We start from the raw sequence: 64,406 nt of genomic DNA on the forward strand, positions 1-64,406 counted from the left end.
ATGTGGCGAGTGTCACTTTTGCAAGGACATGAAGAAATTTGGGGGTCCAGGAAGAATGAAGCAGTCATGTATTATGCGTCAATGCATTGCAGTGAGTGTTTTCTCCCTGTCACATACGAGTGTTGTGATAAACAGCAGTAGCCTCTTTTTCTGTTATTTTTGTCAGATTTTCTTTATCAATTCTTATGTTTTTGACTAAATTCCTGTACATGTTTTATTTTCCTCTTCATTCATTTTATTTTCTTAGCCTGTCCTTCCTCATACTGCTGTTTGCCTGGTGTGTGGAGAAGCAGGGAAGGAAGACTGTGTAGATGGACAAGAAGCTAAGTTTAATGTCATGCTGATGGAATGCTCCATCTGTAATGAAATTATCCATCCGGGATGCCTTAAGGTAAGTCCAGAAAACCCCTCAGTTATGTTTGTGTTTTAGGCGCTGTTTTAATAAATAATGTATGGTAGGCATGTCATGGAAAAGGACATAAACTAAACAATGGGGCAGATTTATCAAATTTATATTCTAGTTTTTTGCTAAAATTTATACATTTGAATTAGAGTTTCCAAAATGTAAAAGTTCAAGATTTCATGTACAAGTTAGTGGAAGTGGTGCTAGGCAATGTAGGCAAAATATAAGCCATTTTATCGATTCCAGTTTTTTGAGTTTTTCAATTTCGCAGACACAATGAAAATGTCTCTTTTTTTAGTATGAAAACTTAATAAGGACATGTAAACCCCCCTCACAAAAATGTAATCAGTGAACAACCTCTTAAAATCTTTAAATACATTCCACTCTGGTTGATAAAAGGTTAAAAGTAAGGCTGCAGCATGCCCTCTAGTCTACCAGCCAATGACAAGTTGGCATTGCTGGTTCCCATAGAAACTCTGCTCTAGCTGTCTGCTCCTATTTTTTTCTCCTAACCTCTTCTGAGCTCATCTTAACCGTTACTGTGCTCAATTAATCCAAGCAGGACTTGGATTTTTATCAAAGTAAGTTCTGCCTGTGTAAGTCTGCATTCTTCATTGCATGAAATTTACAGTGTACTTATGCTGTTTCCAGATGTAAATGTCACTGATGTCAGAGGGAAAATGGCCACTGGATGAAAGCTGCTATTTGTTTTAGGAAAATGTGATGGTGCTGGCAAATGGAGGGGATATATGCAGTACAAATTATGCCACCTGGGTGGGGTGATGTGGCCAACTTATATACATGGTAGAAAAATGTAGGTTTTACATGTTCTTTAAATTTACCCTCCTGCTGTAAAATTTAGTATTACAGTAGCCTTAATGGTTTTCCTTTGAATAGGAACATTACATCATTTAGGGCTGCGCTGTACTCCATGCACCACAGAGGGTTGCTGACAATTTCTTAAACTTTGATTGCCTGGTTGTGTGGAAACCTATTCAGCCCTGTATTAACCATATTTAATAAATAGGAGTTGTCATTCTATTAAGTGTTAGCAGTAAAAAAAACTACAGCCTTATATTTTATTGGTATTACTAATTACACATGTTTATAAAGCACCATGGTTCTTAGGAATATCAAGGTTTCCCATTTACTTTTTGTTAAGAATGTCTTTATACATTACTAGCCAACTCTCCATTCCTCTCAGAGTCGAGCAGGAGAAAAAATAAATCTACCCTATCCCACTATAACACAACAGTTTGTTATTGTGATAAAAAAAAGTATATTTATTTTTGAAAGTTCAGTTTTAAAATTCTACAGTTGTAAAGGAATAGAGTTATTTACCCATTATCATTTATTTAGTAACTTATATTACAGTAAGGCCTATTGACTGTATTTTCCTGTCTTCAATGCATTTTGTAGGAGTATAGCAACTGGAACATATTTATAGGAAAGAAATCCCTGCAACTGTTGTGTTCTGTGAGACGTTCTGGTGTATCTGGCAGAATCGGCCCAACTTCTAATTGTTGCCCACAGCTTTGTCATGGGCAGGCACTGAGGGAAATGAGCCCTTTGCCCTGATCTTAAAGTGGCAGTATAACACCCTGTTCAACATGAGTTTAATGAATAGGGATTGAACTGAACATACTTTTTAATTGTTGTTTTAATAATGGAACACATTATGCAGGGAAATTATCTGTACACTTGTGTGTGCAAAAAATGTATTTTCTGCACACTTTTAAAATTTGTGTGCGCAGTACAAAATTACTCCAACCACAGAGTAACTTCAGTTTTCCTGTTTGCCCTGTTTAGCTCGAAGTAACAAAAACAGTAGATCCTGTCTAAATGTTGAACAGATAGATATGCTTCCCCTTTAGGTCAATGACAGATGTGGTTTTTTGCCACACTTGTTTAAATCGCAGTGACAAAATGCCCACAATATTTATCACCTCAGGAAAAATACTCAGATTGCATAAACATGTGTTTAAAATATATTTTTGTAACATGTTTGTGATTGGAACTCTAAGGAAAATTAGTGTGGTCCTGTTAGATGTGATGTATGATGTTTCTCTATATTTCTACAGACAAAAGAGTCGGACGGTGTAGTAAATGATGAACTTCCAAACTGCTGGGAGTGCCCAAAATGCAATCATGCTGGAAAAACTGGGAAAGTGAGTCTAATGTAACTGCAGCGATGAGTGATTTTCACTGGTGTTGTAGTATATTGTTAATTGGCTAGCAATGGTTTTCTAGCTTGTGACAAAGAAGCATTCCATATATTTAGAATAGAAAGGTATACATTTTTTAGTTGATGCTTAAAATGTTTTCTGTTACAAAAATAAATAAAACATTCAGCTGGTGTTAACTGCTATAGCATATGGCCCATTTAGTGTTATCCAAATGATTTATTTACACTACTGTATTATTCAGCATAGTACATCTCATAGCTCATCATAGCTGGTAAATAACTTTATTTGCACATCACACTTTATATCTATGATCGCAGTTTACTCACCGCTAATATTAGATATAAAGTTGCTTTTTCTTTGTCGCTTTTTGGTCTACAAGCAAAAAAGAGGCCCAGGATTCAAATATGCTTCCAATCTGCCTGGGTCACTTCTTAAGGAGCAGAAGGTGAATCGAGACAATAAGGAGCTAACTGAGATTGTGAAAAAGAAGGTGGAGCGAGAGGAGACCCCCAAGCAGATCCCAGATGAGCAGCCCAAAAAGAAGCCTGTTGAGGGAGTCATTAAAAAGAAGCCAGAGGATGGACATATTAGAAAGAAGCGAAAATTTGAGAAGCCTCCAGATCCCTCAGTGAGGAAACGGGTGAGGAAAGATGAGTGGATTAGAGAAAGAGAAGGATTGGAAACAGATAAGAATTGCAATTCTCTTCAACACATGGTTTTGTGGAAACATTTTCATATTTATATAATCAATAAGCTAGGGAATGATCACACTTGTGCCAAACAGGTTGTTCTCTTAATTTCTAAGTACGCTATGGCTTTTCTCCATGATTAATTGCAAATAGTATTTTATGGAGATGCTTCACAAGGACATAATGTGGATAAATTGCCACGTGTCACATTACACTTAAAAACCTTTGCAGCGTACCACCCATGGTGTTTTGGGTTGGTCCTATTGTCTTCTGTAAAAACTGTCGCGTTATAGTGGGGTAGTGGGGTAGGGTATATTTATTTTTTCTCCTGCTCGACTCTGAGAGGAATGGAGAGTTGGCTAGGAATGTATTAAGATTTTACTTTGCCACTTTAATGAAAAAGGCATTTAGTCTAGCTAGAAATAACTGTAATGACTATATTGTAAAAGTGAATTTCTTCTGTGTCTTAATAGTTAAAGCTTGTAAAAGAAGAGAAGCTTTTAAGAAAAAAGGTACGTTACAGGTTTTTCATCATTTATTAGCTTAGATGCAAATGTACTAGTAAGTAATAACTTGCATGAAGAAGCCTAGGTATGTTTTAGTTGATGTGTTTCAATGTATTAACATTATAAATGGGCCACAATAAGTTTGCATTTAAAAATGATTGAGGTGTTTGTGTATAATCTCTGATAAACCTAAAACTGACACATTTTCTGAAATAATCCAGTTGCTTTTAACTAACCCTCACTCAGCAGCCTGTTTTCCTCAATGCAGGTTTTGTGTTGAGTTGATTTTTTTTATATACATTTAGTTGTAATATTTACTTGGTCTGTGCTCCATATATATAAAAAACATCTCGCATATATGAATTAATAGTAAGCTCACCAGTATACAAGTTGGTTTTGGGTGCCAAGCCTTCAACTAAGGTAGCAAAACCCCATAGGGAGATAAAAAAAAATGTGCTGGCACTCAAAGAAACATGAAGGTATAGGCCTAGTGTAAAAAGTAAAACAAATTCTACCAATAATGTCTATAAAACTTACATTATTACATTTCCTGTGCTACAGGGCACTTAAAGGGGTAGTTCATTTAACTAAGTATGATGTAGACCGTGATATTCTGGGATGTTTTTCAGTTGGTCTTCAGTTTTTATTGTTCTTGTGGTTTATTTTTGTTATTATTAAAAATTTAATTATTTAGCCTTTTGTTCAGCAGCACGTTGGTTTTAAATTTGAACAGCTATCTGATTGCTAGGGTCCAGTTTACCTTAGCAACCAGGAAGTGGCTTAAATAGAAAGAAAAGTAATAAAAAGCTGCAATAACAATAACATATTTACCTCACAGAGGAATATGTTTTTGACCCCCCCCCCTTGCATCTGAAACCTAGGAAAAGGAAGGCAAATAATTCAGAACCTATAAAAATGATTGAAAAGTTGCTGAGAAAGGACATTTTGTAACATACTAAAAGTTAGTTTAAAGGTAAAGTACCCCTTTAATCATAGACTAGATATTCTAACACACAAAATTATTTAAAAATATATTGGCTTAAAAATATATTAACCCATACTTTTGTTTTGTTATCCTGACATATACTGATACGTTTTAATACATATATGCTCTTTATTCCAGAGGAGATCATGGAAAACACCAGATGAAAGAGCAATGATAGCTAAAACACTTCGGCGTATAAAACAAGAGCCAGATGATGATTTGACTGAAGCTCCGCCAAAATCCAAGGAAAGTGACCAGTCAAGGTCTAGCTCTCCTACTGCAGGTCCTAGCACAGAGGGGCCAGAGCTCAAGGAGAAGAAGAAGATTAGGAGAAAGCTAAGAGTTTCGAATAAGGAACTAAGCAAAGAATTAAGCAAAGAGTTAAACCAGGAGATACAAAAAACTGAAAGTAGCTTGGCCAATGAGAACCACCATCCTATTAAATCTGAGCCAGAAAGCGACAATGAAGAGCCAAAAAAATGCATATCTAGCAATGGGGAAAGGATGCATCATTTTAGCAAAGAATTAAATGGTACTCCAAAGGAACTGAGGCACCAGCTTTTTCCCAGTCTAAAAACGACCCCAAGGGTCTCCCGCCCACCACCTTCCTTGTCACCTCCTAAGTGCATGCAAATGGAGCGGCACGTAATAAGGCCACCCCCAATAAGCCCTCCCCCAGACTCCCTGCCTCTAGCAAATGGAGCAACCCATGTGATGCAGAGAGAGGTCTGGATGGCCATTTTTAGCTACCTCAGCCACAGGGACTTGTGCATTTGTATGAGAGTCTGCAGAACATGGAACAGATGGTAATCTTTTTTTTCAAGTTTATATTTGCATAAGTTAATACTGATAAGAGTCTGTGATCTGTTATTTTTTACATCTAAAGGTGGCCATACACGTTAAGATCCGCTTGCTTGGCGAGGTCGCCAAGTGAGCGGATCTTCTCCTGATATCCCCACCTATGGGTGGGCGACATTGGTCAAATGTAGGCTAATTCGGTCGTTTGGCCCTGGGGCAATTATAACCGCGGCAATGGGCGCAGTTGGTTCAGGGACCGCATACTTTTTCCCATGCTAAAAAACATTGTGTGTGGGTCACCCACTGGGTGTTCATGTCCTTAATCCTCTACCAAGTACAGGTAGCAGGATGTCTATGCTCACAGGTTCCAAAGCAACAAAGAACTTTAAAGAAACTCTCAGGCTTGTTTGAAGTACAGTTATCATTGCCTAAAAAAAGTTCCTTGTTCCTAGAGGGTAGGTATCCAGCCATACATGTTGTAATATATTAATAATCCCAAAGGAGGAGCATTCTCACTAAAAGATATATCATCTGCCTGGGTGCTGGGAATAAATAATGTAATAGTCCCATGAAGTGCAGCATTCAACAGGCCTTATAAAATTATTTTTAAATACCCGACATTTCGGTCTATAACTGTGACCTTTCTCAAGGGAATACAGCTAATAATAAAAATATATTAATGTATAGTATAAGTACACTTTCAGACTTTTCTTATCTGGACCTAACCCTAGAATATCTGGATATTCTGGATAGTGCAGTTCTTTTATTGTTATATAATAATAATAATGCTACAAACAATTGTTATTATTGCCACCTTTTTTAGACACATTTGTTAACAGTAAATTTTAATATAAATATCTGTCACATAAATTAGTTTTACAGGTGTACTTAATTATTTTAGGAGGGGGAAGGAAACTTTTTATGTTTTAGATACATACCATAGGGGCAGGTAAGGGATTGCAAAGGAAAGAAGCACTTTCTTTAATTCTTTTATTTATTATATACAGTGGAAACTGCATATGGATGTGATGAATTTGTGAAAATGCAAATGTCTCTAATGTTGGGGGCTAATTATGCTGCTATGCCATAAGCTTTGCAGATTCTTTTGTAAATAATGAGGAGTCGTACACTGATAATTCTGTTTCTTTTTAACAGGTTTTTTTTCTAAAGAAACAAAACACTATTACTAAACAAGCATGTCTTTTATCCTAAAGCTAAAAGCACACATTTTTGTAGCTGTGACTTTTGCCAACACAAGAAGTAGAACTACATGTGATAAATAGTCTCCAAGCAAAATCTAAAGGGAAAACAAGCACATTATACTAAAAGTTTGCATTTTGGCAAAAAAAATCTATTAATGTAAATTAAAGCCACTGCGATAAAATGCTATGTATGACCTAAGGTAGAGGGTAATATGTATCTTGTTTTTACACAGGTGTTGTGATAAGAGGTTATGGACACAAATTGACTTAAACCGCTGTAAATCAATCACCCCGCTTATGCTAAGTGGCATTATTAGGAGACAGCCAGCTTCACTTGACCTTAGCTGGACAAACATATCCAAAAAACAACTCAGTTGGCTTATAAACCGGCTTCCAGGTAGGATATGGAAAGTACATTGATCTGCAGGATGAGTAGAATGGTTGTAGCTGGTCACTTTTTACCCAAAATAAATTATTTTAGACAACACAATGTGTCTGCAGATCACATAAATGCCAGCAAATGCAAGCATAAAATATGACAGTAATTTTTTCTTAGAATTAATGTAAACCTGTTTCGCCAGCTATACTACTTTATACAATATCACACTGTTTTCAGGCAAAAACAATTCTGAAGGCAATATTCCTTTAATATATGCCTGACCCCACTTCCACAGAGATCCTGTCTTTGTGCCTTAGAATTGGGTCTATAAACAGACCTATAAACAGACTGCCTCATGTGCCAGTGCCCCACTAACCAGGTGCATTGGTTAATTACATTTTCAGATTAAACAGTAAAACTTGTCAAAACTGGCCCCCAAACTGATATGCATAACCTGTATGGTTGAAATTGGCCACATTGCAAACAAAATTTGGGGTGAGTTTCAGCTAAACTTGATGACATCTGTCTGTTGTAGATTCTGATCAGACCTATTGATAATTCCATTTATACATTGAGTATCTGCACATATATACAGTTGTTAGCCAAGCGATCAAATGATCTTCTGTCCGGTTTACTAATACATGGCATCCAAGTATATCAGCTATTTTACCTACTGCTATGTGTAGCCAAAATGAACAGACAATCTTCCTAGCTATTAATATTATTTTTAATGAGTAGGACAGGCACAACAATTTGATTTACCATTTATTATTTATCCCCCACAGCTTTAAGGGACCTTAACTTGTCTGGTTGCTCTTGGATTGCAGTTTCAGCTCTTTGTAGTTCCAGCTGCCCCTTACTTAGGACACTCAATGTTCAGTGGGTAGAAGGGCTAAAGGATGCGCAAATGAGAGATCTTCTGTCTCCTCCAACAGATAATAGACCAGGTATGGCTCCGGTTTCTTTTCCCAAACTGTATATGTAAGGTTTGTCTGGAAACTCTTGCTGAATACAAATAAAGATGCACAAATATCTTCCTTATTATACTATATCAGTGCCAAGTTCATCACTGTAAGTATCTCTACCAGCTGCTAATCGAGTGTCCTTGTGGGATTAGTCCAATAAATGCACACTTTAAAGGGGCTGTTCATCTTTACAAAATAAATGTAAGCATACCATAAATAACTTGTCTGCTCCATTATGCGGGTCAGGCAATATATGATGTCATTGTCAGACCCTTATTTCTAGGCCCAGCTCATTATAGAGCATTGGAAGCCAGGGTTGCTGCCCTCTTTCTCTATGAAAGCACACAGTAACATGTTATCCCATAGAAGTTAGGGCACCTCTGCTGCCTGTTTATCCCCCGCCCAGCACTAGAAGTTTTACTGCAGTTTTTTCAAATGGCTAGGGGATAGGATGTGGGACATCTCTCTGTCTGCCCCTTACAAAATTTATATATGATGCTCTAAGAATCTTGCAGTGAAAGTGTTGATTGAGGAACTAACTGTCTTTTTTTTTTCTGTGCAGGTCAGATTGATAACCGCAGTAAGCTGAGAAATATCACAGAGCTCCGCCTGGCAGGCTTGGATATCACAGATGCCTCGCTTCGCCTTATGATTCGGCATATGCCTCTCCTTGCCAAATTAGACCTGAGCTACTGTAACCATGTCACGGATCAATCAATCAACCTGCTCACAGCAGTGGGGACCTCCACCAGGGATACCTTATTAGAGATGAACTTGTCAGGTAAATAACAACTGACTCTGCATCAGGAAACTATATTGCAAATTCTAAGTCCCCCAGCCTATACGCATCCCATCCCGCAGCCTGATTAAATTCCCGCTCTCCTAACTGAGAGCAATTGCATAATGGTAGTGCACACCCAGATAGGTATAGTGAGGTGCAGGTACACTGGAGGCAAGCCATTAATTGCTCCATTATATTATCAAAAATTCCATAGGCACTGCACACTTCAAATAAAAACAGAAAAATATATTTATTTGATCAGAAAACAAAATACATAAAAACAATAAGCCCTGTTAAGGGTTAATTAGGGGCAAAAAATGTTCAAAAAGGGAGAAAGGCACAATACAGCAATGAAAAATATAAATCTGTATGTTAATGGTGTGTGTTGGCACCTTGGCGATTGTGTCTATTGTTACATCCACTACCTAGAAGGCACTGGAGGTGGAAATGTGTAATTGCGCATGTGCTGAACTGAGTATGGAAAGCAAAAGCATTCCACAGCCACCATTTTAGAGCACAAGTTGCAAAAAATTGTTTTATGTGTTCCAAATAGGAGCAAGGGTCACAAGGGTATTCAAAGCACATACTCATTTCACCTAAACAATGATATGATTAGAGACTAGAGAGACTCCAGTGGCAGGCATACATACTCACTCACCTTGGACTTTGCCTCATTTTGTTGTGTTACAGCCTGGAATTAAAATGGATTTCATTTACACAATATACCTAACAAAACATTTTTTTTATTGTGACACATGTTCTATTAAAGGACATGTCAACCCTAATAAAAGAAAGCAATTCTAAGCAACTTTCCAATATGAATTTATTAAACAATTATTAGTTTTTTAATTATTATTTTTGTAAATTTAATTGCTATAGAAAGCAGCATTTGCTGAACTCCTGGTTATGACTATTTAAACAATGTTGCAAGTGCCAGGCTCCTCCAGCAAGCCCGGGCTGTCTGTCTTCTGCCTTGTGTTACATTGTTAAAACGCCTGAGCCACCAGGGCAGGGAATAGAAAAGGACAAACACTGCTTTGAATAGCAGCCATGTATAAATAACCGAAAACAAATTGTAATGTTTTTTTTTTTATTAGGCAAAAAAATAGCAAAACAGACTTTTGTTGCTTGCATTAGGTATTCACCCCAAGTACAGTACTGCCGTTACGTTTTAGGGAGGTAAGGATTTAGGGTTGTGGTCCGTTCATCCCGGCAGGTTTGCTCTATATTAGATAGCTCAGTTGTGCTTCTCGGTTTTCATATGGTGCCACAGATTCTCAGTTAGAATGACACTGGGCTTTGGGCCATTGCAGGAAATCCACCTTTTTATTTCTTGAGCCACTCCCATAACCTTGTGTTTGGAATGATTATCCTGCTCAGATTCTTTTGCGGAATTTCCCATGTTGCCGCCTGTGCCATACTCCTCTGTAAGTGCAGTGTTTCTGGTGGTGTGGGCAGTGGTAACTATGTATATTTGTTGGGACACTTCCTTCCCAGTGTGCCTTGCTTCTTACTTAGCTCCATCAACTGAGGTTGCATTGACTTAAACGCCTGTGTGACCCTAATTCCAATGCCTCACATGTTCTGTATTCAGTTGCATGGTGCTGATCCCTTTCTAGGCCATTTTATCAAACTGCTCCCAAACTTGCTATTCTCATTGAACTCTGCCTGTTACATCTGTATTTTCCCTTTATTTCTAGACTGCAATAATGTTACAGATCAGTGCCTGACTTTTTTCAAACGCTGTGGGAATATCTGCTCGATTGACCTACGATTCTGTAAGCAGGTTACGAAGGAAAGCTGTGAGCAGTTCATAGCAGAAATGTCTGTGATTGTACAGTTTGGCCAAACCGAAGAAAAGCTTCTTCAGAAGGTCAGCTAATGTGTCTCCTCGCGCAGTAGAAGACAACAGTGGCCTTATTAGATATAAGGTTGCAGAGATGTATCAGTCCAAATGTATTCTACCCGTGAGCTAAGGACTTCTCCAGCACTCCGCACACCAGCTGCTGAAGGTTGAAATACCGAACAAACGTTTGACCTTCCCAGGACACTTACATTTACAAGGGCATGTGCTTGGTTGTGTTCATTTTATGGGCTCCAAACTGTTCCACTTTTCTAGTGTCTTCAGAAATGTAACCTCACTGAGCATTTTCTTAAGCCTTCCGAGATCTGGTGACCATCTTATGTTCTGCAGAAATTATTTTTGTATAAAAGTATTGAAAAGGTATATTTAAAATCCATGAACGGAAACCAGTATTTGTTCTTTTGGCTGGCGATCTGTGTACAGTAAGTTATCAGGAAGCGCCAGACGAGCAAGCTGAGCCCAGATCCATGTAGTAACCACTTATGAAGCATGACTTTAAGCTCTTTCTGCATATGCATGCATTGATGTCCATGTATTAATTTCAGGCATTTAGGCAATCAGCTTTTCAGCATCTGCATCTTAGCGCACAGCATGAACTCTTGTGGCCAGCCATTACAGAGCAATGCAGAGTCAGCCAAGATAGTCCATCTCGTCCCACGCAAAGCTTCCAGCACAGTAGGGCTCACATTGTAACATGCAGTACTGCCTTCAGAAGTGCCATTGTTGTAGTTCTCCTTGTTTTCCATAGGCTCCCCTGGGCCAGTTTCAATTTTGAATTTCTATTTATTGTTCAGAGGGACAGAGGAGGAATTTGAACCAGCTTCCTGGTTACAGGTTATTCTTATTCAGTAAAAAAAAAAAAAAAAAGAAAAAAAAAAAAAAGAGCAGGTACCAAGAAGAGTTTTTCTTCCGAGACCACTCGTGCATCTCTTTTTGTAAAATAGATGCTCCTTTGCACTGGAAATGTAAGAATAGTCATCCACAAGCGGAGACTCAGATGCAAGTCTATCCCACTCCTAGGCCATGGAGTCAGATGTATACTTTTTTTATTGTAAGTAACATTGTTGGATTTAAAGTGTATCATGTTTATTTATGGACACGTTTATTAAAATATTTTACAAGATGGTCTGTGTCGTGCCTTTTCCTTTTGTTTAAGGCCCTTATGTACATCTGGGAGTACATCTGGCAGCATGGCCTCCAGGTGAGCAACATCAGGACTCGCAGCCACTTATTTGCACTGGAAATTGAGAAAGCAGTTCTTGACAGTCTTTCCATACAGCTTCAGTGTGACGGCCTGAGTTGGATCACATTGTCAGTACTAACATCTGACTTTAATGCAAGGCTAATGGTAAAGGCTTCCCCCTAAAATCCTATCAAACACAGAAGCAGATTGGGATGCACATTCAGCACTTTGGTTGAGACCAAATCCAGCAAAATCTTAAATGTTCATCCGAACCCTTAAAGTTGTAGTTTTAAACTGGCCAACTGCATGCAACTAAGTTTTCAAAATCCCCCCCCCCCCCCAATCTGAATATTCAAATTTTTGGAGGATTCAGTATATCCCTACAAGTAAGCAAGGGTGGTCCTTGTTGTCCTGATCGGCAGTATCATGTTCTATACTAAATAATATGTAATAATGGCAATGGAAGTGATCATTTCCAAACACAAATCTTTATTTTCTGTAATAAACCAGTTAGAGTACCCATGTCATTACTGAATCCCCAGTTTGTACATACATATACACTATAATATGTAATATCACTTGCAGTGTAATAAGAAAATATTTGTTATATGTAACAAGATCCAATGATATTTTTCACATATAGTCAGCCATTTTGAGTATGAAATAAACTCAAGAATATTGAGCAAGACAAAAGCTAATGTACATGGATGATGTATACACATGTACCCCCACAAATAAGAATGCCCTCCCAGAACTTTCTACATTAAACTGTGTCACCAAGTTAATTCCATCACCTTCCTATACATCAGCCTGACTGAAATCTCAGACACCTAAGTCGATATACACACTTGGATGTGCTTATTGCCCCATATGGCCACCCAATTAGTGGTCTAAATTATGCTAGAATAATGATTGGGCATCCTGGCCAGCCACTTCATCACACAGAGGCTTTCATGAAAGGACCACATGCATGGCCTTACTGCATTTTGAGATCAACATTTGTCTGTGCCAGGATCAAGGTGCCATGGTTGAGCCCCACACATGAGCCACTATGGCAGCCAATATTGACCCTCACATAGGAGTTTGCCACCTCATAGCTCCTAATTAGTGCCAGTGGCCCTAGCTTATTAATACAGGTTTTTCTATTCGCTTTTACCAGTCTATTAGTTATAATAATAAAGGGAAATGTCTGGGTATTGTGGAATGCCACACAAAAATATGAGCAATAGTGGGTGAATATTATGACTGTAATGGAGTTCTTGTATTCTAACTGGTGCAAGTCAGTTAATCCTGCAGCTCTCCAACTGCTGTTAAACTATAACGTTCACATTCACAATAGCTAGTCATGGGATGAATTGCAACATCAGCACGAGGCTTGCAGGACTGGCACACCTGATTCAGTTCTCTAGGGAGCTATTATGTGAGCCATTAGTACATGATGCTAATGGCTCACATAATATTTTTCAAAATATACTATATACCCGTCTGTGGCCTGTTAGTCACTTGTGGTTTCAATCTATGGTAAGTTTTTCAGAATAAAAATTGCAAAAAAAAAAATGGATATTTTTTTTGAATGGGAGGTGTTAGGTGCTGAGAGCTGTAATTTAAAAACAGATGCTAGGAGGCACAGCTCTGTATTAACTGCAAAATAAAAAATGAAAGAAAATCTCTATTACTGTAGTAATATTGACAAACAGTGTCTGGGGTACTATATGGAATTCCCTCCATGTATATTATATGTATATCTACAGTAGTAACGCAGGAAAGGGGGCATGGGTACTTAGCTATTCTCTAGCAGTAGGGGCTGCAGGCACTAACACTGGCTAAGAGCACACAAGTAGAACTGTCGGGAGCAATCCTTTAGATTTCAAACCAGTATTTTGGCCCACACAATATCTTATACATGTATAGGACCTGTTATCCAGAATGCTTAGGACCTGTAGTTTCCTGGATAAGGAGTCTTCCCGTAACTTGGATAGCTATGATAATAAAAATCATTTAAACCCAACAGGATTGTTTTGCCCTTTTTAAAAATTTGAATTATTTGATTATAATGGAGTCTATGAGAGATGGCCTTCAAGTAATTTGGAGGTTTCCGGATACTGGATCCTATACCTGTTCTGGTAGGGCATCCCCTTTAACCTCTTTGCTGAGCAATGCCATGGTATTACATAGATAGAAATTCTGTTGTTAAAATCATTCGTACATTCAATTATATCCTGAGATAAAAAAAAAAGTTCCCTTGTATATGCTTATAAAATATTTCATATGACTGTATTTTCAGGATATGGATATTTCTGTTTACACAGAACACATACAACGCCATAACAGATCCAAAGAATTCCATTCGGTTATTTCTCGCCCTGGTAACTCATTTGTTCCATACTGAGGCTTCTTGCTTGCTTGTTGCATAATTGTTGTCGCTTTGCTCTCAGCCCCTTACTGTAGGAGACCAGAATGCTTCATTCCTATATTATATCCTGACAATACGTTACTGGTATTTGCATGCACCGTCAGGGACAGATGGGAATATTGCTTTTCACTCTATTCTAATACTTATATATAGAGATATTTGTGGTTCACTAGTTGGTCAGTCACTGCACACTGTGTATATGTGTGGCTTGGATACTAACTGTATGGATAAAAGCTGCAACATCTCAGAAGTCTGTGAGATAAGGAGCAGCTCATTAAGGCAAAGACAGACGGGGCTATTATTAGTCCCTTTTTTGAGCACATAGACTAATCGCCATGCAGTATACAAATCGTCACGTGTGAAATGTACCGCATGGGACTAGTTGCCACATCTGTGCTTTCCATCACTGGGACTGGGGCTTTAAAAAAAATCCCAGCGACTAATCACAAAAACCATAGATGCTTCCTAATTAAAACCATAGGCACAAAGTATGTTCCTCACAAGGCCTATTCATCATGTGGTACAAAGGGGTATATGTCCCTTTAAATGGTAGTTCATCTTTACATTGAAACTGTCGTATGATGTAGACAATGATCTGAGACTATTTTGCAGCTGACCCATATCTGTTGATTTTTATTCTGGGTTTTATATTTTGCTTCTTTCTAACCTAAAACTTAAAATGCTTTCTTGTTATCCGTGATGCCTAGCAACCACACAGTAGATTCATTCCATGCTAGATTTGCATTGCTGTTATTTCTAGCAGTCTATCCATGCCCGTTGCCATGCATCTCCCAGTCGCTAGCAATAGGGCAGACTGAAGAGCTGCTGAACAACAAGTGAATTATCTCATGGTGCCTACATATTACTGTGCCACACACACCCGGCAGCTGGTGCCAGATATATATAATGGTACTCAGCACCCAGGCACCCTCACACATACAGTGCAGATTGCAGGGGGATCAGCACCCCTCCCTAACTGGAACAGGACAGATCTGACTGGCGCACAGGACTCTGCACTGTGGGGACCTCCTCTGTGTTTATTCTGTCACATGTGGTCAGATTTGTCCAGTTCAAGTTGTTCAGAATCAAACCCAGGACCCCAGAATTGCAAAGCAACAATGGTAACTTACTGTGGTGCTACGCCTGAAAGATTAAAAAAAAAGACCAACTGCAATAGCATGGCACTGTCTACATCAGTGCTGTCCAACTGGCGGCCCGCAACCCCCCTCTGTGTGGGCCCCCCCACCAGTCTGGCTGCTTTGATGGTTTACCTTTGTGTAAACTTTAAATGGTATCAGTACTGAGATTAACTGGCCCCCTGCATGGTTCTCACTTCAGATTTATGTTTAAAAATGTAATCCCCTGTGTTGTTCACACCTTCTAATCCCTACATTGTTCACCCCCTGCAGTGTTCACACCTCAGGCTCAGGCTGTAATCACTCACATTGTTCAACTGTTCACACCTCAGACCCTGCACACTACAAAAAGAACATATACTGAGGTGGTACTGCAATTAAAAAGTTTTTTTAATATATAGTTATTGTGCAGACTGTAGGAGCAGTGCCAGCATTGTGTCACTGTAGGCTGCCTGTGTGTGCCATACTCTGCAGGGTAGGGCAGGCAGAGTATGGCACACACAGGCAGGGTAGGGCAGGCAGAGTATGGCACACACAGGCAGGGTAGGGCAGGCAGAGTATGGCACACACAGGCAGGGTACGGCAGGCAGAGTATCGCACACACAGGCAGGGTACGGCAGGCAGAGTATCGCACACACAGGCAGGGTACGGCAGGCAGAGTATCGCACACACAGGCAGGGTAGGGAAGGCAGAGTATGGCAGGCAGAGTATCGCACACACAGGCAGGGTAGGGAAGGCAGAGTATGGCACACACAGGCAGGGTAGGGAAGGCAGAGTATCGCACACACAGGCAGGGTGGGGCAGGCAGAGTGTGGTGCACACAGGCAGGGTAGGGAAGGCAGAGTATGGCAGGTTTTTGCTGTACTACAACCATTAATATGGCTATGGTCATGCGATAACATGGGTGTGGTTTCAAGTGGGTGTGGTTTTAAAAAGGGGAGTGGTCAAAACTGGCTTCCATTGTTCACACCTCAGACCCTGCCCTGAGGTGTGCCATGAAAAATTCCGGCCCTCGGTGCCACAGAAGTTGGACAGCACTGGTCAACATGATTCTGTATGTTAATTTAAAGAGTAAGCCATCCGCTTCAGAATTAAACACATTGAAATTAAAAGCCTATTTAGTTTATCTGAATGCACAAAGCGACAATACTGTTCAAAACAACTTTTTTTAGAAAGGCATTGAGGGTTTTAAACCCCCCGCCTCACCCCCTGCAAGCTGCCATCAAAGTGTTTCCTAGAACCTTACTAAAACTGGCACACACATACTAGGGCAAAAGCCTGTGCCCACAAACTCTCTTCTCTTTACAAAGTGTGATATAACATTGCCACAAACATTCAGTAGAGATTACGTATGGGGAGGGAAAGGAGTATTAAAAGAACAGTAACACCAAAATTAAAGTAATTCAAATTATATTATACACAAGAACCATTAATATCCTGTAAATAATATTCTTATAAGCAGTGCTTAGAGGTGTCATTTTTGTCATATGACTCACTGAAACTTGCATATTATATCACATAATATACCCCCTATTGTAAAATATAAGGATATCAGAAGTCACCTTTGAGTTCCATGACCTGTATAAAGGTATTTGGCTATAACCTTGTGCCTTAATATGGTCATGGAACAGAACTACACTGGTAAAAGTGTTTGCTTCAGAAATACTACTTAATTTATATAGCCATAGGGGTAACGGATATATAGCCATGGCTGCAGTGTAGCCATGGGGGTAACGGAATGGCACAGTTTACAAAGTGAATAAGCTCTGTAGAACACCATTGTATTCTACAGAGCTTATCCATTATCTGCTATGTAACCAGTGTCTTGTTCCAACTTGAATGGCTGCCCCCATGGCTACACAGTAGCATATCTACTGTAGACTTTTTGAAGCAAAACATTTTTTACAAGTGCAGGGCAAGAGTACAAATTTATTACTTGGAAACCAAGCAAATACTTGATTTTTTGTGTTACTGTTCCTTTAGAGATTTCAGTCAAAGAAGATTTGGTTTTACACTTTCACTTCTGCAGCTCACTCCTCTCCAGCACATCAGGCCAGATAGGGCTTTCTACTCTATACATAAACTTTAATGCCAGTGTCAGAAAACCAGTAGAGGGCACAGAAATATTTTGTATGAAGCTGAATGGTACATACCAATGAAATCTTTAGTTATTGCTTGGTACCATCTGGATCTGTAACTTGTAGATACTATTTATTACCAAAGATACCCAGAAGATGAAGATGCTCCACCATTTGCTGCTATAACAGCCTCTTCTCTAATCTCTACTCTTCTGGGTCTCCCCCAAACTGTTGCCAGAACTGTTGGGAATACCATTGTGCGTAGCAACAAGGCTTACTCTCCATTGAAACAGGGTCCCTAGCTTAACGCTTCCCCCATACAAGTTTTTTCACCTTTTCAGGAAAGTGGTGTTAGAAAGGGTGTCTGGACACTTTTGGTCATTCACTGTATCATTTGTACTGCTTTAAAAGGCAAGGAAACAGCATTAACATTTTTTAACATTTTATTGAAATACCAATATTTCATAACATTTGATGGCCCTTTTTTGACAAATTAAAATCTTTTATTTTTTTACTATTATTCTGCCAATTCCTTTACTTTCCCTTGGTAATATTATTAGTTCCGGGGGGTAAAAACACATTGAACTAAAATGACCTGCTGAAATTCTACTTGGCTGGAATAATGCAAAGTTTCTGTTTTTTCAGCAAATGATTATAACAAACGTAAAAAAAAAAAGCAAATTTATAGATAAGCTCCATGTGCAGCCATTGGTGCTCCATGTGAGGCCATTGGTACTCCCTGTTCTGTCTTCACAATAAGCATTAACTTTTCTCTGTAACAATCACTTGGGCGTTAATTGCAATGTGACAATAGGCAAGTATTTTGTCCCTGCGCGGAGCAGTAGTCACATGAGCAGGGAACTTGTTAACAATCAACTGCAACTGCCTGCAGTCTGTTTCCAAGCAACAGTCACCTGACTAGTTAGTGTAACCAAGTGATCCCCAACCAGTGGCTCGTGAGCAACATGTTGCTCACCAACCCCTTGGATGTTGCTCTCAGTGCCCCCAAACCAGGTAGTTAATTTTGAATTCCTGACTTGGTGGCAAGTTTTGGTTGAATAAAAACAAGATTTACTATGAAATAAACTTTCCTGTAAGCTGATAGTGTGCATAGAGGCTGCCTAATAGCCAATCTTAGCCCTTATTTGGCTCCTCCATGAATTATTATAATGCTTGTGTTGCTCTCCAAGTCATCTGACTGTGGCTCACGAGTAAGAAAGGTTGGGGCCCCCTGGTGTAACCTCACCGGAAGCAGCTGAATGTAGTTATTTCAAATGCTTTGTCCCCTTCCCACGTAGCTACTGAATCCTGTGGGGACATAACTCTCAAACCTACCCGGTGTACTGTTGCCCTAAGGGCTATGACACATTTGGAGTTTTCATTGCTGCTATGGAGTAATAGATAAAAAACAAACCCCAAACTGGTAACTGATGAAGAAAAATATGCATTGATTACATTTTGAAAAATGGAGAGCAGCTCTTGTCCTGCAAGTGTTGCCTAAGAAACATGCTGACGCAAGGCAGTTCCCAGAATGCCACTAGTGCCGTGTGTGGCATAGCTCTGAACAGAGGGGGTTTGGCATCACTATGTACACATCCCAATAGTCGGGAGAGTGTGCAAGCACAGATCCAGAATGGTGCACAACAATTTTAATTTTGTACAGATACTTTCTGCTATTTTAACTTCAGATTTACCTTTTTTTAATATTTTGTTATATATAAAATACCCCCAGAAGTGGATTACACACACTCCTCCATGCTGCTTGACTAAGTGCTCTGCTAGCAGATGTTCCTTGCATGTTCAGAGCAAATACAGTACAGAATAACTGAATTTTCCATTTCATCACACCTAGAGACTGGGGCATTATATTTTTGGTCTGGTTGCTTAAGACTTAAATACGTGGACAGCGCGCACCACATACTGGCGGCATATGGGGCACTCGCTCATTCTCTTCCCACATTTAGTGCACGTCACCATGTGGCCACACTCTAGGAGCACACAGTCGATAACTGCATCCATACAGATTCTGCAGAGGTTGTCGTCACTGCCTGTCAATGAGCGGCATTCTTTCTCTGAAAGACAAAATTTATCCCAAAACATAAATGTTGAACAACTGGTTAGTTATAAAGAGAATACTGCACAAGGAGGAAATGTCAATACAGCTGCAACCAGGCTCATACACTACCACTGCGGTAGTTACACAAACCTGATATATGCTAAATCACTGTCACTGTTGTACTTACTCACAGATTTATGCAGTTCTCCCCTCACCATTACCGTTCCCATCAGTCACTATAGCCGCCCTGAATTGCACTATTCCCTGAAGTGCGGAATGCAGTGCAAAAACTAGCAGAGAGTTAACCCCTCTTGCAGTTAAAAGTTCAATGGATTTTAGCACAAACCTTTATACCAATAAACAGTGTTTGTGCTGTAAATATGTTTTGTTTTTTAAACAATTAATTTATTTGTTATAAGGTGCATTAAGCAGAACTGCTGCTTCTAACTGGATCCCAGATGTTGCCCCGCATGCACAATAACTAAGCTATTAGGAGCAGAATACAAATGGCCTGTGGAACAGTTGCAGATGTTTTGTAACACTCTATGTGCCAACACTGCATATGTTCTGTATATCCTCACAGCGGCACAGGCATATCAGTGAGTTACTGGGAAATTCTGGCAGTTACTTCCTACCTCTTGTGATGCTGGGTGGCTATTCAGATGGCTCTACTACCCAAGCTCTACGTGACAGTATTTCTTTAAGAGTCGAAAAGATTAAAAAAAAACTGTGCTCCTCAAAATAAGGGAGCAGAAACAGAGAATCTCTGAGGGAACAGTATCTGGTCACATGTATTAAGGGCTACGCAACATGGAAAGAAAGGATTTTGGAAATAGGGCGTTCTAAAAATGTTTGTTTATACACGGACTAGGCAACCAGCTTCAAAATCCTCACTGACCCCTGCATGTACAGAGACAGATTGCTGAGAGAGGAACAGTGAAGAATAACTTGACTATATCAGAATAGTATAGAACTGACATTTGATTAGGTTTTTTTTTATAATGTGTGATGTTTGAATTATTTTACTTTTTGTTCAGCAGTTCTCCAGCTTGAGATTTTAGTAGCTATCTGGTTACTAGGCTTCAATTTAGCCTAGCAACCCAGCTGTGGTGTGATTGAGACATTGGAATATGAACAAGAGAGGCCTGAAGAGAAAGAAAAGTCATAAAATATAACTTAAACAATAAAGTTGTAGCCTCACAAAATAATAGTTTTTGGGTTCTGGGGTAAGTGACTCCCATTTGAAAGCTGGAAAGAGTTGGAAGAAAAAGGCAAATAATTTAGAACTATGACAAATAAAAAATGAAGATCAAAACTGCCTATTCTGTAAAATACTATAAGTTAATTTGAAGGTGCACTACCCCTTTAAAACACTAAATAACATACATGAATAGGCAGACTATTTGTATATGCCAAATCTAAGCTAAAATAGAAATACGAGCAATCACAAAGCTTGTGGGATCAGGATCGCAGTGCCATCAGCTAAAGTGAAAAAAAATAATGCAAGTAAAAAAAAAGGGACAAACCTGGGTCTGCTTTGCTTTCTGACTTCTGCACTGAAAGAAAGAAACACGAAAAACATGAAGGTAACAATATAGACAAGGACTGCAAACAGAAGAAATAAACAGCACATACTCTCCTGTTTGGGATTCTATCAGCACAATAAGACCTGTCTGCCTTACTACAAGCAGCAGATATGAACTTGTAACGCCAACTCCTCAACCTCAGGCAGCAGCCACACCTGGATGTCTCTATGCTTGTGCATAAGCCCAGGCCGCGTGCATACTCGCGGTACTTGTTTTTGTACTAGAATCGGCTCCGTGTGTCTGAATGCAGCCCAACGCTGTGCCTGTCAGTAAAGGTAAAGAGGCAAGCGGAAGAGCCGAAAGGCTGTTTCTCTGCCTGTATTTATACACAGGCAAAGAAGCAGCTAGGTGTGACTATCGCCTTAATCCAAAAGCTGTAATAAATAGGGATGCACCAAATCAAGGATTCAGGTCGGTATTCGGTCAAGATTCGGCCTTTTCCGTCAGGCCAAACCGAATCCTAAAAATCATGTGACTTTACGCAGAAGTTGAACTTTTTCGCTGCCCGCAACATTTAACCTTCCAAAACCTAACTGGCAAGTGCTAATTAGGATTTGGTTCAGTATTCGGTCGAATCCTTTACGAACGATTTGGAGGTTGAGCTGAATCCAAAAAATTGGATTCGGTGCATCCCTAGTAATAACACATGCTGATATGGGAGAGAAAATATGGAGGACATGATTAGGAAAAAAATAAGGCATTTCATTAGTCATTCCTTCTGAAAGAAGAAACCTTTCCATCCTGTACTTACAAGATTTTCTGTTCTCTTCATTTTCTCTGTATAAGCGACTGACTTTTTCTACCAGTTCCCATTTCTCACAGCATCCCGTGTAGTTGACAAAGTTCCGTGCCAGGATCTCCTTTAGCTGTCTGATTGTGAGCCCATCAATATCCTCCAGTGTTGAAAGATCTGACAGGGACACTCTTGCTCTCTTTCGTGACTGTTCTGCTGTCTGTAAAACCACAATAATACTAAAGACCCCCACAGGCTTAACACCTTTAAAGTGATACTGACACTAAAAACTACTTTTCAAAAAATGTATGTACATAAAAGTTACTTAAAGTTTATCCTAATTGTTTTTTTTTACTGATAGGGCAGCTTTTGTAAGTGTAATTGTTACCTCAAGTTTTTAAACCTGACTGTCCCTGTCAGTTATAGCTACTAATGCTAACAGTATACTGCTGCACAAATATGGCTGCCCCCTTATAAAGGAAATTGGGGGATCTGATAGGTAATGTAAAAGCACTGACAAAATTATAAGGCTCACGCAAATACAATGTTATGATAGATGTAAGAAAGTTTTAAATACTGTTGTCAAAAGTGGTATCAAACTTAGTTTGCCATTTCTTAGCAATGCAGAAAAAAACTGCACTTGAAGACCAATTGCAAATTGTCTGGGCCATACACTGAAAGAGCCACTTGTGAGGAACCACTTGGATGGATGGTGAAAGGTTTTCAACCATCTTTTTACGTCCAGTTAGTTTACACTTACCACTACTAGATATACATCATTAAAATTGCTTATATATGATTACCATCTTGTGGTTTACCTTTAAGGTAAATATTAGTATGTTAAAGAATGGCCTAAGCAACATTCAATTTGGTCTTTATTATTTTTTTTTAAATCTTATAAATTATCAGTCTTCTCTAAATCTTTTGAGCTTTGGGGTTGGGGGGCACTGAACCTGGCAGCCAAATACCAATTAAACTTTGAGGCTACAATTTTATTCATTTTATTACTTATCTGACTATTCAGGCCCTCTCCTGTTCATATTCCAGTCTCTCATTCAAACCACTCCCTGGTAGCTAAGGTAATTTGGACCTTAGCAACCAGATAGCTGCTGAAACTGCAGACTGGAGAACAAAATAGCTAAATAATTAAAAACCCTTAAATAACAAAAATTGAAAACCAATTGGAAAACCGATTGCAAATTGTCTCAGAATATCATTCTCTTCATCATACTAAAAGTTAACTCAAAGGTGAACAACCCCTTTAATTGTATCTGTATTTTCTGTGTTAAGTCATCCATAAAGGCTATGGCACGCAAGATTTCTTGATTGCAAGTGTCGGGGAGCAGTTTTGCACAAATGCAGAAATCCCTCTGGTTTTTGGATTGTCTCTCTTTTAAGCAGCAAACAAAGTGTCTTGTGTTGCAAATCCCTAAGAAGGTCCAGCACAGTGACTGCCTTCCGAGTCTGAGTTAAATAATCTTGAGGCTTCACAAGGCAAAAGAAACACTAATTTTAGCGGTTAGCATGTTTTATAGTACAGTTATAGGATCTTCAGCATGTTTGGGACCTGGGGTCTTCTGGATAGGGGTCTTTCTAGAATTTGGATCTCCATACCTTAAGTCTGCTAAAAAAGGTATATACCTGTATCAGAAAATAAAGTTCAAAATGCAAATAACTAGAAGTTAGTAATGAGCTCTACTTGCCTGTAGTTCTTGCGGTTCTGTATCAGATGCCGAGATTATTTCAGATGTACCCTAGACAAACACAGCAATAAATAGTGTAAAAGATATTTACTTATGTATCAGTTAAAGGGGATGCTGATCTCAGGACACATCTGAATTTGAACAGCCAGGGCCATTACAAATATTTTTGTAATTGAACTCTATTTTAAAAAGTTAAGAGTGTTCAAGATATCTATCTCTACAGTTTTCTCTGTTTCACTGTCATGCTGTGCTTTCTAAACCCTGACAAGCATCACTTAAATGACTTGTTCATAATCGTGTGGGCAGTGTGTGCTGTCACACGAGCCCCTTCTCACACGAGGCAATCAAATAAAATGCAGGACCAGCAGAGAGCAGATGCAGAGGTCGATATCAGGAAAAAGCTTTCAAACAACTTTTTTCCAGTTTTCCACCAAAAGCTTAAAATATTACTATCAACAGATAATACATTAAAGCAGATACTGTACAGCTTAATTCATATCTAAGTGTTTCACTTTCCAAGTGAAGTAATGCAGTATACACAGTGCAGTGTAGTGACTCATGTACAGAAGGTGTACAGTGGGCAGATTAAACAACCATTAAATAAGTGCATGGCCCAACAAAGGAGTGCTAATTCTGCAGGTCATGGTTTACAAATGTATTATTGGACACTGCTTTAAGGACAGCAAGGTACACATTTTGCTCTGAGAAGACAACTGATTTAAAAGCATGAAGAAACTATTTGCATCAAGCTGGAAACCGCCATTCATTAAAGGTGAGTATACCCCTTGTTCAACATGAGTTCAATGAATAGGACACATGCTGAGCAAACTTTAGTACATGAAGTATATAGTTACATAGTTACATAGTTACTTAGGGTTGAAAAAAAGACCATTGTCCATCAAGTTCAACCCATCCGAGTAAACCCAGCACACAACCTATACTAACCAATCTATACACTCACATACATAAACTATATATACAACCAGTAATACTAACTGTAGATATTAGTATCACAATAGCCTTGGATATTCTGCTTGTCCAAAAACTCATCAAGGCCCCTTTTATAGGCATTAACAGAATCTGCCATTACCACATCACTAGGAAGGGCATTCCCCAACCTCACTGCCCTCACCGTGAAAAACCACCTACGCTGCTTCAAATGGAAGCTCTGTTCCTCTAATCTATAGGGGTGACCTCTGGTGCGTTGATTGTTTTTATGGGAAAAAAGAACATCCCCATCTGCCTATAATCCCCTCTAATGTACTTGTACAGAGTAATCATGTCCCCTCGCAAGCGCCTCTTTTCCAGAGAAAACAACCCCAACCTCGACAGTCTAACCTCATAGCTTAAATCTTCCATCCCCTTAACCAGTTTAGTTGCACGTCTCTGCACTCTCTCCAGCTCATTAATATCCTTCTTAAGGACTGGAGCCCAAAACTGCACTTCATACTCAAGGTGAGGCCTTACCAGGGACCTATAAAGGGGCAAAATTATGTTCTCATCCCTTGAGTCAATGCCCTTTTTTATACAAGACAGCACTGTATTTGCTTTAGTAGCCACAGAATGACACTGCCTGGCATTAGACAACTTGTGATCTACAAAAACCCCTAGATCCTTCTCCATTAAGGAAACCCCCAACACACTACCATTCAGTAGATAGTTCGCGTTTATATTATTTCTACCAAAGTGCATAACTTTGCACTTGTCAACATTGAACCTCATTTTCCAGTTTGCTGCCCAGTTTTCCAATTTTGTCAAATCGCTCTGCAAAGCGGCAGCATCCTGCATGGAACTTATAGTTTTGCACAATTTAGTGTCATCAGCAAAAATAGAAACAGTACTGTCTATGCCCACCTCCAGGTCATTAATAAACAAGTTAAAAAGCAAAGGACCAAGGAATGACCCCTGCGGTACTCCACTAACCACACTGGCCCAATTAGAAAATGTTCCATTTACCACCACTCTTTGTACTCTATCCTTCAGCCAGTTCTCTATCCAATTACAAATATTATGTTCTAGGCCAATATTCCTCAATTTGATCATTAACCTTCTGTGAGGTACTGTATCAAACGCTTTAGCAAAATCTAAGTAGATGACATCAACTGCCATTCCAGCATCAAGGTTCCTGCTCACCTCCTCATAAAAGGCAACTAAATTAGTCTGGCAAGATCTGTTACGCATAAAACCATGCTGGCACAAACTAATAGTATTGTGAACTGCAATGTATTCAACTATCCTATCCCTTATTACCCCTTCCAGAAGCTTTCCTACTACTGATGTCAGACTTACAGGCCTATAGTTTTCAGGCTGAGAACGAGATCCCTTTTTAAATAATGGCACCACATTAGCAATTCGCCAGTCTCTCGGCACCATGCCAAACCTCAACGAATCCTGAAAAATTATGTGAAGAGGCTTGGCAATCACAGCACTCAGCTCATTTAATACCCTGGGATGAATCCCATCCGGCCCTGGACCTTTGTTTACCTTTACATGTTCAAGTCTCTTTTGAATTTCCTCCTGAGTGACCCACGCGTCAGTAGCTAAATTACTAGCACTGGGTATATTAAAAGGGAAGCCTTCATTAGGTGGCTCCTCAGATGTATAGACAGATGAAAAATAAGAGTTCAAAATTTCTGCTTTTTCCCCGTTCTCATCAACCAACGTACCCCCCCGTGATAATAAGGTTCCCACCCCTTCTTGCTTCATTTTTTTACTATTCACATAATTAAAAAATAATTTTGGATTCTTTTTACTCCTAGCTGCAATACCCCTTTCCATCTCTATTTTAGCTTGCCTGATAGCTTTTTTGCATGCTTTATTTGCTTCCTTGTACCTGATGAAAGTTTCCGCGGTCCCAGCTAACTTGAATGCTTTAAAAGCACGTTTTTTATTACCAACCTCGACCCTAACTCTTTTATTCAGCCATAAAGGTTTTGCTTTGCGATGCCTCTCCTTGCTTACAAGGGGAATATACTGTTGTGTATACTTGCAAAGCAATGTTTTAAAGATGTTCCATTTTCCTTCTGTGTCTAACCCCATGAAAAGCCTTTCCCAGTTGACACATTGCAGAGATGCCCTTATACTGGCAAAATCTGCACGTCTAAAATTGAGCGTTTTAGTAAGTCCCTTATAGAGCTGTCTCTGTAGCATTATCTCAAAGGAGACCATGTATACTGCCTTTCGGTCATGGACTTGTATGATTAACTCTTGCTGCAATAAGTTCCTTGCCACCGTGATAACTAAATTATGCTGATGTTACAACCATTCACCCCTCTATTAATTTTAACATCTGCTTTTATAAACTTCACAGCACCCTGCAGTTTAGGCTATGACAAATGTTCAGGTAAGGGTAACCTTACATTTGACTTTGGTCATGCCCATTCCCACACCTTGTGTCTCAACCCTTTCTCCTTGTAGATTGTAAGCTCTTTTGGGCAGGGCTCTCTTCACGTCTTGTATAGGTTATTGATTGCTTTATATGTTACTTTGTATGTCCAATGTATGAAACCCACTTATTGTACAGAGCTGTGGAATATGTTGGCGCTTTATAAATAAATGTTAATAATAATTTGATTTACCTGGGATGTGGCTGTGCTACCACTTCTTTCAGATAGTTCTCCCTGAGATGAGGACACTGATGGTGAAGGCGCAGAAGGTGAAGAGAAAAATGAATGTGTGAAGAAGCTGGAGGACCGAGATCTTGCAGAGCTGTCCATACTAATGTCCATTTCTTCTGTGGGACAAGGGCCATGATGGCACAATACCAGATCTACCAAATCTTCTTTTTCTCTGCAACTGTCAGTGGGGATGTTTCTAAGGGATAGATACTGCCGCAGATCCTTTACTTTTAACTTCATTAGCTGAGGCCTTTGAAAGTCTGTCTCCTGTAGCAGATGGCAGGTACTGCAGCGTCTAAAGTTCTCCTGAGGTGTAGAGCACACTGAGCAGAAATCCTTCTTGCAATCACAGCACACATGCTAAAAGAGAATGAAAGGGTCAGTCACTGGTAAGCAGAAAACATTCATGACTTTCTATTTTCAATACATTTTTTTTATTTTATAAAACAAATAGTAGAAACATTGTTATAAAGGTTAAATTCATCAAAAACAATTAATAGAAATTATATGACTTCAAGGGCAGAACTGAATTTATAAGCAAAATAAAACCAGACAATATGTTATAACCAGTAACTCAAGGGCAAAGAAAGTAAATCAAGAGTATAGAAAGTTAAGAACAATGACATGGGGTAGTCTCTTTAAGGTCCCTGAGTTCTACAATGAAAGTAAATTGGGAAGTTAGTGTGCCCCCAAATCTATATACTATTCAAGGTTGCAAAGTTTTTTCAAATTGAGCATATTTGTCCCGGGTAATGCTAGTTTTTTTTTCTAATATAGTTTTGCTTTAAGGTATGAGAAAATGATTGACCTTTATTTCCAAGCTTTTGTCAGAGTCTGACTTACTAATTGTATTTGAGCCTTAGTAAGAGTTTCTGGAACACCCCAAGTAATGGGACCCCTGGGTATTAATATAGCATGAACCCTGGTGAATTTATGCTGGGTCCACCACTGGAAGAGCATGGGTATTTCTGAATAGTGGTGCTACAGGTATATGTCGAGAAATACTTTTCAGGGAAAGTAGTAGCTACTCATATCAGGAAATAGAGCTGGGCGGTATGACCAAAAATTTATATTACGGGATTTTGCAAAATTATATCGGTGTCACGGTATTTGACGGTAATTTTTTTTCCATGCATGATTAGGTGTTAACCCCATTTCCTAATAAATTAGAGAATAATTACTGCAGTATTGAAAATCAGAGTCAGGCAAGCGAAGGATCGGCAACAGAGATCGGCAAGTCGTAAGGTAAATCAGGCAGGCTTAGTTTCCCAGGCAAGGCCGCAGACAACATAGCACAGGAGGAGGCATTTGATAGCTTTAAATACCCCCCACGCATGCGCAGAACCGGCGCCGTCAGCGCGTCACGGACGTGCACGCTTTGACATGTACGTGCGCTTTGACGCACGCGCACCTGGACGCGCGTGCGCAGCGTCCTGCGGACAACGGGACGCGTGCGCGCACGCAAGGAGGCGTGCGAGACCGGGCCGCACGGGTGAGTACCCTGATACCCCGGTATTGCGGTATCTGAAAAATGAATATAGTTTAAAAAAAAAATACCGGTATTCGGTATTAAACGGTATATCGCCCAGCCCTATCAGGATACTGGGATTTTGGAATCCAAACAAATTATTCCGCTGAATAAGGTGCTGTAAAAGGTGTTTTCTAGATGGCATGAAGCAAGGGGATGGTGAGCAGTTGAGCAGCTCTATAGTAAGTGTAGAGATGTGGAAACCCCAACCCACCAGAATCTCTAGATCTATATGATATTGCAAGGCTGGCCCTCAAGAGACTCCCCCATGAGATCAATTACTGATATTTTGCCTCTAATAAGGAGTCATTATATCTTAGTTGGGTTCAGGTATAAGGTACTGTTTTATTATTACAGAGATCTCCTACTAAACTGAAATGGGCTCAGGACCAAGACTGCACTGATAATCCAACACACTTTCTAATAGAAAGTGTTGAAAAGTGTTACAGTTGTTCTGGATAAAGGGGTTAACTTACAATTAGTAACTAACTATTAGTATGTATGTTTTAGAACTGCCTATTCTAAAACTGCTGAACAAAAAGTGAAATAACTAAAAAAAACTACAAATAAGAAATAAAGACCAGTTGCAAATTACTCTCTACATCATACTAAAAGTTAACTCAAAGGTGAGCAACCCCTTTAAGACTCTGTAGGGCAATGCAAAAGTTAACAGTCAGTCACCGTCAACAATAAATGTAATTTTAGCAGTGATGCCTGGATGTTAACTATGATAATTATATGAGACCCTGGTGAAGAAATTTCAGCAACCCTGAATTCAGATGATCTCTATCAGGGGAGCCACACAAGCACTAAATAAGTTCTTTGGGGATGCCAAATAAAGGCTGTGATTGGCTATTCGGTAGCCCCATGTAGACTGCTAGTCTGCAGCAGGCTCTGCTTGGAGTAAAACTGCGTCTCTGTGCTTCCAAAACTTGCCTCCAAGTCAGAAATGTAAAAATGGGCACCTACTTTGGGGCTGCTAGGAGCAACATCAAAGGGGGTGGTGAGAAACATGTTGCTCCTGCGCCACTGGTTGGAAATTACTGCACTAGGGCATCTTAAATTTGAACATCAGAACTAATCTGAAGAATAATAATTATAAATGTTATGATAAGGGCTACGTTTATGGGTTAGATACTTTTCAATTCATTATTTACCAGTTTAAAAAAAAAATATCATAAATCCCAAGGGAGTTAAACATAACAGACTACACTGCTATCACTTTCTTTTGCAACAATACATACTAGTTTTTGACTCTTACCTTCTTCCTAAAGACAGAGAATGCTAGTCCACATGCTTTACACACAATGCTGCTAGAGGAAGAGGAAGGATAAGGAGAAAAATCCGTATTTGATGTAAATCGAAATGGCCCAGCTCCTCCTCCGAAACCTGGTTGTTGACCTCGCACGGCTCCGGTACCCATGACTTCATTCAGCAAGCCACAGCAAGAAGCCCACATGGAGCTGGCCCCCGCCTATAGAGTTTAAAGAATTACATGTTGAACGCGATCAAGGAGAGTGTGTTAACCAATTAAAAGGTGCTAATGCCAAGAATTACTGGGAAGCCCCAGCTTTGGTAGGCTCACTATCTCATCTTCCTTTAGTTGTGGAGTGCACAGATTTGTAATGGCTGAATATGGGATAGGAGTTTTACTGGTGAACCTCTCACCTGCCTTATGACTATGGTGATAATGCAGTGGGAATGGGCAACTAAGCTTCAGGTAGGAATAAGTACATAAAGGCTGTGAGCTGCAGGGGGAGCACAGTGAATTCCGTTTCCTGGCTTTACTTTGTTACCAAATAAGAGAAAATAAAGCTAGCCATACACTTAGATCTGACTGGCTGACATGGATGGAAAATGACTTGTTCTGTGCTGCATATATGACATGCCTGGTTGCAGGTAAAGCAATTCTGGAGGGAAAAGGAGCTAATGCAGTGCGTTTTTTTTTTTTTTGACTGGCTGACTATACTAATACACGTGTAATATTGAAAAAATCTGACACATAACTGTACTGGGTTGGGTAAAAATTATCATTTTCAACCCACACATGGAAAGGTACAAAGCCAAATTGGCTTACTGGATCTGTCTGTGTGTGGCCAGCAGCCTTGAAATATAACATATAGAGTACATTTACCTTTATTTAAAACATCTTATGGTGCAATTTCGCTCTATACAGTACTACAGCAGCACTTTGAAATAATGAGATGATGAGGGATGCTCATAACCCTGTGGGAGAAGAGGAAATGGTTGGGGTGTGGGAGAGTAGGGTGGATAAGGAGAGAGAAGAGAACAATGCATGGTGGAAGCAATAGAGGGTAAGAAGGAGAAATACCACAGGGCAGTTCTATTGGCAGAGAGAAAGTAAGGATGGGGGAAAGGAAAGCAGAGAGGAAAAGAGAAAAGTTTAAACAAGCGATACATTGCTCTTTATCAATACAGATTTACATACTGTTACCTAATATACCTAACCACATTGATAAATTCATTTTTTTCTCAAAGAAATTAAAAGTACTTTCATTTTTCATCTTCCCCTCAAAGCAACTGTGGGAGAAGAACAAGGGACTCTCTACCCATAACTGTTTGATGCATATAAAAAGTTTCCAATAGATACACACTTTGGGGAGGGTAGAATATATTTTAACAACAAGGCCCATATATTTTGTTCAGCTGTATGTCTCCCCTTATAGAGTCCAGACAAAGAGTACAGTTTTAATAGAAAACTACAACAGAGAAAGGACCCATGTGGTCCAAAACATGTAGTGCTAGGCATCTCTAAATAAACACTTGCTTGCACAGTCAGAGCTCTCCAGTGGATTCTAATTGATGTTCATGATAAATCCTTAACCACTGTACAAAGAGACTCAAGACACCACTATTTACTGCAGTACGGAACTACTTCTTAGGTCCGTGCGTTTGTCATCCCACCGGCGATTTACATTCTAGCCGGTGGGATGGCAATGCGGGGAGATTAGTCACCCGCGACAATGGAGATTTGTTGCGGCACGACTAATCTTCCCGTGTGTCACAGACCTTAGCAGCTACTTGTCACAGCCCCTAAACGCCAGAAAATCCCCCGCCATAGACAATACTGAGAATTGCCCCTGCTAAAACACATGTATAGACAATTATCAGTAAAAGAACAGCATTGTCTATTTTAGTAGCCATGACAAGTAGCTGCTACTAGCAGCCCCGTGTGTCTTCACCCTTAGGAGATTTTGGACTGAGCTTATACATAGCACTCAATCTATCATTGTTGCTTAAAGAAAATGGGTCTCCACCTGAGCATTACATTCATCTTAATTCACTAGTTTGAATTAAGATGAATAAAATGCCTCCTTTATTACCAAGGTTATACATGAAAGCAAGATGCCATACTGCATGCAAACTTTAAAAAATGTTCCCCTAAGTTAAATCAATTACAGAAAAGATTTGAAGGTAAATAGGTTGTAATTGTGGTATCCCCAGCCCCTCCTACCTAGATTTCCAGCACTCTGTCACAGGAGTTAAGAGTTAAGTCTGCTGGGTGACATCATATAAGGAAGTAAAAAGCGACTGTGGTGTTTATAGGGGTTACTGACTCCCCCAAGCACAGGGTCTGTGCAGAAGTGAATGATCAGCAGAGGTATGATTCTGAGATGAATATCTCTTAAACTGCACATTTTTTGTTTGCGGTCTATATGGCAACGATTGTTTTATTAATGTGAAACTGTTGTGAATGTTGTACAAAGGTGATCAATCCTTTTAAATCAGATCTTTGCTGCTAACACAGTGTGTAACCAAGTGGGCCACTGATATACTTAAGGTTCCCTCATATATAAAATAGAAAATATTATTAGGCAGATTACCTTGGCTTGACTGCCAACCTAATCTGAATTCATTTCCAAGATGACTACATCTAAATCTGCCTTAATTTTTTTTTAGATCTAGAAGCATGCACATTTCTGCCTTTTGTTTTTGTATGTACAAATCTAGTAGTACAAGCTGGCCAGACTAAAAGTTGCTCGGAGGCACAATGGGTAAGGTTATAAGACTATTTCCCCAAAATAGACTGCACGGCAACCAATCAAAATTTTTTTCCATTACTCATGCACCAGACCAGTATATGATAATTTCTTATTGGTTGCTATGGGCTACAGAGCAAATGGCACAGCAAGGGGCTAATTTTTATCAGTACGGTAACCTATAGCAACCAATCAGAAATTATCCTTCATTGTATAACTTACAGTAGACTAATTGTGATCAGAAAGTGACTTGAAATAACGTATGTATGTACTGCACTCATATGACACTAAGGGTGAAGACACACAGAGCTACTAGTAGCAGCTACTTGTCACGGCTACTAAAATAGACAACGCTGATCATTTACTGATAATTGTCTCTATGTGTGTTTTAGCAGTGGCAATTCTGAGTATTGTCTATGGCAGGGTATTCTGGAGTTTAGTAGCTGTGACAAGTAGCTGCTACTAAGTAGCTCCATGTGTCTTTGCCTTTAACATTCACCTGTATGTATGTATGTTGTATGTATGTTGTATGTATGTTGTATGTATGTTGTATGTATGTTGTATGTATGCTGCAGGCAGAAAAAATTGTGGGCAGTGTGGCACCATAGATATTTGAAACACAATCTTAAACAGACTTAACAAAGAATAAAACGGCATGCTTACAGAATCAGCACATCTTCACTACACCAGAGCACCGGTGCTGCATACAGCAATAATATTACTATGGCACCCTGGAAAGTCTGCACCCTTTCCCCCAAAATAATAGGGGGAATTTCATGTGTCTGTGTGCCATTCACTTCAGTAAAACGGTTGAGGGACAACAAGGGGCAAAACAGAATTTCAAATTGGTGCAGGGTATATTACATGGAGCTACTTAGTAGCAGCTACTTGTCTTGACTACTAAATGCTGAAAATACCCTGCCATAGACAATACTGAGAATTGCCTCTGCTAAAACACATGTGGAGACAATTATCAGTAAGTGATCAGCATTGTCAAATTTTGTAGCCATGACAAAGGCACAGTAACAATTTCCTTCTAAATGTGCAGTCACTACCGGTATGCCTTTAGAGATTAAATGCTAAAACTATGGGTCAGAGGTTCAGCAGAATCACAGCCCTTTGTTGAGGGATCTGGATTCAGACAAATTCTTGGCGTTCTGCAAGACTGAATGACGTCTGTATTTTCTATATAGTTGCCTGAGGGCATGTGCCTAGGACAGTAGTCCTTAGTTGCATATATGGAAACAAATGCATAAAAAAAATCCTACCCATCACTTGCAGCTAAAATCTAGAGGTGGAAATGGGGTATCTCCATCCTAAGTAATCAGCACGGGCAAAATGTTCAAAGATTGTTCCGAGCCTGAGCCAATCTAATAGGGTCAGGGGCAGGCAGGGGCCTGTGGCTAGGATGCTGCTTAAAGGACATGTAAAGCCTACATTTGTTTTGCCTACAATATATATCAATTGGGCACGTCGCCCCCACCCAATTGGCATAATTTGTACTGCATATATCCCCACCGCTTGCCAGCACCATCGCTTAGAACAACTGAGCATGCCCACAAGCCAGAAGTCAAAGCAAATTCCTGAGGGAGGGGGCCGAGTGGGTTACAGGAGGAGAAGGAAATCTAAGTGATTAAGGGGATGCTGCAGCCTTACTATTAACCTCTGGACAACCAGTGTGGCAGGTATTGAAAGATTTCAAAGAGGCTGTTCACTGATTAAATTTTTGTGTGTGGGGTTTACACATCCTTTAAATTATTATAAAATTATTATTAAATATTTAAATGATGGTTCAGCCTGTATAAACAAGAAGAGGGAACAAAACATCAAACTTCATCAGTCGTTTATTGAAATAGAAAGGTTTCACTTGCCCATGGGAGATGTGGTTAAATATAAGAAAGTGAGCCCTACACCTTCTACCTTCATAAATATATATCACTCCACTGTGCATTTAGAAACTGACCCAGTGTGCTGGTCAAGCCAAAAGAGAATTATATATATGTAATGTGGTACCCAGAGGGGAACAAAAAAGTGTAAAAAGACAGCACAACCTATTAGTGGTCGCTATAACAAATTGGTTGATGGGTTATTTGTGCAGATATGTCAGTATATAAATCTATAATGAAGGACTGTCTGTTATATATTTAAAATTTAACTTTGATTTGTGCTCTGATTAAACAAAATTAGTATACATATATCACTCATGTAAATAAAAGCAATTAAAAGATGAGCTATATTTGCAGCGTGTTACGTAGTGAGATCACACTAGAGACCAGGACTTTATCATTATTTGGCCGGGTACTGTTATAATAGGCTGAGTACTGTTATAATAAAAGACAGGCTCCTCTGCCTGGATTTGTGAGGATAGCCAAACAACGTCCTGGTCTCTAGTGTAATTTCACTTCATAACACACTCCACACAGCTTGTCAATTAGCTTTTATTATATATGAGTAATATATGTATACTCATTTCTTTTAGCAAAGCACAACATCAGAGTTTTAAATATACAGATATGTGATCCCTTATCTGGAAACTCGTTATCCAGAAAGTTCCAAATTACGGAATGGCCATCTCCCATAGACTCCATTATAAGCAAATAATTCTAAATTATTAAAAATAAAAAAATAATTTTAAAAAAGATTTTCTTTTTCTCTGTAATTATAAAACAGTACCTTCTACTTGATCCCAACTAAGATATAATTAATCCTTATTTGAGGCAAAACAATGTTTTTGGGTTTATTCAATATTTAAATGATTTTTAGCAGACTTAAGTTATGAAGATCCAAATTACAGAAAGATCCCTTATACCCCGGGTCCGGAGCATTCTTGTAACAGGTCCCATACCTGTATAACAGCCATTCATCCATTATAGATTTGTATACTGACATCTCTACAAATATCCCATCAACCAATTTGTGATAGTAACTACTAATGGTGCGGCCTTTTTCCACTTTGTTGTGCCCTTCTGGGTACCATATTAGATCCAATGGAGATATGGGACAACTATGCTCTACACAGATTATGTTGACATTACTTCATATTTGGCTGCATTTATGATACCCTATTGACTTTTTTATGCACTATTAGCACAGGTAGAAGATCGATTATCCAGAACATCTGGAACCTGGGTTTTTAGATGAGTCTACTAAAACATTAAATAAACCCAACAGGATTGTTTTGCCACCAATATGGATTCACACAGCTTAGTTACCATCAAGTACAAGCTACTACTTTATTATTACAGAGAAAAGAAATAATAATTTTTAAATAACTAGAATTATTGGTTAAAATGGACTTCCCATAATTTGAACATTTGTGGATATCAGGTTTCCAGATAAAAGAAACCATACCTGTATGAAATGTTCCCTTTTTCTCTGTTTATTGCCTATTGTGCTTAAAGTGCCCCTTAATATGATGTTTGTTTTCATAGGGTTCAGCTTTGGTACAGTATTTGATCAAATCTTTTGTGGAGGATTCAATATTCAAATGAATAAAAAAAGCATTAGACAACATTCTAGTTTCAAAAGCAACTTATCAACTAAGGGGGAAAAAAACAACAAATACAACGAAAATGCAATAATTATCCATCCATTAACAAAGCCAAAAACCCTCAGCTGTTACTGCTAGGGTTTAAGCTATGAATGATTTAGAGATCCATGAATGAGCTGCTGAAGCTGTAAGCATACACCACTTCAACATGAAGCCAAGCCAAGGCTGTGCAAGTGACTGTTCTGTGAGACAAAGGTACAAAACCTAGAACAATAAAAGCTGGTGCTGTTTGTAATGTGGCACTCACTTGATTTGATTGCTGCCAGCCAAAGGGCATGGTCTTAAATGTTAAAGGAGAAGGAAAGGTAAAAACTAAGTAAACTTTATCAGAAAAGAATGTAAATAAGCACTTTCAGTAATGCTGCACTGAGTCCTCTATCAAAAGAAACACAGGATTTCTTGTCTCTTTTTTTGTAAACATGATGTGTCTGACTTCCTCTCTCAGAAACATATATTCCTGGGGCCAGAGTCTGCGCAGTTATCTCCTCTCTCCTGCTCCCCCCTCCTTAGGAATGTGTGATCTCAGCTATAAAGGCTAGAGCTGGAGCAGGAAGCAACTTAAAATGGCAGCTGCTATCTTAAGCAAACCGAGAAAGCTTCTAAAACTGTTTACTCAGGTATGGTAATGGTTGGCTCTAGGTGGCACTAATGTGGTGAATCTATTGGCAGTAAAATGTCAAAATGACTTTCCTTCTCCTTTAAGGAATACAATAAATAAGGTCACAATCATATTTGTGCCTATCAGTCGTTCCAACGTTACAAAACTGATCCAGATGGATGACTACATCTAGATACTTGTAAGCAAAAACATAAATGCTATCTGCCTGTAAAAATTAAATCATGGCCCAACATTAGCAGCAGGATTACTGTCTCATAAGCATATAATAAAACTGAGCAGAACTGCCCATTTCCCTGTATACATCAATGACCCCAGTAGCCAAAGAGTCTGCCTGCTCTATTATAATTCCACTGGAAATGTAAGAAGGTTTGCTATAAGAATGTACATAATTCTTCCCGTGAAGGGAAGAGAACAAGCGGGGTCTGTGCAGATATAGGTGTATTTATCAAAGAATACATTGCATTTTCCTAAATAGCCCAGAAGCCTGTACAGGTGAATAGGGGATGGATGGAATTTTAGATAATTTAGTTGGTGAAACCTTCATGGCCTGCAAAGCTTACACTGGAGAAAAACCAATATCACTGGAATAGGGGGAAATGAATGAAAAGTTATTTTCATTATTATGAGGAAAACAATGACACTACAACATTTCCTGTGCTATCACTGAGCTCATCTGAAAAGCTTTGTACAGTGATTTTTTTTAATCTAAACAAATGCCTTTTCTCTGGTGACGTGTGACTTGTGCCAAGAGAAGTGGTGCCGCTAATCTGTGCATTGATGTGCGCCCTGCGCCCCATACTAACTACACTCTCCCCAGGGTCCGCATAGGAATTGTAGGGAGCTCAGTGCCCGGATCTAGCGAGCTCAGCTGAACTCACGTAAGAGGTCAAGGTAACAGGATTTCTTAGGTTTCTATTGTCATCACCTGAAGCTTAGCGTTACCATGAAGGAATCTGCGAAAGCTCCTTAGGTACCACAGCAAAGATGTCTCTCAGCTAAACACGCCTATAAAGGAGCGATGGCACAATATAACGGCACTGCAGAGGCAGAAACAAAACAGAATGGCCGCTCGGCCCTGCTCCATTATTGCCAAAATTACCTTCATGACACCACCCGTTCTGAGCTCCACACCGGCCAGCTCCCTAACAACCAACCATCAGCCTCCTGCCTCAAACCCCATCATCAACACGCTGCGTCACACGGCTCGATCGACGTCATTGATCTCTAACTGTGTAGCGGCCATTATGGTCCTGGGCAAGTGAGCAATTCATTCATGCTTCTTCCCACTGTAGTTTCCCACAGGCAGCCTCTGGGGTATGGACGTTTAATCAGTGATGGAAAATCACTAACAGGAGAACCACGCCATGCCTGATACATATATATGCTTCTGAGTTTAACGAGCCACCAAGCTATTATTATAGCACCCTTTCCTAAGACTCTATACACTTATTTATACGCATGTATTGCTTTCTCTAGCTATTCAGTATTTAATTTAGAAGCATGCTGAATGGTTGCTTAGAAAGGCAGAAGTCTAATTTCTGTGTTGACTGATAGTTTTTTCCTTTATATAGAATGCTAAATTATTTGTTGACATTATATAAATGAATGTAATAAATTAGGGAAATATATAAATAAACAGCTACTACTGAGGTTTTATGATTACTTTTTTTATGAGATGCATTTACAGTTCTGATATAGCTGAATGTACTACATTATCATATAGTCATCTTGTTACCTAAAATAGCAAAATGACTGTACAGTTTGGGCTATCCATGGTAGGGCAACAGTCTTCATGTTGCATTTAACTCTACTTAGCTTTAAGATTATTATCTTAATCCGTTTGTATTAATGTATTCTACTGTACAGCGTTGTGTACATAAGTAGCGCTTTATAAATATATACATACATACTTAGCCTACAGGTTCTATGCGCCTATTTAGGGGAATGAGACATAGGGCCTCAGCTCTATGGTACCCATACCCCTGCAAGAATGGACAAAATTGTAGTGCTGCATAGGGACTGCACTACTCCTTTTCAGTAAATAAGGATATGTTGTCAGAGGTAAGATAGCCACAGGATTGAATAACCGCCTAACATGTCACAGAACTCCTTAACATGTGTTCAGTGCTGGTAAACAAGCAAGCCAAGTCAAACAACTTACCTATGCAGGGAACATCATAAAGAGTAGAGGGTCCACATTTTTTTTTACTGGGGGAAGGGATACAGAAAGAACAAAATAACAAAATATTTTCCAATAAAATAAAAACTCTAGAACATTTCCAGCTAATTTATGTTTGCCAACACTGAACACTCTCTAAAGGGGAGAGATTGTGTAAAAAACAAGAATGTGCTGAGAAAAGTTGTGCTTTGGGCTAATTTACTGAAACATATTCTAAAAACCCTGCTAGTCCTGTCCATCCATTCTTCTTCCTGATTACTCCTTTCCCAGGCTGTGCAAGGGACAGGGGGACACACTGCACTGTCGGACAGGAACCAATCAGCAACTAGATGGACCTGATAGGGAACAGGTCAACTAGTAGTTAGGCAGGTTATATATAGGCATTATGGGTGAACGTGATGGACGTATGTCTTTTTTCAGCCCAACTTACTATGTTACTATGTTTAGAAGCCTGTCTTTGCTTGTGTGAATGCAGGGCTGTGATTGGTTATCCCCCTTCTACTGTGCTTCTGGCAGGACAGTAAGGCACTCCACCCCTTATTTAAAACATGGACAGGCAGAATAGCAGAACTAAGGGTAGCTTCAATAAATGGGCAAGTTTTAAAGTTAATGGTCATTTTTAGCCCAGAGTAAAAGCTGATGCTTTTAATCTGATAATGACTGTATTTATCATTGCCTACAAGATTAGCGAGATTTTCACTTATGCTGTCTCATTAAGGTTTCAGAAAGTAATTTATTTCTGGGTAAGGTTTTTTTTCTTAGCTAAGCAAAACCGATTTATACAATAAATATACATTTTCCAGCGGCTAATTGTTCATAATTTGCAGGGACCAAGGGAGAAAGACTCTTTTGCAGAGGCTATCAATTAAAGGCTGTAGTTGTCAATCATGTTTTCTGTAATTTTAATGTTAATTTGCTTACAGACCATAGTGACATTTATGACATTATGTGACAACTTTTAGGTTAGGAAAACCTATTTTTTCTGTATTACAATTATTATAATATTATATTATTATTATAATATAATATTAATACGCTTTAAAAGTTCAGATGCTACATCAGGTAGGTATTATTTGCTACTTCGAACTAGGAGAGGTCAGTCAAGTGTTTTATTGGATGATTATTTTCCTGATCAGTGTATTATAATTAATATCTACTGTACGACTGTTTTCTATACACATAGAAATCGTCGCCACCACCACAGTAATAGGAGTATTACATTTCTGATCGTGCTTACCTTACTATAGCACGGAACCATTTTCCAAGATTTAGGTTTGCAGGCGGATTATTTATCGAGCTGTACCAATCATGTGACCACCCGCTAATTGTGCGGATTGGTTGATTTCTTGACGCGCGTTGCTGTTGAGTGTATGGCAAAGTGGTGCCTGAGACGGAGCTTCTGTCTCAGCCATGGCAAGTGTTCACGAAAGCCTATACTTTAACCCCATGATGACTAACGGGGTAGTTCACGCCAATGTGTTCGGTATCAAGGACTGGGTGACACCATACAAGATCTCAGTGCTGGTGCTGCTGAGCGAGATGACCAAAGATACGAAAATTAGCTTGGTGGAGAAGAGGCGCTTAAACAAGCAAATCCTTCCCCTCTTGCAGGTTAGTATGTATGTATGTATATCTTTATTTATAAAGCGCCACTTATGTACGCAGCGCTGTACAGTAGATCAGCGAAAGCCCTCTCAAAGGTGCAGCTTGGACTGAAGTTGTCCTCTGCCTGCCTAAGTTTTCTATGTTGGGATAGCTGCACATAAGTTTGATCTGGAAATGGGTGTTTTACTGTGTAGAAACAATTTGGTAAATAATGGAGAGCGTTTATGTGTATGAGATCTGTCATATGAAATGCCCTTACACCCCATATACAATAAAGGGCACAGCACACAAAGTATTTCCTCTGCTGGTCTTTGTTGCCCCTCTAGCAGCCCTCTTACACCAAAAAAGTTACACCACTTCGTACAGGTAAGGAGCATTGGCTTTTGGTGTTCTACAATGTAGAACCAATTTGGTAAAAAGTGGAGAGTGTTATGTGTATGTGATTGGTTATATAGAATGCCCCTGCATCCCATATACACTTAGGGCAGTGGTTCTTAACCTTCCTAATGCCACCATCCTTTAATACAGTTCCTCATGTTGTAGTGACCCCCAACCATAAAATTATTCCTAAGACCATCGGAAATATGTGTTTTCTGAATGTCTAAGGTGACCCCTGTGAAAGAGTCGTTCGACCCCCAAAGGGGTCCTGACCTGCATGTTGAGAACCACTGACTTAGAGTTACAACCCACAAAACACTCCCTCTGCTGGTCCTTGATGGCATCCTCTAGCACAGCGGTTCTAAACCTGTGGGTCGGGACCCCTTTGGGGGTCGAATGATTCTTTCACAGGGGTTGCCTTAGACCATCAGAAAACACATATTTCTGATGGTCTTAGGAATAATTTTATGGTTGGGGGTCACCACAACATGAGGAACTATATTAAAGGGTCACGGCATTAGGAAGGTTGAGAATCGCTGCTCTAACAGCTCTCCCCACGCCAAAATCTCAGGATCTGCTCCCCACGTGGTTACGCCACAATTTACAGATAAGAAGCATCGAAGGGAGGTGCCCACCTGCCTCTCCTTTCATGGTAGACATTTTTTCCACCAGGATACCATTCACATTCAAGTGCAAATATAAGCTGGCTTTTATGGTAAGTTCCCAGGTAGGCTACCAGGACACTCCCCTCAAATTATTTACACTAAGCGCTAAATTTAGAGCTACTATTAAGGACAAATATTACTTTAAAATGCTTTATTCAGCACTACCCTAGTATTAGTGATTAATGTGATATTTGACATTTCTCTTGGTCATTTAAATCCCCTTTAATGTAATATTGCTGTCAGATAAAAATTAAAAGCAATTCCTAAACATCTGCAAATAAAATGATACTGAATATAAATCAATGATGAGCTCTTGTTTGTATTAATATTTAAGTGCTGCTGTGCTATTTTCTTTTTTAATTTAACTTAAAGGACAGGTCAAGCCAAAAAATAATTTTGACTAATAAAAGAAAGCATAATTCTAAGCAACTTTCCAATATGAGTTTATTAAAAAAAATGCAGTGCTTTAAAAATTATGTGTTAATGTAATTGCTTAACTCCTGGTTATGACTTCTAAAACAATATTGCAAAGCCAGTCTCCTGCAGCAAGTCAGGTCTGTCAGTCTGCTACATTGTTTCATATGCCAGAGCCACCAGGGCAGATAATATAAAGGGACAAACACTGCTTAGAACTATGTTTTCTTTTATTAGGAAAAACATATTTTTTGGGTTGACATGTCCTTTAAAATCTGATTTTAGATCGTAGAGCTCTCAGGAATTATATTGATAAATGTATCAATGACACACATTGGCATAATTCAGAACTTTTCTTTTTTTTTCTTACCCTATCATAAATGCCAGTTTCTTTTGTATAGGTACGGGACCCATTATCCAGAATGCTTGAGACCTGGGGCTTTCTGGATAAGGAATCTTTCCGTAATTTGGATCTCCATACCTTAAGTCTACTAAAAGTATTTTAAACACCATTTAAATACTATAGAATTGGAATAATTATATCTTAGTTGGGATCAAGTAAAAGTTACTGTTTTATTATTACAGAGAAAAAGGGAATCGATTTTAAAAATGTGTATGATTTGCTTATAATGAAGTCTATGGGAGATGGCCTTTCTGTAATTCAGAGCTTTCTGGATAACGGACCCCATACGTGTACTAATTTTGTAGACTATCCTAAATATTTAGCACTAGCACAAAAAGGCAATTATATACTTGCCATATTTGATTTAATATATATAAAATGGAAAGTCTTTATACAGTTGCATTCTAAACATTTTTTCCCAACTTTTTGTTTTCTAGGGACCAGATATGACTCTCTCAAAATTAATTAAGATTGTTGAAGAGTGCTGTCCACATGTAGCAAGCTCTGTCCAGATCAGGTAGGTTACTTTTCTCTTCATTTTCTGGATTCAGGTTACATTTTTCTCTTGCGCCACCAGTGATTTGTGCTAGTGTTCTAGTTTAAGTGTAAGAACCGACAGAGTGGTTGAGTCACCCGCAATAAATCTCTGCTATCACGGGCGAGAAACTGCTCCGAAAAGGCTTTCCACCAGCAACAATAGGAGTCCCCGGTAGAAAGCCCTTCACATCGCTTTGTTTTCTGAAGTCACGCAAAGGTGCCTGCACTAGGAAATTCTGTACGACTTCAGATTAACAAAGCAATGCGAAGGGCTTTCAACTGGCGGCTCCTATTGTTGCCGGTGGAAAGCCTTTTGGAGCAGTTTGTTGCCCACGATAGTAGAGATCTATAGCAGGCGACACACTTTGTAGGTTCTTACCCTAACCCACAAAAAGACATATTCTGAGGGGCTAATTTGCACCAGCACAGTTGCCCATAGCTGCCAAGCAGTTCTTTGTTTTCATTTTGGCACTGATCAGAACTGATTTCTGATTGGTTTCTATGGAAAGCAGCACTTGTGCAGTTTAGAACCTGTGTTAATTAAATTATCTATCTATATGTAGATTTACCACAGTATATATTTATAAACTACACAATTATCTGCAATATTTGCTTTTAATTCAGAATAAAGTTGATGGCTGAAGGAGAACTGAAGGACATGGAGCTATTCTTTGATGATCTTGCAGATTCTTTCACAGGAACTGAACCTGAAGTGCATAAAACAAGTGTTGTTGGTATGTGAACTTGAATATTTAATATTGCCACAGAGTTATTAGTTCATAAAGAGACATACATCTTGAGAAATATATAAATACTCTCAGGCAGGCCAATAACACTGATATAATAATCTCTCTCTCTCTGTTGTCAGTGTACCTTGGCACATTCCATTGTGAACAGTGATTTCCCCTGTGCTTTCTGGATAATGGGTCTCTGATTAGTTCTGATTAGTTCCATACCAGTAGTTATATGTAAAGTTTTGATGTTTAGTATTGTTCTGTGTGTCTGGTGATGTGTCTATTAAAATAAAAAAGGCATAATTATATGCACATACACACACACAGCTGCACATGCTTTTACTGATGTGCAACTGTTTTTTTTCAATAGGACTTTTCCTTCGACACATGATCTTGGCATACAACAAACTTTCCTTCAGTCAGGTATACAAACTGTACACATCATTGCAGCAGTATTTTCAGAGTGAGAAAAGCAAGGCCACTTCAAAGCCAGATAGTAATGAGGGAGACATGGATCTTAGTAACACCGAGGAGGAAGAAGGAAAACTAGAGAAAGAAGATCTGGATTTTCCTATTGGGTAACTTGTCTGAATTATAGTTCAACAGGGGTTATCGTCATTTTTTTCTTCAGTGAGAGTTGTCATATTTCTTTCCTTTAGTGACAAGCTAATAAAGACTGCTTGATGATACTTTTATTTTGCAGTATTCTGAAACTGAGCATCACCTTCTCATATTTACTGGGTAACTATAAGTATGCATGGAAGGTACAGCTTCCCTTTAAGTAATTTATTATTCACTAATGGACCACCAGACTGCTGAATTAAGTTTACTTCAGGGGAAAGCTCTTCTGACATAGCTTTATGTCACTGTACATTGTAAAACTGGCATACACAAATAGATCTACTTGTTTGGTGAAGTTACCAATGGGTCTTTGCTGAATTTGGCCACACTTGTGCAGTGCCAAAAGTGGGCTAATCCAATCATAGACTCCCAGGCCAACTAATGAATCCTATCCTTGACTAATAGATACATAATAGACAGTACCACAACAAGGTGACAATGCATATTTTGCAGATAGGCTTTCCAGACCAACCAGCAGACTGTCAGAAGGGGGGTGGGGAGTAGGAAGCTTTTACTTATCCATGTATGGCCAGCTTAAGGGCTCTGGTACACGGGGAGATTAGTCGCCCGCGGCAAAACTCCCTGTTCGCGGGCGACTAATCTCCCCGAGTTGCCTTCCCTCTGCCATCCCACCGGCGAACATGTAAGTCGCCGGCAGGATGGCAGACGCAGCGGCGCGATTTTGCGCAAATCGCCGAAAAAGACTCGCGAGGCGAAAAATTTGAGTCTTATATGAAGCTCAAACTGCAAGCAGAGTGAGTAACTTCATATAAACTAGCAAAAATGTGTCGAGGACTATAAGTATACATTAACCCTGTTTGAAAATAATTTAGGAAAGACATAGTGGTGGCTTTGTTATGCTGAAAAAAGGACTTAACCTTTTGGTTTATAGTTTGACTTTAAACAAAGATAGCAAAGGAGTAGTAAACTGCTAAATGTTATTTCTTATTTTTCACATTTTGTAGGGAGGAAGACTTGGCTTGCAACGGCCCTTTATCTCAGAAACAAGCAGAATATTTCCTGTCTCAACAGGTATTAAAATTTCACTTCTTTCCTAAATAATATGTCTGTCTCAAAGGTTACGTCTTCATGTTTTTTTTAAGGGGTTTGTTTTCATTATAACTGTGTTACCTGGCTTTTAACTGCTGTAAAACAACATGAAATAAATCATATTAAAAGTGGTCTTCACTTTAAATGCTGGTGACTGGCCTTGTAGTAAATTTGCATACACAAACTTTCATATTGTTATGAATTGTGACCCCTGGCAAAACCTTGCATGTTCTGCCCCTACTCAAGTCATTCCTTTTTGCTTTTCATCAAATTTTACTATCTCATGGAGAAATTTACTATACAGGTATGGGATCCCTTATCCGGAAACCCATTATTCAGAAAGTTCCGAATTACGTAAAGGCCTTCTGCCATAGACTCCATTATAAGGAAATAATTCAAATTTTTAAAAATGATTTCCTTTTTCTCTGTAACAATAAAACACTACCCTGTACTTGACCCTAACTAATTATAATATAATTAATCCTTATTACATTAATCCTTATTGGAGGCAAAACAAGCCTATTAGGTTTATTTAATATTTAAATTATTTTTACCAGACTTAAGTTATGGAGATCCAAATTATGGAAAGATCCCTTATCCGGAAAACCCCAGGTCCCAAGCATTCTGGATAACAGGTCCCATACCTGTACTGAATTCTGCATATACAAAATGTATCTAATGGAGTTGCAGAAAATAAGCTGGTGTTGGACATTGCAATTTGCTGCTATCATCATGATGGAAAAATGTAATTTTGCTTAAAATACTAGCAGATGATCAGATGTGCATATGATTTTTTGTGAATGCGAACCACCCCTTTTTGATAACTACCTATTTTTTTGTTCAGTCACATTATGTGCTCCAAGGTTCATGCAACTTTCAAGACTTGTTTGTGAAAATGCAAAAGACTTGGAGGCAAAATGTACCTATGCTCACAGAATGTATTCACTGCGCATATATTTCAGGCTTCTTTACTGAAGAGTGATGAGAGCAAGGCCCTGCCCCCAGTTTTACTGCAAAAGGAACTGAATAATTTGCTGAAATTCAACCCTGATTTTGCAGAAGCTGTAAGTATTAATATTGGGTACTTTGCCTTTGTGTGTATTTGTTATTCCTTTTCTTTAATTATATGATCCTGGTTTGATCTTTTAGAGAGAGTAGTTGAGTAACCTTTATTATTTCAGGATAATTTGTCATGTAGGTGCCCCAAACTGCCTGTTTGGTTATTCATATTTTGACTTTCTGATAGTAGTGAATACAAGTGTGCTAGCTTTTGTGAAGGAGACATAGGACAGTAACTTTGTAGTAAATTGTTAGATATACACACTTAAGAGAGCAATATCCTAATGCAGAGGTTCCCAACATTGTGTCACATTTAAATGGGGAAAAAAAATGTCTGGGAGCAACACAGGAAGGAAAAGAGGGGTGCCATAGTTCTAGGATTGTCACTGGGAGCAACATCCAAGGGGTTGGAAGGCTACATGTTGCTCATGAGCCACTAGTTGGAGATCACTGTCCTGATAGAATTGCATTTTATTAGTATGCTTTAAAACAATAAAATCTCAAGTTCTCTAGAATGGCAAGGGAAGGATTAGGTTTACAGGTTCACATATGCTGCTAGAAAGATATGCAGTATGTATAAGATCTATTATATTGATGCTTGGGACATGATGCTTGGGTGTTTTCTGTGGTGTGGTGCACCATGCCCTAAGGTGCAGTAAATGACGAGCTATAGTTCAGCAGCCACGGTTACATAGGCTGATTTTTTTTAAAAGACAGCAACATTGTTTATAGGAATTTAACCATTTCACCTAAGTAAGTCTATTAAGCTGAAATACTGTATTAAACCCTGTTTTTATTCCATGTTTCTTGCAGCATTACTTAAGCTATTTAAACAGCCTACGTGTTCAAGATGTGTTCAGCTCAACACACAGCCTCTTGCATTACTTTGATCGTTTAATTCTCACCGGTGCAGAGAGTAAAAGTAATGGAGATGAAGGATATGGGCGGAGTTTGCGATATGCTGCACTGAATCTTGCTGCCTTGCACTGCCGCTTTGGACACTAGTATGTTTGGATATGTTAAATGCATACCAGCCATAAAAGGGCAAGATAACAAGATATAGTCTAGTTAATAGTATATTCATTTTCAGTCATAAATCATAATATAAAGGGTAATGTTTGAACTTGTGTGCAATATATATAATATCTGTGTTTACATCTAGTCACCAAGCGGAACTTGCACTTCAGGAGGCAATCAGGATAGCACAGGAGTCCAGTGACCATGTGTGTTTGCAGCACTGCTTGGTGGGTACTCCTGGGAAATGAGCTATTCTGTAACTTAGTCTGCCTGTGTCCATCTGTTTTTTTTCCTTAATATTCAGTGCAGCTGATAATTTATTTCTAAAACATGACTTTTATTTTCTTACTGTATTGACAGTGTCTAAGACAGGTCATTGCTTTCAATTTGAATAATCACCTTTTATTATATATACATTTTCAGAGCTGGCTGTATATCCTGAAACATAAGAAAGGTGTAGACAGCAGTGTTTTATTGGAACATTCTGTGAAGAAAGCCATACACTTTGGACTACCAGTAAGCATTTCTGTATTTACAAGACCATTTTGCTACCTTGCTAATGATGGGGGTGTTACATAATTTTAAAATATGAAACAGCTGAAGAATCAAGGGGGAAAAATACATTTTTAGGCTTTAATCCCTCTGAGTGTCAAAGTACCTTTTTCCCCTGGCCTTAAGATAACAACATACTTCTTTCACAGCAACTATTTTCTTAAATTTATAATTAGTGATGAGCGAATCTATCGCGTTCCGCCATAAAATTTGCGAAAAGGCGAAAAATTTTCTTTTTTGGTTGTCTGTGCTTTTTTAATGTGACCGCGGCCAATTTGGTGTGAATTTTTCTGTGGCAAATTTTCATGGACGTTTCGTGAAACAATTCGCTGCAAATCCATGTCTGGCGAAAAAATTTGCTTATCACTATTTATAATTCATTTCTTGGTTCAGGGCAGTCACCAAACCCCTCAGAGGTTTAATTAGTTGTGAATTTGTAGGGGGTAAATTTCAGAGTGCATAAAGAATAGTTTGAAAGGGAGGGATCATACTTTTACCTTATGCTGTGCTAATTATGATGTTAGTTAGTTAATCAACTATTTAATAAATCTTTAAACTGTCAAAATCAAGTTTTATGACCTTAAATAATGTTACCAGGTACTTATAACCTAAGTAACCTGGCCTGGTGAATGCTATGGAGCATATTTATCAAAATGTGAGATTAGAGCTTACCAAAAAAAATTCACCCACTTTCTATTCATTCCATCAGATTTTTAGAGGTGTATTTATTAATGGGCGAAAGATTTTACAATATAATAAATATGCTTTTAAAAGTCCCATAGGAATGAACAGAAGGAGGGTGAATTTTTCTATGGTGACCTCTAATCTCCAACATTTTGGTAAATCTGCCCCTTAATGTTCACTACTATGCTCTCATGTTTAAAGTTGCAGTTAGTAAACTAACACTTCTGTTCTCACAGACCCTTTTCTTTTATTGGTGAAGAGCTGATTAATGACAACAGGGCAATTTTTCTGAAACCATTATATATATATATATATATATATATATATATATATATATATATATATATATATATAAAATAGGGCTGACTAGTGTTATTATTAAGTTCATAACTTTGCTGATCCCAAGATTTATTTTGTTCATTATTTTAAGCAACTGAACTTGTACAGTTATAGCTTGTCCTTTCAGTTTGTATTGGACTTATAACATATTTGTTAATGCACTGGGTTATTATACATCTTTTTGCAAACATTTATTTTTAATTTAGTTTTAAAGCAGATGGGGGTGGAGGAGCTGGGTTATTATATTTTTACTGACATCTATAGTAGGCCCATATATAATATATATATATATATATATATATATATATATATATATATATATATATATATATATATATATTTCCCTTTCAGTATTTGGCCTCCCTAGGCATACAGTCCTTGGTTCAGCAGAGAGCTTTGGCAGGGAAGACAGCTGACAAACTCATGGATGCCCTGAAGGACTCTGATCTTCTTCACTGGAAACACAGCCTGTCAGAACTTATTGACATCAGTACAGCTCAAAAGACAGCAATTTGGAGACTGTATGGACAGAGGTAAGGGCTGTTCCCATCCCGAACAATAAAAATGTAAATATAACTGTACATGACTCACTCAATCTAGGTGAACTATACTTAGTATTTGCAGCACAAGTTGCACTGCTTACACAGCTTAACACATTTTTGCTGTACCATAAATCGGGCAATTGCTTTGATATAATAGGGGTAGGCAGGAGAGGCAGCTGCCCAAAGGAGAGGGACAGAGTAGTGAGCAGAAGGGGTACTATTATCTCAAGCAAGCAGCTAGTGATGGGGTATTGCTACTATATATGCTGTGTAATATTTATAGCTTTTATAGAGTTTAGATTTAATCATAAAGTAAAACATTTAGCATTTAACCGTAATTTGCCATGTTGGGTTGGCATGTCCCTTAATAAATTTAATTATTTTTATGATCCTGAACTTTTTGTAAAAGGAGTTTAGTTTTGTTGGGTGGACACCATTAAAGTGGTTTTGTGTTTAAATCCCTCAAACCTAGCCTACAATTTCCAGGTAGAGTGTAGTATGGGCCATGCCTTATGTCACCCCATACTAAAACAGTCTCTCTTATTCTCCTCTCATTTTTTGTTAACATTGTTATGAAATACCATAAAGCTGCTGTTAAAAAGCCAGGGTGTATTAGAAAGTAACATTATTTTTACATATTGTAGTACCATGGCACTTCAGCAAGCCCAGATGCTCCTTAGTATGAACAGCTTGGATGCTGGAAATGTTGGGGTTCACCAGAACAACACAGAATCTTTTGCTGTGGTTCTCTGCAATCTTGCTGAGCTTCATGCAGAACAGGTGAGCTGGTCTGTACTACATGTGTGTTTGAAGCCTCCATAAGAGCTAAGAACATAAGAGAGTGTGGACTTACAGCTTAATACATAGATTTTGCATAATATGTCCCTTGGGGGTCAGGTTTTTTTTTTTTTTTTAAAAAAGCCATCACTTTGTGTGTAAATTAACTTTTAATGACAAAACCATGTTTTTTCAGGGTTGTTTTTCAGCGGCTTCCGAAATCTTAAAGCATTTAAAAGAGCGATTCCCTCCTAATTCCCAGCATGCAAAGGTAAATATTTATTCTTCAATTCATTCCACTCCAGTTGTCATTTAGTAACATAGTAACATAGTAACATAGTAAGTTGGGTTGAAAAAAGACATACGTCCATCAAGTTCAACCATAATGCCTATATATAACCTGCCTAACTACTAGTTGATCCAGAGGAAGGCAAAAAACCCCATCTGAAGCCTCTCTAATTTGCCACAGAGGGGAAAAAATTCCTTCCTGACTCCAAGATGGCAATCGGACCAGTCCCTGGATCAACTAGTACTAAGAGCTATCTCCCATAACCCTGTATTCCCTCACTTGCTAAGAATCCATCCAGCCCCTTCTTAAAGTTATATAATGTATCAGCCAGCACGACTGATTCTGGGAGGGAAAACTTCACAGCTCTCACTGTAAAAAATCCTTTCCGAATGTTTAAATGGAACCTCCCTTCTTCTAAACGGAGTGGGTGCCCTCGTGTCCGTTGGAAGGACCTACTGGTAAATAAAACATTAGAAAGGTTATTATATGATCCCTTTATATATTTATACATAGTTATCATGTCACCTCTTAAGCGCCTCTTCTCCAGTGTAAACAGACCCAACTTGGCCAGTCTTTCCCCATAACTGAGACTTTCCATACCCTTTACCAGCTTAGTTGCCCTTCTCTGGACCCTCTCTAACTCAGTAATGTCCCGTTTGAGCACTGGAGACCAAAACTGAACAGCATATTCTAGATGGGGCCTTACCAGCGCTCTGTAAAGGGGAAGAATAACCCCCTCCTCCCGTGAATCTATACCCCTTTTAATACAGCTCAAAACCTTGTTTGCCCTTGCAGCTGCTGCCTGGCATTGCTTGCTACAGCCAAGTTTATTATCTACAAGGACTCCAAGGTCCTTCTCCATTATGGATTTGCCTAGTGCAGTCCCATTAAGGGTATACGGGGCTTGCATATTTTTACATCCCAGGTGCATGACCTTACATTTATCCACATTAAATCTCATCTGCCACTTAGCTGCCCAGATTGCCAGTTGGTCAAGATCCTGCTGCAGGGATGTCACATCCTGGATAGAATTGACTAGTCTGCAGAGTTTTGTGTCATCTGCAAACACTGATACATTACTCATAATACCCTCCCCTAACTCATTTATGAACAAATTAAACAAAAGTGGACCCAGTACAGAACCCTGAGGGACCCCACTGAGGACCTTATTCCAAGTAGAGAATGTACCATTAACAACCACCCTCTGTACCCGATCCTGTAGCCAGTTTTCTATCCATTTATCTATTTAGTTGCGCGTGTGTGTTTATGTGTGTATTGCACAAACAAAATCACTTCATGTATTTCTTTTAATGTAAAGCTGGTGCTAAAGTAAGTAATACAATTTGACTGAAACCTTGTATTGCGTCAGTAAACTTATTGTGATTGTAGTTGTCGTCTTTCTGCATCCAAGCAAGTAATTTTTTAGTTGGAGTATGCCTTTATGCCTATGTATCCCCATCTATCTATCCAGTTAATGTACTATGCATAGAATGTACCATGCATAGAAACTGGCATACCTAAACTACTTCTGCTCTAACCAACTCATTTAGATCTAAACTAATTGATATTGCCTTTGCAGAAATTAACATGTATCTAGCTAGGTGGCATAGACAGATAGACACATAGATAAAAGTTTGGACCTGGACAAACTGGCATTCTGGGTGGCTAAGTGACAGATGAGATTCCATGTTGATAAATGTAAGGTTATCTACCTTGAATTTAAAAATATGCAGGCACCTTTATCCTTAATTGGACTAAGTTTGGCAAAGGACGTGGGGGATAATGAACTTAGCTGTAACAAGAACCGCAAATCAGCAGCAGGAAGGGCCAGCAAGGTTTTGAGCTGTATTAGGGCTCTGGCACACAGGGAGATTTGTCGCGGGCGTTTCCTCTCAAGGCAACTTCCACAATTTCACTGAAATCGCGCCGCCGCGTATGCCAATCCCACCGGCGATTTACATTTTCGCCGGTGGCATGGCATTTCGGGGAGATTAGTCGCCCGCGAACATGGAGATTTGTCGCGGGCGACTAATCTCCCCGTGTGCCAGAGCCCTTAAGAGTTATGCAATGTTTTCACTAGCCCCTTTTAAGCTAATGGCACATAGGTCATTTTCACCCCGGCATATATACCGGATGGCATAAAAATTAGCCGCATGGGGGAAAATATATTTTGAGTTGGGATGTTTGAGATGACAAGCAGTTAAACAGGTTTATTAGACAAGAAGGCTGAACTCAATGGATGTGTGTCTTTTTTTTTTCTCAACTTCAGTTACTGTAACTACCTATGTATGTAATATTTTTTTATGCGTGATTTACTAGGGCTAAAGGAAAACATGTATTGTTATAGACAACTATGCTTCCAGGCCTTGAATGCTCACTAAGACTAACTGGCAGTTTTGCTTTTAGCTTTGGATGCTGTTTGACCAGAAAATTCAGTTTGACAGAGCAATGAATGATGGCAAATATCATACAACTGAGTCACTGGTAACTGGCATTACTGCACTAAACAGCGTGGAGGGATTGTACAGGTACAACAAACTGCTCATTTCATGCATATCTGTGTGTATTTTAGATTTTAAAGATGTAGGGGAAGGCCATCTCCCATAGAGCTCATGTAAGCAAATTATTGTAATACATTATTTACATTTTCTCTGTAATAATAAAACATTGTAACTAAGCTGCATGATGGCAAATTGGTTTTATATTTTAATACATTTTAAGCATAATTAAGGTATAGTGATCCAAATTACAAAAAGATCCCTTATCTGGAACCCCAGGTCCCAAGCATTTCAGATAACCGATCCTGTACCGGTATCCTGTATCCAGAAAGTTCCGATATAACAGAAAGGCCATCTCCCATAGACTCCATTTTAATCAAATAATTCACATTTTTAAAAATGGTTTCCTTTTTCTCTCTTTTTGTCACTGCTCTAACCCGACTAACAAATGACGTCCTATCGGCTAAAGCCAAAAAACACTACTCGCTACTAATACTTCTCGATCTCTCTCCTGCTCTCTTCTCCTCCAGTCTCTCCGCTCTCTTGGCCTTTGTGACACTGCCTTATCCTGGTTTTCATCTTATCTCTCAGATCGATTCTTCAGTGTCACTTTGCAAATTAATCAATTCTATTGGCTTTCAGTACCACCTTTATGCTGATGATACTCAGATCTATCTCTCCTCTCTTAATCTCAACCCAGAGCTTCTAACTCGCGTCTCTTCTTGCCTGTCCGCTATCTCCACTTGGATGTCCCAACGTTACCTTAAATTAAACCTCTCTAAGACCGAATTGGTCCTCTTTCCCCCATCCAACACCCACATTGTTCCCGAGGTATCTACAACGGTTAAAGTGGACCTGTCACTCAGACATAAAAAGCTGTATAATAAAAGCCCTTTTCAAGTTAAACATGTAACCCAAAGCCATTTTTTTATTAACACATCTATACCCATTATATAAGCAATTAAAAGTCCCTGCTGTTAATCATATATTGCCTGACCCGCCTCTATGCCTTAGGCATAGGGGTGGGGCAGACAGTTACTTTCACTTTCAATTCAGAACTTTTTAGACGTCACTGCACTCCTCACATTCCCCCTCCCTCCTCACCATCTAATTGTGTAACCAGCGCATGGACTTTGGCATCAGGTCCCCCCATACTGGCACAGAAACAGGGTGCACAGCTTGCCTTAATAACAGTGTCCACAAAATGGAGCCTGCCTGTTTTTTGGAATTGGGAATTCCAGTGCTGAAGGAAATAAGTTTTAAAAAATGTATATAGTGTAATTGAAGTTTATTTTGCCTCGACAAACACAATAGAAAACAATTTGTAATTATTTCTTAGGGTGACAGGTCCCCTTTAACAATTCTACCATTATCCCATCTTCCCAGGCCCGGTGCCTTGGGGTTATCCTTAATTCCGCCCTGTCCTTCACTCCTCATATCCAATCACTTATCAAATCATGTCACTTTCACCTAAGAAATATTTCCAAAATACGATCATTTATCATCCAAGATGCTGCCAAAATTCTGATTCACTCTCTCATCATATCTCGCCTGGACTACTGTAACTCCCTATTAATTGGCCTTCCCCTCCAAAGACTGTCCCCTCTCCAGTCCATAATGAATACTGCTGCCAGGCCCATACACCTCTCCAACCGCTCCTCTGCCGTGCCACTCTGCCAATCCCTGCACTGGCTTCCCCTACCATCCAGGATAAAATTCAAACTAATGACTCCTCTCTCATTCCCCCCTCACACACTTGCATTCAAGACTTTGCAAGGGCTGCCCCCCTTCTCTGGAATTCGCTCCCACAAACTGTCAGACTTTCTCCCAATCTCTCTGCCTTCAAGAGATCTCTAAAAATGCATTTATTTAGAGAATCTTACCTTAATCTAGTTTAACATAAACTCAGTGTGCTGCTAAAAGCAATACCCTATGCCACACCTTTCACAACTCTGTCATGCCCATTCCCACACCTTGTGTCTCAACCCTTTTTCCTTGTAGATTGTAAGCTCTTTTGGGCAGGGCCCTCTTCACCTCTTGTATCAGTTATTGATTGCTTTATATGTTACTCTATATGTCCAATGTATGAAACCATTTATTGTACAGCGCTGCGGAATATTTTGGCTCTTTATAAATAAATGATAATAATAATAATAAAACAGTACATTGTACTCGATTCCAACTAAGATTTAATTAATCCTTACTGGAGCCAAAACAATCCTATTGGGGTTAATTACTGTTTAAATAATTTTATTAGCACATGTAAGGTAGGAGATCTGAATTATGGAAAGACCCCTTATCCGGAAAACCCCAGGTCCCAAGCATTCTGAATAACTGGTCCTATACCTGTACAGCTTTATAATAACACTTGAGTTTACAAACTGTAACTTGATCTTAAAGGGGTCATGAGTGATGCATTTCAACACCATGTTTTTTTAAAAACACCTCTATAATTATGTTTCATAGTGCACGATAGGGGCTGGTTTAAGAGCATAATTGCAGTTGCCAATAGCAACCAGTCTAGCACTAGTGATGTGCAGGTCAACAAAAATTTGGCCCGCATCTGACCCTAACCCACCCAATTCAAACCCCAAACCAACCCAACCCGGTACACTGTCACCTCTTATATACCTGCACCTGTCCTGTACCTCTGATGTCACTGGAGGGGACAGGCACAAATATATATGCGATGACTGTGAGAAGGAGGAGGAAATTGAGTGCAGTGATAGATGGGGTAAAGTTCATCCCCCAACTTTATGGAAGAATTTTTTTACTACCCCGACCCGCAGATTAACCTGTAGGATTCAGGTTGGCCCACTAACATCTCTTTTAGTAAATGAGCCCAAATTAAATATTAACATTTGCCAGTAGATGGTGCTAAAGTGCTGTCATCTTTGGCCTATATTCTATGAATAAAAAATGTGAATAACCTGTGTTTTTATTTACAGGAAGGCTATTGTCTTAAAAGCTCAAAACCAAACTGCAGAAGCCCATAAAATTCTACAAGTGCTGCTTAGTCACTGTCAGAAGATAAAGAACATTGAAATGGTGATTCGGTATGTACTAAATTGGTTTCTTTATTTACAACCTGCCTTTATGCAAGCATCGAAAGTCACATTGATAAGCTCTTTGCCTGGTACTTAATCTTCCCTAAATTTACAGCAGTGCATTATAGCATATACATCCAATACTTGCTGTTTGTCTCTTAAATAAATCTAGATATCTCTGATATCACCGGTATAATTCTTTTACACATTGTGGTTACTAAATACATTCCAGGTTTTCCTTTTTTTTCTTATATTAAAGCATATTTGGTCTTTTTGGACACATTTTCTTTTTATTCTTTGCCACAAATATATATTACGATACACCTAAATATAGTATATATTGCCTCAATACCTTTAAATTGCCCCACATGCAGTCTCTCTAATTTTTCAGTGACATTCCCATAACCTGCAACTTGGTATAATTTTAATGCTCTTATGGCCAGAAATTAACTCTCATTGTCCACTCTTTCTCTTTAACCATTTTGTTATGAAATGTAGTAAAAAGGTTTAAATAGAAGAACTAGGATGTCATTTTTTAGTAGTATGCAAGCATTCGTGTTCCCTGGCCTAGGCTATTGCCTGTCATGATCACAATATTATTTGAAAAAATTAAAAATAAACATTTTCACAGTGTTTAAATATTTTGGTTGTTTTATTGAAAATCAAGTAAGTAATATATTATTGTTGTTGTTGTTGTTTCCCTGCTATCCCTAGAGTCCTGCTGTCCTTAGCAGAGCTATACTGGAGGTCTTCCTGCCATCCTGTAGCATTGCCAGTTTTACTTAAGGCCTTGGCTCTGTCACGAGAATATAGACTCCAGTCTCTAGCTTCAGAAACTGTGCTCAACTTGGCTTTCTCTCAGGTAAACATATTGCTGTCACAGTATAACTTAACTTACACATGCTGTGCCTATGAATGCTGAAATACACATTACAGAATTTGGAAGTTGACTAGGTTGAAGAGACAAGAGACCCAGAAATATGTCTGTTTTGCAATGTCTGCTCTGATTATTGTGTTCAGTGTGGGCTTTCACTTCTTTAAACCAAATTATTTTTAGCAGCCTTTCTTGCCAGTAAAAAAAGCATGTCTATTCACATTTTATTTCTCTATGAAAATGTAACATTGGCAGGTTATTGTATCAACAGGAGTATTATAAGGACTCACAGGGAAGCTAAATGGCCTGAAACACTGGGGAAGTTTCTACTTTGTACTTTGATTTGGGTAAAGCACACACATAATATACAGTTGGAGCCTTTAGTTTTAATTAAAAAAAAAACACACACACACAACTATATCCCTGGAGCACCTTGGATGCTAATAATCAATGGGACTTGCCACTTCGGCAGTTGGTGAGGTAGAGGGATTTACAGGATGTGGAAAACCGAGTTATCTAATTCACTGTAGAGGAGGCTTGCAGTGTCATGAAGTATGCTAGAGATTATAATATAGCAATACATAAAAAACCTCACTTTGTTTTTATTCTGCAGCTCATGCTAGGAATTCCAGAACAAGCATTAAGCATACTACATATGGCAATTGAGCCCATTCTGGCTCATGGTGCTGTGCTGGATAAAGGTCGTGCCATGTTTCTGGTCGCCAAATGTCAAGTAGCTTCAGCTGCATCCTACACTCTACAAAAGAAAACTGAAGGTTTGTTCTTATTCACAAATAAGTTTTATTTTATTTGCAGTTTTTCTGCTACTAGATATAATTATTATTACCTTGATTCTGAAAGCCATCTAGTACTTGTATCATTCTGATGGAAGATGTGGATGTACATCATCACTGACAGACTTAGTAGAGACTGCAATAGAAAATGGGTGTTGGTTAACGGCCAGTCTTATCCTTTACAAGCCGCAAGCGGGGGAGGATTAAGCTTGTAGAACCAAGCTGTGGTCCTGGCAATCTCTCTCTATAAAAGCTGAAGGCATGGGAGTGACTAAGCCCTCTGACTCAAACCAGCCCCCAGGTCAAGAATGGCAACAGTGCACGGGAGTGCCAGCCTTTGAAAAATATGACCAGAGGTAAATAGATAGGACCACCATACGGGCTTTACCTTGATATTGTATGGTGGCTTACCAATCTTATGATTATAATTTTGTAACTAAAAACCCCTGTTTTTGTAAACACATGCACTAGCATAGATAATTTACTTATGAAACAGGGGACCAGGGAATGTGCATTGATCAATCCCCCTCTCTTTTTGTATGATTGCAGTAGAAGCATCTGGCTTAAAGGAACACTTCAGTGTAAAAATGAAACTGAATAAAATGGACAGACAGCGCAAAATAAAGAAGTAATCTTCATATAAAGGCTGGAGTGAGCAGATGTCAGTGACTTTAGTGGGGGGCACATGGGACATAACTGTTCAGTTAGTTTGTGAGCAGGCAGGTCCGCTTCAAATGCAAACTACCTGAACAGTTATATTCCATATGCCCCACCCACCCTCAAGTCACTGATTTGGCTACTGACTGCTAACAGCTTAGAGGCCTGTAAGGGCAGTGGCAGACAGGTAGATGAGTCGCCCCACAACAAATGCCATCCCACCGGCAAGAATGTAAATTGCTGGTGGGATGGCATATGCGTCGTAATGATTTGCCAAAGTCGTCCAAGTTGCCTTGAGAGGAAATTTCGGGCGACTTTGGCAAATCACAGCGACGCGTATGCCATCCCACCACCAATTTACATTCTTGCCGGTGAGATGGCATTGCGGGGAGATTAGTCGCCCGTGGCAACTAATCTCCCCGTCTGCCACTGCCCTAAAGGAGGAAGTAGTATTATGGCCATTATGTTAGACATCTGCTCACTCCAGCCTTTATAGATTACATTTTTGGCTTACTAACTATATCGAAAACAATTGTGTCTCCTGAATCCTTCCAAATTTGGAAGTCATAAAAGGAGTGCAAATGCAAAGCTAAGGTTTTATAATAATTCTGGAAGAAAGCAGACAGAAGTGTAGAGTAATACATAATGGTTTAATGAGACAAGAAGGCAAACATATGTCTTGAAGAATTGAGCAACCACAGCTCAGAGCTTTGGCATTGCAAGAAAATTGGCCTCTGTTTGTAAAACTCTGACTTTGATTTTGAACTCTTTTTTTATAGTAAAGGGGCAGTGAGAGCAGCATATTCCTAATTCCGGTGTTCATATTACATATTTGCACTACAGGGTGTACTTCTTATGAGGGCTCTTATCCACAATCCCTTGTTTGGAACTTCTGTAGTGTTACCTTTTTTCCATTTGTTTTATTGGTTGTGTATTAACCGTACTAGTTAGATAACCAAAGGGAAAAAAAAGAAAAATCCTTTGCTAATGCTGCAGTATAGAATAATACAAGGAAACGAGATGTACTGTTTCTTAGTTAATAATAAATAAGTTAAATTAAATAAGTTACAAATAAATAAGAGTTTATTTTATACAAGTGGTGACCTTATTGTGAATTGGTTGTTTCTTAAGTAAGAAATATATTTTTTTTTCCTTCACAGCTTTGGAGTCAGCCATTTTAAACCTTAATGAAGCAAAAGCATACTTTGCAATGGTGGACTGCAAAGAGCAGATCCGGGACATCCTGTACTTACAAGCTAGGCTGTACAACACTTTGGGGAACATACAAGAAAGGAACAAATGCTCAATGCTTTTCCGCCAGATGCATCAAGAGCTTCCTTCTCATGGGGTATCATTAGTTATTCGCCTGTAGGAATGTTGCTGCCAAGTGATACAGTACTGTGACTGCTCCTGTACACAGCAAATCCCACTTTCTGGGGGTAAATTGCCCTGGACCATTCACTGGTGGGATATTGGTCTCGAAGGAAGACCTTCTGGATAAAGGTTATGCAATGCATAAAGATGTCCTCTTGAAAGCTACTTCATAAACAGTGATTTTCAGGACAAGTTTTTTTTCAGATGAATTTTTCAGATGAATGTATGCAGCTGAATGCGGCACCTTTTTCTACAGCCTACCTGAGAGCTTTGCTGCCTTTATTTCAAAATATCCATTTCACCGGATTCTGTTATGGTAGGGCATACAGATCTCAGCCGAACAATGTAGTGGAATATGTAGTGTTCTCAACATTATGAACTTGTTTATATTGGTATGGGAAGTACTGTCTGGGGTGTTTAAATTAATTTTTATGCTAAAAGTGTATTCACTGTTAAACCCGCTCTCGAGCAATATCCACTTCATAAATTAAATATGCAAGTTTTCAGTAAAATGCAGTGCAAAATTGATTTCAAGCTTCCTAAGGTGTGAAGACTGGGAAAGACTCACTGCCACCCAAAAAGCTGTGCTGCTGTTTCATGTGCTGTTGAAACATTCAATAAATTCTGCATCAGGTTTTACCATTCAGCTAAATCAAGAGACTGGATATAGAAATAAGGGGTACTTATATTTAATATTATATATTATATTTTTGATGGTGTTTGGGCAAAATTATATTAGTATACAAATACAGGTGTCACCTTTTTTAGTCGTTAGTATCTATTTAACAAATATGGGAAATATTTACAAAAAAATCACAAGAATTGCAAATGTTTGAACTGTTTTAAGTAAGTCCCCCATTTTCTTTATCAAGGGGAGCTGTATAATTTCCTTTCCCCAACTTCCATGGCATAAATAGATACAGGGCACCACAGCAAAATAATTTAGGGCCCTCCTAAACTCAAATTATTAGTCATTGTCCCACTGGGCTCCCTATTGGTGAACTCAACAGTTGCAAACAATGCTTCATTTATATTTTCACCTCTGCCCATCCTGCCATGCAGAACCCTGGCTAATTGGGAAGCAGACTGAGCAGCACAGGGGATCAAGCCTATTGTATTTGTCACCAAGGTTAATGATCCATGGGGCATTTTGTTTATTTTATGGGAAAGAAATAATGAAAACAAAGCACTACAGTGAGTCTGTGAGAATTGCTATACTTATGAACTACACCTATGAAAATGATCACCTCAAAATATAGATGTGTTTTAAACAAATAATGGCTGTTTTCATACCCTTTCCTCGGACAATGCCTAGTCTTCCGTCTCTATATTTTTTTACGAAAGTGATAATGACGTATTCCTTTAGCATGCCTGTATTCCCCCTGGCCAGTATATTGCCCTCCCTTTGTTGCGCTAGTAGGGTGAAGGGAGCTGCTTTCAAAGGTCACACTGGGCTGGGGGTGGTACAGACTGGAATAAAAATGTAATCAGAACTTCAGCCTATGGAAGGATCATGGTGCCCAGTGTTACTGACAAATGGCTTTCCATGCTCAGGACTGGAGTGTTGCTGGACTGGAGGTGATTAGGAACACTTCCAACATGAAATTCTTGCACAGTAATAAGAATGTGTCTGTATCATGTTAAGAAAAAAATGTTTTCAATCAGCAGGACCATATGGTGGCACCTGGTGGCAAAGTTCATACCCCCCTCTTCTTCCATTCACTTTCTGTGCTCTTCTAAAGGTGGCCATACACCATATGATTGGCTCATTTGGCGAGCCCTAACTACAGGGCAAAATGTTTTAATTCAGGGACACAATGTTGTTAAACTCCACGTCTCATCTCTCCATCAGTGCAAAATATGCTCTGGATTGATCAGCAAGCCTCACAGTATTGAGTTGTTTCGCTAATGTGTCAAATATATCATTAAGCTTCCCCATTAAATAAAATGCAAGGATAAAAATTGTTTTTTTCCTTATATAAAATGTTATAGGCAACTTCACACTCTTACTGTAATTAAGAAGGTTGGCAAAAGTCAAGTAATGAATTGTAATTATCCATTTGGTGCACAGCCCAAAGCCATAATTTAGTTCATAGTCACTAAAGATCACGTGAGTTGAGTTGCTATTTTAACATTATTAGAGCTGATGAGAGTTATGGGACTTTTAAAGGGATGCTATGATGTGATCATGTTGCATTTTTTATAAGTGTAACATTTTGCAGAGGCTAAAATATTGTTGAGTGGCCTTATATTTGTACATATTTATACAAGCAATATGATTTTTATTTTAGTACATAAAACATTGGCAGCTGTGGCTAATAAACTCACATGGGTAGTGATGTAGCACCTACTGCATGTCCAAAGTGTACAAATTTTGCATCCAAATGCAATTGCTAACCTATGTGTGTCCCTCTGTTATTAAAAAAGTGCAAATAACTTGCAAGAAGTAAAACAACTCTACAGTATACTCAAAATATAATAATATCTTTATAGAGAGCCATGACTGAGATTTGATAAATGGATCAGTTCTTATGTATTAAAACCATTGTTTTATGAATAGTTTATCTGTTATTTGATAAACAAGGACACTGTATTACTATTTAGGCTTTAGCACACAGGGATACCTGCCGCCATGGCAATCTGCGCTACCGTGGGCAATAGATCTTCTGAAAAAGACTCTCCATTCAATAACATTATGCTCGCCAAAAGTAAAACTTAACACTCGCGGCAATCCATCTTAATCCTGGGTAAATGCGAAGGGAGGCATTTTCCTGCAATTAGGCTGGATTGCCACGAGTGCTAAGTTTATGTCGCCAATAGTAGTGCAAAATGGCAATTTTTAAATTCAGGATTGCCCACACATACTTGTAAAAAGTATATTTTTATGAAAAGGGTTCATTTAGATGAAGCAGAGTTTCACATATGAACTGGTTTAATACAATATATTATTTCACATTGTTCAGGGGTATAGTTTAACTTTCATCCAAGCCTATAACCTGTGCCCACTTTTATTCTGACAATGTGAATGTTCTATTGCATGCATCATAGGGGCGTGTGTCTAATTAAGGTGCTGATATGATCAGTTATTAATAGCTTGCACCACACCTCAGCTCAGAACAGCAACACTGTTTTTCCTTATCACGTTTCCCCAAGTGGCTACAACAGTTGGGAAAGGTTCTAGTGAATAATTAGATTTCCTGGTTTGAGTTGAAAAAATTTAGCTAAACCTTAGGCCCATGGCACACCACGCATTTGCTCTGCCAATGGAAACATGTCAGTATAAACTACATCGTATGGAGATAAGTAACTTTCTAAATTTAAAGTTAAAGATTCTGTACTGTTTCTTAAATATTCAAACCTCTCTGTTTACTTTCCCCCTCTTGGAACCTGTCTCTACATGCAGGAGTCACAGTCAGATTTGCCATAGGTGGCAAGCATCCCTGTGTGCTATAGTATGGTCTAAAACAGTGCTGTCCAACTGGCGGCCCGCGACCCCCCTCTGTGTGGGCCCCCCACCTGTCTGGCTGCTTTGATGGCTTACTCTTGTGTAAGCTTTAAATGGTATCAGTACTGTGATTAACTGCCCCCCCTGCATGGTTCTCACCTCAGATTCAGGCTGTATTGTTTAAACATGTAATCCCCTGTACTGTTCACACCTTTTAATCTCTGCTTGTTCACCCCCTGCAGTGTTCACACCTCAGGCTCAGGCTGTAATCACCCCCATTGTTCACTTCTTCACACCTCAGGAGCAGTAGAAACCCACAAATAATCCCTGCATACTACAAAAAGAACATATACTGAGGTGGTACTGCAATTAAAAAGTTTTTTAATATACAGTTATTGTGCAGACTGTAGGAACAGTGCCAGCATTGTGTCACTGTAGGCTGCCTGTGTGTGCCATACAAACAGGCAGCATAGGGCAAGCAGAGTATGGCACACACAGGCAGGGTATGGAAGGCAGAGTATGGCACACACAGGCAGAGTAGGGCAGGCAGAGTAGGGCAGGCAGAGTATGGCACACACAGGCCAAGTTTGGCACAAACCAGCCAAGAATGGCACACACAGTGAAAGTATGGCAGGGTAGGGAAGGCAGAGTATGGCACACACAGGCAGGGTAGGGAAGGCAGAGTATGGCACACACAAAGGCAGGGTAGGGCAGGCAGAGTATGGCACACAGGCAGGGTAGGGCAGGCAGAGTATGGCAGGTTTTTGCTGTACTACAACCATTAATATGGGTATGGTCATGTGATAACATGGGTGTGGTTTCAAGTGGGTGCGGTTTCAAAAAGGGGAGTGGTCAAAACTGGCTTCCATTATCGGCCCTCCACCACGTAGGTCGGAAAAATTCCGGCCCTC

At 39.1% G+C, this 64,406-nt stretch overlaps 3 protein-coding genes across 9 annotated transcripts in view; 2 read left to right on the forward strand and 1 right to left on the reverse strand.

Moving 5' to 3' along the window:
- kdm2b (lysine (K)-specific demethylase 2B) overlaps nucleotides 1-11,881 on the forward strand; it is a 76,663-nt gene extending 64,782 nt beyond the window's left edge. For 3 of the 5 annotated variants that reach the window (XM_031892638.1, XM_031892646.1, XM_031892655.1), the window contains 10 exons: nucleotides 1-91; nucleotides 248-391; nucleotides 2,485-2,571; nucleotides 2,960-3,229; nucleotides 3,752-3,790; nucleotides 4,908-5,575; nucleotides 7,003-7,166; nucleotides 7,934-8,095; nucleotides 8,676-8,894; nucleotides 10,595-11,625. The exon at nucleotides 1-91 is cut by the window's left edge and continues 134 nt beyond it. In XM_031892638.1, coding sequence (XP_031748498.1) covers nucleotides 1-91; nucleotides 248-391; nucleotides 2,485-2,571; nucleotides 2,960-3,229; nucleotides 3,752-3,790; nucleotides 4,908-5,575; nucleotides 7,003-7,166; nucleotides 7,934-8,095; nucleotides 8,676-8,894; nucleotides 10,595-10,776 — 2,026 coding nt within the window. In that variant the 3' untranslated portion in view covers nucleotides 10,777-11,625. Of the gene's footprint in view, nucleotides 92-247; nucleotides 392-2,484; nucleotides 2,572-2,959; nucleotides 3,230-3,751; nucleotides 3,791-4,907; nucleotides 5,576-7,002; nucleotides 7,167-7,933; nucleotides 8,096-8,675; nucleotides 8,895-10,594 lie in introns of all 5 variants that reach the window. The other 2 variants (XM_031892630.1, XM_031892631.1) reach the window with 2 other exon arrangements.
- Nucleotides 11,882-17,993: 6,112 nt separating this feature from the next.
- rnf34 (ring finger protein 34, E3 ubiquitin protein ligase) lies at nucleotides 17,994-38,202 on the reverse strand. Of its 3 annotated transcripts, XM_012964975.3 has the most exons (8): nucleotides 38,061-38,202; nucleotides 30,926-31,017; nucleotides 30,053-30,265; nucleotides 27,225-27,623; nucleotides 23,647-23,697; nucleotides 21,962-22,163; nucleotides 21,151-21,180; nucleotides 17,994-19,640 (listed from the first exon to the last, which is right to left on the reverse strand). In XM_012964975.3, the coding sequence occupies exons 3-8, from the start codon at nucleotides 30,248-30,250 to the stop codon at nucleotides 19,453-19,455; spliced, it is 1,068 nt and encodes a 355-aa protein (XP_012820429.2). In that variant the 5' UTR covers nucleotides 30,251-30,265; nucleotides 30,926-31,017; nucleotides 38,061-38,202; the 3' UTR covers nucleotides 17,994-19,452.
- Nucleotides 38,203-40,525: 2,323 nt separating this feature from the next.
- Nucleotides 40,526-60,687, forward strand: anapc5 (anaphase promoting complex subunit 5). The gene is given in 17 exon segments (NM_001007950.2): nucleotides 40,526-40,751; nucleotides 43,043-43,122; nucleotides 43,767-43,876; nucleotides 44,247-44,454; nucleotides 45,463-45,529; nucleotides 46,510-46,611; nucleotides 47,420-47,610; nucleotides 47,769-47,850; nucleotides 48,047-48,139; nucleotides 49,550-49,731; nucleotides 50,385-50,520; nucleotides 50,714-50,788; nucleotides 53,213-53,334; nucleotides 56,253-56,360; nucleotides 57,066-57,213; nucleotides 57,839-58,001; nucleotides 59,837-60,687. Coding segments are annotated over 17 exon segments (2,280 nt in total). The 5' UTR covers nucleotides 40,526-40,550; the 3' UTR covers nucleotides 60,049-60,687.
- The last annotated feature ends 3,719 nt before the right edge of the window (nucleotides 60,688-64,406 follow it).

Source organism: Xenopus tropicalis, chromosome 1 (assembly GCF_000004195.4).
Source record: "Xenopus tropicalis strain Nigerian chromosome 1, UCB_Xtro_10.0, whole genome shotgun sequence".
In the NCBI taxonomy this organism is placed as follows: Eukaryota; Metazoa; Chordata; class Amphibia; order Anura; family Pipidae; genus Xenopus; species Xenopus tropicalis.

Bases quoted from the DNA above. Each gene is read 5' to 3' on its own strand.
- rnf34 (XM_012964975.3), bottom strand. From the start codon at position 30,250: ATGTGGGCTTCTTGCTGTGGCTTGCTGAATGAAGTCATGGGTACCGGA. The intron at 27,624-30,052 runs GTAAGAGTCAAA...ATTCTCTTTTAG, and splicing joins TCTCTGTCTTTAGGAAGAAG to CATGTGTGCTGTGATTGCAA. The intron at 19,641-21,150 runs GTTTGTCCCTTT...TTTGTCTTTCAG, and splicing joins AGAAAGCAAAGCAGACCCAG to AGAAAGAATGCCGCTCATTG.